The sequence below is a fragment of the Haemaphysalis longicornis genome, unplaced genomic scaffold (assembly GCF_048455015.1).
Source record: "Haemaphysalis longicornis isolate Haplotype H1 unplaced genomic scaffold, Haemaphysalis longicornis Haplotype H1 scaffold_3, whole genome shotgun sequence".
NCBI lineage: Eukaryota > Metazoa > Arthropoda > Arachnida > Ixodida > Ixodidae > Haemaphysalis > Haemaphysalis longicornis.
Window position 1 is genome coordinate 44,191,155 of NW_027526335.1, and position 72,089 is coordinate 44,263,243.

At 49.2% G+C, this 72,089-nt stretch overlaps 1 protein-coding gene across 1 annotated transcript; it reads left to right on the forward strand.

The window, feature by feature from the left end:
- The first annotated feature begins 4,551 nt into the window (after positions 1–4,551).
- On the forward strand, positions 4,552–56,902 carry LOC144174358 (uncharacterized). The gene is made up of 9 exons (XM_077703016.1): positions 4,552–4,784; positions 42,724–43,123; positions 43,653–43,941; positions 45,210–45,595; positions 47,557–47,691; positions 49,057–49,515; positions 51,922–52,254; positions 53,965–54,216; positions 55,966–56,902. Exons 2-9 carry the CDS (start codon positions 42,749–42,751, stop codon positions 56,116–56,118), a joined length of 2,382 nt encoding a protein of 793 aa, XP_077559142.1. The 5' UTR covers positions 4,552–4,784; positions 42,724–42,748; the 3' UTR covers positions 56,119–56,902.
- The last annotated feature ends 15,187 nt before the right edge of the window (positions 56,903–72,089 follow it).

The window sequence follows — 72,089 nt, forward strand, 5'->3', positions numbered from 1 at the left end:
AGTTTGTGCACCACACCATCGGCGACGCGCGCCCTGGAGGACTTCAACGTACTCCCGGGCCTCGAATCACCGTGATCGTCTCGGACGGCCTGGCCTACAACAAAGCCACGCTTCTTAGGTAGCCGAATTGCCTCCGACAGCGGTGCATCGTCCGGCCCAGTCGGTGAATATTGTGGGACTCAGTCTCTCATATGCATCGAGCTGTTTTCTTTTAGTTAAGTTTTCTACATCCTAATATTCATTGTTAGTGTTTAGGATTGTATCATTTTGTCTAATTTTGAACTGTTTCTTGCATTTGTATTCGATCTAAGTTGTCTCTCATTAACGTTACATTACCTCGTGCTTGTGCAGTGTTTTGCCTGTCTAAATAAAGTCTTTGTGCTGTTTTCGTTCAAGGCTTTGACCCATTCTTTCCGCTCTGGTCGGCGAAAGCCGCACATCAGACGGCCACCCCCTTCGTCACCTGTGCCCTGTAGATTCGGTGGGGTTGTTTGCTCGCTTGAGTCGACCCCTCACATCTTCTAACAGCGCACCCAATTAAGGAAACGGTGACACCACCCCTCCAGAGGCGAAGAAAGTCATGTTTTCTATAGCGATACGGCATGTGCCATGAACCTCCCCAACTTCGCCACCGCGTGTGTTAATGCAGACGGCACATCACAAGGACGCAAACTTCACAGCACAAAAGAACTGGGAAACAGCACCAGGGCAGTACTCCATACCGTATTGTATTTAATCAAGCGCCTGACCATCCAGCACCGTTCAGAAGGCCGTAGTATGAAGCACGTCTATCACGCCTTTACGGTCTCGCAGGAAGCGTACAGGGCCTGTGACGACGCTCGGCTTACGTCCACTAGTTAGTCAGCCACCTTTGTCTGTATGTCAACATGTTCCGCACCTTGGGTCACGATATCACAGTTCACTGGGTTCCTGGCCACTCGGGCATACCGGGTAACGAAAACGCAAACTTGCGTGCACTCTACTCCAATCCGCCAATCCGCCCTACTCCAGACAACGACATCGAGCACGAAACCGAGACGTCACCATAAATTTACGGCCAAAGAGAAACCATCTTTCAAGCTAAGAAGTAGCGTCGGTCATACTTAGCGAATGCCTGCAACCCCTTTGGCAGCCCTCTTCTCCCTTTCCATCTGTTCAGTCTTCGGCAGCAAGCCACTACCCGACAAGTCCAGTCTGGATCACTCTTAACCCCCTTCTGCTGCAGCGTTTCCGTAGACCCCAAGACGCAGGTGCATCCCTTCACATGCTTGGGCACGTGTAATATAAGCCTAGTTCGAGCGGACCTGGAGAATCTGCTTTGGCCCTGTCCGCTCTACTAAGAGTGACCCGGGCTCCACCCCTGACCACTCTGCGGTCCAAGGTACGCCCGACCTCCCTGCGAGCTTGGGCCCTGCCCGGACTCATCTATGCCAACACTACACCCAGTGGCGCCAGGCTCCCCGCCCTCGGGCATACCGCCCGAGGGACACACCGGAAGACTTCCATTGTGGACTTTAGCGCTGTGGGCCTTCCTATCCGCTACAGCCTCCACGGGGCAATTTAAGCGAAATAAAGACGTGAAACAACAACATATGGAGTGGGAGATCTGCAAATCTGTATACAATACAGCACACAGAAAACAAGCGCTATTTAAAAACACAGGACGAGGCGTGGACGGGACAAGCGCTAAGCTTTCAACAAAACGTTTATTGCAGAACCAGTGCTTATAAACACGTCTGGCTGGCAGGAAGAGAGGAGGAAGGAAAGGGAAACATCAAAACGATGGGCAAAACAAGAAAAAACAGTGACGTACCGCCCACGACAAGAAATCAATTTCAAGTTTCGATAAGGCTACAGACGGCCTGCTGACGCATTTATCCCCAGACCTTGCTATCTCTGCCGCTTCCACAAATTCTCTTGTCAGGCCCGAGCGGTGAAAATACAAGACGGTTGTTTGGTCGTACAGAGGATGACACGGGTTTCCCGAGACACATTTTTTACAATGGGCAGCCAGCTGGCCGTCGGTGGCAACGCTCCTGACCTTGTTCTTGTGATCTTGTAGGCGAACGTTTAAGCATCTGCCGGTCTGGCCGATATAGTGTCTGCCACACGACGGAGGACTTTTGTAGACAAGCGCTACGTCGGCATTTCACAAAGGCGTCTCTGTGCTTGATAGCGCAGATCGGTTTCCGCGCACGCGTGGGACAACTCAACCTGCACAAAGCCAAAAGCTTGTTAGGCGCCGTGAACACGACCTTGACCCCTGAACGTTGCCCAACTTTCTTGAGGTTATGCGAGATTTTATGTATGTATGGGATAACAGCTCTCTTTTCTTTAGCTCTTCTTTCTTTTTCCTTCCTCGGGTTTTCTGCCTTCTGCTCATCGCTCAAACGAGACTCAATTTTTCTTTTGCGATGCAAGCCTTCCGCGACCGAAACAATAACCTGCCTGGGAAAACCCGCGGCTTCCAAACGTGCCACCTGCATGTCAAGGCTTTCATCCAACACGTGTTGGCATGACATGACTTGCCGAGAGCGCTAGACAAGAAAGACAGCACAATACTCCTCTTAACCAGCTTAGAGTGTGCCGAGCTGTACGGCAGGGGCGGCTTGTTGGCTCTAGGCTCGTACACCCAACATACGTGATCATCTTCAAAACGCAGCCGCAAACCTAAAAACCTGACGCTGTCATGCTCGGGCAATTCAAACGTAAAAGTGAGCGACGTAAAACCGGCATTAAAAGCGGCTGCGTTTTGAAGATGATCACGTGTATTGGGTGTACGAGCCTAGAGCCAACAAGCGCTGGTTCTGCAATAAACGTTTTGTTGAAAGTTTAGCGCTTGTCCCGTCCACGCCTCGTCCTGTGTTTTTAAATAGCGCTTGTTTTCTGTGTGATAATGAACCAACACGCCCAAACCTTTTCCCTTCTGAAGTACAATACAGCATGCCGGTAACTTCGCGCTAGGTGTTCTTGCCTGCCTATCTATTATATCCAGTCAAAAATGCAACAACTCCCGCAGAGAAATTACAGACTCCTTACTTCCTTCCTCCTTTGCTTCCTTCTTACCCTGTTTCCTTCGTTCCTTCCTTCCCTCCGTCCTTCCGTCTTTCTTCCATCCATTTTTTCCTTCCTTTGTTTCTTCCCTTCCTTCCTTCTTTCTTTCTTTCTTTCTTTCGTTCTTTCTTCCTCCCTTCCTTCATTTGTTCTTTCCTCTTTCCCTTCTCTCCCCCTTCCTTCGTTTCCTTTCTTTCCTCCCCTTCCTTCATTTTCATCCCTTTTCTTTATTCCTTCCTGATTTCCTTAATTCACTCCCCCTCTTGTCGTACTTGTTTCCTTCTTCCTTCCTTTTCATCTCTTCTCTTTATTCCTTCCTTCTTTCCTTCCGCTGTCGTCTTTCCCTTCCTTCCTTCTACGGTGATAAGCACCCCTGCAAATACAGTCCTTACTCAAACACATCGCTCAGCGAAAGACCTCGCTCAGGCGCGGTAAAGAAATGTGTGACAGCGCACTCACGCAGCCCAGCTAGACAACAGCAGGAGTCAAAAAAAAAAAGAAAGAAGGAAAAGCCTAAAAGAAAAGTGGCGCCTTCCTCGGCGGCGGCTTGTCTCAGTAACTCAACCGCACCTGCAAGTCCCACCTCTACATCGTTCTTTCGAGGTCCGTAATCCGTCCGGCTCCTGGGGCGGCACATCGTTACTGGTTTCTGGCCAGCTCATCGGAAGCAGTTCCGCGGATAAAAGTACGGCTAAACAGCAGGAAAAAAGATAGGGAGGAAAATCAAACAATGACAAGAGAGAAGGGAGCAGGGGGATTCTGCGGATCCTCAGTCCACGCGGCACGAGCGGTGCTCGAAGGGGAGAGAGGTGTTCTGCGCGCCCCAGCCCGGGATCCACCATCGATCGCAACATGTCGCTTACGGGGAATAGCGGCCGGGGGTCCCAAGAACGATTGCCTCCGCGATCCTTGGAGCGAAAACTTTCTCGCCGCTAGCGCACAAGTACAAGCCAGGCTTCGGTGGCAGTAGCAGCAGCAGCAGCGAGCCAGGCGAAAGGGAAAAAAGTGCGAAGGGACCAAGAAAGTAAAAGCCAGATCGAAAAGAAAGTGAGAGAGAAAGAAAGAGGGGATAAAAAGGACGCGATCGTTGCTAGGGTTCTCGGCTCGCGATGTTCGCTCCTCTCTTTGCTCGGGCTTTCTCCCGGGCTTCCTTTCTCTGTTTGTATCTCCCCAGCTCATTGCCGCTCTTCCTTCACAGTTCGAGCGGCCGCTGAAGTGGAGCGCTATCTATCCAAAGCAGGCTCCAGGCGCGATGTGCACGGCGCATGCCGGAAGACGCCGTAGGGAAAGGAAATAAACTGACGTTTTATTACATAAAAAAGGGCGGTAAAAAGAACTCCGTAGCAAAATAAATACCCTGGTCGGCGGCGTGAAGAAGGAGGAAAAGGAGTCAGCGAGAATAAACGCACGGTGCAAAAAGCGATGTAAGCAAAAGAAGCAGCAGCAGCCATCCGTTTCCCTCGCCGCTCGAAGGCGGGGGGAGAGGCTGCAGCGGCGGCGGCGACGGCGGCGCGTTGGAAGAGCGACGTTCAGCGCTTTCGCCGCAGCGCAGCCGCCCGCGTTCGCTCTCGTTCGCTTCAGCGCTGGCGCTTCTGCGTGCCGTGGACGGAACGCAACGTGCTCTTCATCAAGGGGGCTGCCGCGCGAGCTGAAACGAGCGCAAGCTCGCTTCCAACGCGGCGACAGCGGACGGCGGTGGGGCGTGTGCGGTGGTGGTTCTTGCGACTGAGGTGAGCTGCGTCGGCCTACACGCTACTTGGGCGTCTGAATTCGTTAGCTCGCTTGCAAGCGTGCGCGTGCGTGCGTACGTGCATGGGTCGTCGCTCACGACATCGCGTTCCTGAGTGCGGTGGCGGATGGAGCGGTCTGACACCGTCGGTTTCTTCGGCCACCTTTTAGCGGCGTTTGGATGTTTTGCCAAGTCGCTCGAAACCGGACCTTTTCTCGCTCGTTGCCTGCTCTGGTGCGCGTTTGGCACTTGCGCAATGTTCCCCGTGCGCTTGAGTGTGTATTGGAAAGCTTGTTTGGTTGCCACGGATGCTTGCGGTGCTCGTTCCAAATGTCTCGTTTGTGTATGGTCGCGAACATCCGTGACCTCTCTTTGAAAGATTTCTAGACGCCCATGGCTTCGCAGCTTAATTTCCACAACTCTAAATTTTCTACGTCTCTGAACAGCTGTGCAAAGTTCAAATAAATTCTAAGGCAACGCCCTGCAGGACGTCCTTCAAGTAGAAAGTACGGAGGACGGGCACAAGTTTCAGCTAGGGCTTGTTACTAGCCGAGGGGAAGCCGGGAAGAGGCCTCGTGGCAACATGCCAAGGGCTTGCTCTCCCGCTCAATGTTTGTTTGTCCTTTTCTAGCATTTCATAGCTGCGCTCTCTGATTACGGGCTGAACTTGTCTTGTGGGCGCGTTTTTACGCTCTGGAAAGGGCGCGTAGTAGGCTTTCGTAAGTTGATGCGTGCAAAGAATGGTCACCACCGAATACGCTTGCAGTTAAGTTATGTCTGACACGCATTAAACCTTTCTCTCGGAGCAACGTGTAGTTCTGGCGACCAGGGCCGTGATAAGAACGACCGGGAAGAACTAAAAATGGGGCCGACGTCATCCTACATTTACTTCGAAACCATTTACAGGCTGGGGCTTTAAGTGATTTTGATTTAAAGATGCCTGGTATTTTATATGATGACCGCTTCGTCAAAGAAGATCGAGTCTAGCTTTTTGCTTGTGGTGTCTGCATCCAAATGTGCCATTAGAACGGTTTCAACTGAACAGAACGCTAAAAAACGGCTGCTAATTGCGCAATGTGAATTCTAGCTGAAGTTCAAGCCATTCGGCCACTGTGATTCGCACAGTCTTAGGTCAGTACCTCAGAGTTGGTCTCGATCTTATTATGAAGCTTGCTTCTTGCTGGCATGCAAATTCTTGGTCCATCTTCTGCAACGGTATCAATGCCATTGGAACGTGCGGTTTAAGAACAACGTTAACAAATTTTTGCGTTAAAACGGTGCTACAGGAGTTTATTATGCCATTGATTGATTGATTGATTGATTGATTGATTGATTGATTGATTGATTGATTGATTGATTGATTGATTGATTGATTGATTGATTGATTGATTGATTGATTGATAATAGTATCTCCTTTACATCGGAGATACCGCTTGTCAGAGCGTCATAACTTCAAGTTTCTTTTTATCATGGTGTACAAGCCTGCACTGAGGAACCCTTTGCAGAAAGTTATTGTTTGAACGCTTGTCAGCGTGAGACCGTGGAAGCTGTAAAACGTGACCCTCCCGCGAGTTCTATAGAAACAACCGGCCCGAAGGCGGCGTAACTCATTTGGAACGCTAACGAACCTCACCATATTCCAAGCGCGTATCCAAGGTAGGGAGCAGAGACGCTTAGAAAACTTCAGCCCCCCCCCCCCCCCCCCCCTCCTTTTTAGTGCACAAACACTAAATTTTCAGTAGTCGAGTTTAGCGAAAACCGTAGGTATAGGTATAGGGACATTGTTTTTTATGACTGGTTTCTCCATAATGACAGGTTTCTCCTTGCGTTTCTGCAAGTGGGTTTCTGTTTCCCCACTATGATGACAGGTCTTCGAGCCCTTCTGTGAAATATCGCTGCACGTTTCTGGAAGCATAATGCGGCATTGAGGTAGTCGAGTTTTATGGCGCTATAGAAGGCACCAATGTGTCACCCCTTTCTCGTGTTAGACATAAGGAGGCCGACGACTGGGAATGTCACGCTGCGCCTCATTAGGGACGGGTGCGCGGAGGCCTGTTATCGCATTCACAAATCATCGCCTACACTGACAGCGCACAGATGGTCCAGGAAGCATGTGAGAAAATGTTCGCAAAAAAGTCTGCGGTTTGTGGGGCCACGGAGGTAGAAGCCCCGCGGTGCATGCAATAATGAATCGTGATGCACGCCGACGGATAGACCACGGGCGGTGTACACTTTTTTCGGCGCCTGTTAGTGGCACCTCGGTCGAGATCTTTCGCACAAGCATTCCGTAACAAGAAACATCCTCCTCCTTCAGCAAGGAACGAAAAATAAAAATAAAATGCTCCTCCTAAATCCCCTGACTTCGTTAGAAAGAAGCGGGGGCATTGCCCCTCTCGAGGAGATGAGTTTGGATTTATCTCGTCAACGGGAGAGGTGGTATGACGTTAATCCCCTTATGAATGGCCCGTTGAATTGTCGCAATTCTTGACCCAAGTTGATGGTCAGCTTCGCTGGCTCGCCATCCTTCTTCCGTTACCCCATCATGTGAACGAGCATCGTAAGGGGGTTTAGAAAAGAGGAGGCAGGTTATGTAGGGAAATCTCTCTTTTAATCGAAGCTTTAGTGTCCTCACTGACGCCATTGTACGCCAATACGCCCTGCCGAGAAGCCAACTTTATTTGAAGATGATAGTGAATGATCGTGGGGGACTTGAACGATAAAAAAAGCGCCTCAGTGGCCGGAATCGAACCTGACTCCCTCGCGTTATGAAGCCGGCGTCTATCCAATTGCTTCATTTCGACATGGTCGAAGCGGTTTTGAAAACTCAGACGGCCACCAAAGAATCTGTCACGAGAAGAATGGCGTTGCTCTGCGTGCCGTAAGGCTGTTAGCCACAAGAGGTTAGGCCTAACTTCCCATTTTGAGGTTCAGGACGTTAGGCATAACGTCACATCTTGGGGTTTAACGCCTCAAACCGGCACCCACTCAAAATGTTGCTCACTGAGCGCCAAACAGATGGTAACGATTCGCGCCTTACACCCCAAGCTCGAACGTTAGGTCTACGGAGTGCACACCCGAGAGTTGCTGTGGGCATTCTAGAAAAGTGATACGAGACTTGCTGTTTCCTCAGAGGCCTGGGAAAACAGCACCCAATACCCTGCCACATGTAAATTCTGCCCTAACCCGTGTACCCCCATACACATGATCTTGGGGTGCGTACACAACCCATGGCCCTCCCACCTTTACCCACTTCCCTTCCCCTCCCTGAGCGGTGGGAGAACCTGACGACCAGCGTTGGCTTGGATGCACAGCAACTCCTGGTGTCCAGGGCTGAGACAGCAAGGTCGTCACATGGTCTCCTGGACTGAAGAGCCACTCACACATCACCAGGCTCACAATAAAGGTGCCCCCCCCCCCTCCTCCTCCTCCTCCTTTTCTAGAAAAGTGGTGCGCATTTCCAGAGTACCACATATTCGCAGTGTGGGATTGGCCAACCAAAGAATACACCACGAGAAAGCTTCGCGTTCAGCCGTCGTCATCGTTAGACGGACCGGTGCATTATTTTTCGTCCAACTCTGGGACAATTACGGAACTACTGACAGGATATGTGGAACCTCCGTGGGCGTCATAAGTGTCTCCCAGTCCCCACAGTCTGTCTGTCTGTCTGTCTGTCTGTCTGTCTGTCTGTCTGTCTGTCTGTCTGTCTGTCTGTCTGTCTGTCTGTCTGTCTGTCTGTCTGTCTGTCTGTCTGTCTGTCTGTCTGTCTGTCTGTCTGTCTGTCTGTCTATCTGTTTGTTTGTTTGTTTGTTTGTTTGTTTGTATGTTTGAAACGTTTATTTCTCCTACTTCTTAGCTTATATCGTGTGGAAAAGAAATTTGGGAAAGAGGAGGGTTAGAGGGCAGTTAGGGGATTGGTGTGGTTCAGGTGGTTTTGCTGTACTTTGATTCCAAGCATTGGGCACTCATAAAGCTGAAGCGCCGGGAGTCAATAAAACAAAAATCTGTAACTCGGCGTCTTTTAGAGACTGCTTTTAAATCGTTGCGCCTCGCAAATTTGGTGAGTACGTTGGTCCCTGCATGTTTTGATGATTTGACGCTTCTTGAACAGAGGTTTGCATCCGCATTTTTTTACAGTGAGCTGAAAGATTACTCTTAGGAACGCCTCTTAACGAGTTTGCATGCATGTTCGCGCAGGTGATCATTAATGCATCGCCCTGTTTGTCCTACATAATTTCGTTTGCAGGAATAAGGGATTTCATGACAGCATGCGAAAACCTAGCGCCAAACTTGGTTTTACCGCTTACTTGTCTACTTTGTCTAATTGTCTACTTGTTTAAACCTCTTCTGTTAACTCTTCGTAAACGAACAAGTATGGACGGCTATAGGTAGGCATTCAGTAACTCTCTCCTAGGACGCGAACCGGGGCATAGAAAAGGAAACCCGGTAGTTTGAAGCACATTTGAAAGGGTGCGACAGACCTGGAGCCTGGAGGGAGGCAGATTGCGGAGCGCTCGTGTGTGTCGGGAGTGGGGAGTTGACAACGTGTCGTTTGCGCGGCTTCTCGCCGGCGAAGAGCGACGGAAGCGAGCGCACGGCACATACATTTTCGCATGACCGATCAGCCGTGACAGTACGTGCTCAATGGCGCGTGTAGGCGCGCGCGCGCGCGCATACACGCACACGCAGCGGTGTGTGAACAGTTCCAAGGTCGGCAAGCCGTGTGGGCACGCCCGTCGAGCACGCCTCCATTTGTTAGATTGCGCGCGCTGAAAGACGCAAATCTCGCCTTGCTTACTTTTCTTTATTAGGAGGCACCGTGAATTTACTCGTCAGAATTACGGGGCTCGCATCTCGATCTATAAAGATCGGTGCTGTGCTGTGCCTCCCTGAAAATAAGAGCTCTCTCTCTCTCTCTCTCTCTTCTCTCTCTCTCTCTCTCTCTCTCTCTCTCTCTCTCTCTCTCTCTCTCTCTCTCTCTCTCTCTCTCTCTCTCTCTCTCTCTCTCTCTCTCTCTCTCTCTCTCTCTCTCTCTCCATGTAAGCCTGCAGGTGTTACTTTCGGGATTTCTCTTTATGCCCATGTTGCCTACATTCAGGGCCATGCGGAAACTCGATCCCTGACGTTACACGGAAGCACCTGCTTCTGTGACTTTGTTCTTTAATTTGTTCTTTTATTGATTGATTGTTCTTTAATTAATTGATAATTTAGTGTAAATGTGTTGTGCGTGTGCGCGTGTGCGCGTATACGTGCACCTAGTAACGTTCATGCTATTGGCAGGCAAGCTATCACAAAAGAAATTGCGAGGTTTACAGGGAGTACGCACGAGCGCGGGCGCCGCAATGCATGTCGAAGCAACGCTACCTCATTCTTCAGATCGGACGAAAGGTGCAGTTAATTGGCAGTCACCGAAATTCACGCGCATTGCTCTAACGCGAAAGCACTAAACTACATTTTTTTTAACGGCGAGGCCATATCTGGCTCACTCGATCCTCGGGATATTTTCGTGTGCACGTTCGTAGGCTTAATACGTGTTGCGGCAAAGCCAACTTTCTCGCGAATGCTTTTTTTAGGTACCTATACTTGAAGGTCTCGCGAAGGTTTTTAGGTACCTATACTTGAAAAGCGTGGACACGCAGTGGTTAAGAAAGACTAGAAGGCTAACGATGAAATACGGAAAGAACAGTGGGGAATCCAAAACAGCGAAGGTAACCAAAAAAGAGGCAAGGCAGATTGAAACGAATAAATGGAGGGAAAAAATGGAAGCTAAAACGTCGTTAGAGATGTACAGGGCTGAGAAGATGAACATCAGAAAGGAAAATTTCTACGATAATTCCCAGGGCAGTGCTTTGCTTTTTGAGGCTAGAGCAGGTTGCCTGCGAACTAAGAGTTTTGTAGGGAAGTATTCACAAAATGATGGGGCATGCGTGGTCTGCGGAAAAGAAACAGAAACTATGCGGCACATATTGTTAGAATGTGAGGGTGTCCATCCAAATCTACATGAAGGGAATATTGGGCTTCCAGAGGTCCTAGGATTTAAGGGTATCACAGAGGAAGTTAACTTCAAGGCTGTCGAGCGGACGAAAAGAAGATTAGAATGCTGGTGGACGAAAAGCAGAGAGGGGAATGCGGCCTAAGACAGTTATCACCTGTAACAGAAAAAAAAAGTATTTTGTGCCTAATAAGCTTTTTGTGCCTGCCCTAAGCAGCGCTAGTATTAAACCAACAGTGTAAAACGTAGGTATATTAGTCCTTTTTGGTAAGATGACATGTCATCACCCCGATACAAAGGGGAAACCAATAGAAATCATCATCAATCATCATCTTTATTCAACGTAATGTACATCTTTTTTTTTAATGTTAATAACAATGCGATTGATTGCTAGGACTACCCTATCATTACGCTGACTGATTTAACTGTCCAGAATTCTCGTCTGCTGTCAATGCATGGAATGTCACGGGAATTGTATGGTTTCTTGAAACGGCTGTAAATCGTCTTGTATATATCGGAACAATCCTGAAACAAATTACACGCTGGTGGAATTTTCAAACGACAACACAACCGTGGAAAAAAGACCTTAACCAGGACTGGCAGCGGCTTGTACGAAACCCAGGCTGTGCGCGGTGGTCGGGACCTCATCCCCATGCTTCCTCGCTGAAGCGGGAGCGAAAAGATTGCAAACCAGACGGCAGAGGCTTGGCCTCTAGTTCGCGGCCGTCACTGCGCCTTCTTTTTCTAATTTTTCCAGCTCACTTCACGCCATTCCTTGAAAATCAAGCTTTCGGCTTCTTCGCAAAAGGTTAGAAGAGAGTCGTCGTGCCCGTGCACGCTGAACCAACGGCGGCCGTCGTTGAAGAGCAAACATCGCAACAGCGGGCGAAGTTCGTTCGCCCCTTTCTACTCGGCTGGATATGCTGTGAATAACGAGACGGAGACGAGAAAAAAAAAAACTGCAATAAAAGCGAAAGCAGCCAAGTTGCCATGGCAACTCGTGTTTGACCGCGCAATAAACGACCCCCGTTGCCGCCCCTCGCTTCCGGGGAGAAAAAGAGCTCGTGTGCAACACTGCCTTTCTTCCGCTACCTTTCATTGCTTTCGCTGGACCACGGGGCAAATCAGGCCGGTCGTCCACGTAAAGGTGATTTGTGCGGCGACGTGTGAAGGCACCGCAGATAGCCGGAGAAAAAGGAAGGCCGGATTATATTGACGGGCCCTCTGGCCTCGGTCCCTGAGAGCTTTGGTCAGCGCTTCGCAGCTGGTCCTGTTTTATTCGTTGGTTAGCTTTACCCACCGATGTTCAGGTAGCGTGGAAAAATCTCAGCCGTGCATGACGCTGGTATGGTATGCGGCGGGAAGACGTCCACTGCCGGGACGCGATAGTGGAGGTTGGCGTTCGGGTGGGTGGCGAATAGCGAACGTCGCGGTGCGGGCGGATTGCGGGACTGAACGTGCAAGGAAAAGAATTGAATGTGTTGTGGGGTGCTCTGATCGTACTTCTTTTTTGTAAAGCATCAACTGTTAGTGGGAACGTATGCGTTGGAAATCCTCTCTCTGCTCTGAAATTCAGAAGCTTCTTGAATCAGGAGCCCCGAGTTTCGCAGTTAAAGGCGGGATTTTTCCCGCATACCTTTTATATACAAAAAAAAAAAGAAAATTAGTTTATTCCTTAACTTTTGTTTTGTTTTCACGAAAGTCTTTCTTTGGCTCTTCTCCCCTCTTTCCGGGTGCTCTGTGGCCTTCCTCGTACGGGCTATTGTGTTTCTTACGAGACCACCAGATGCGCTCACCATTATGTTCGCAGGTCTATCATTATCAATCAATCAATCAATCAATCAATCAATCAATCAATCAATCAATCAATCAATCAATCAATCAATCAATCAATCAATCAATCAATCAATCAATCAAGTCCGACCGGCACAACCGCGGCAGAGTTTCAAAGGGAGTGCCACGCATCTCACAGTAGTCCCAGTGAGGTTGTCGCTGCCAGCCAACATCGAGTTCATTCTCGCTGACGGACGGTGGACAACGCGTGCGTTGCGCGAGCCAAGTGTGGGGACGAGCTCGTAGCTTTGTCCACCCTTTACATCGTTCCGGCGGCCACGCAAACGCAAATTAAAGGCTTCCTCGGCCTGCGCTTCGCTCGGTAAGCACCAGGGCTGTGATTGCTGGTTACGACAACCACGACAAGACGACTCCGTTGGTTTTCACCGGAGACTTGACGTCGACCTTCGAAAACCCGCAAAAAGGTGGTTACCGGCCTTCATGAAAGATGTCTACGGCATGCGTCTTCTTGCCTTTCACCCTTCCTACTCATCACTGCCCACGTCAAGAACTATAGTGGTGCGATCGACCACGTGTTCGCCAGTGTGATTGAGACGTTGGACGCCTCGCATAATGCCACGCATTTCTTGACGCAATCGCCACTGCTCGCCGCTCTGAAAGATCAACAACTGCGCCAAGCACAGTTACACCATGCCACGATGAAAGCTTCGCTTTGCGTCGATTCCCACCTCTGCATGAGACCAGCCATTTTTTTTTTACCATGGTGTAACATTCGGGAAAGTGCTGGCTGTGTCCATGTTAGGTCAAACACGGAATATTGCTCGTATTGGCGCTCTTCTTTTCAGTTACAACGCTGAAAAAATACGACGCTTGAAATAAAACCGCAACGCAATCACAGCAGAAACTAAAGAGTTGTAGAGGACCCCTAAGGATATTCTCATGTGCTGAGAAAGCGAAAGCATATGAGCAGTTAAACTTCGTAAGATTACTGCGTGGGTCGAATCTGTTTGCGGCAGGTGCTGGCGCCGGCGTCGCTTATGGTGGGATATAGGTCACGTGCTTTGTAGACAAGGCTTTGTGGACGTCTTTTGCAAATTCCAGTGAGATGCGTGCTTTTGACAACGCAAGTAACACTTCCGCGTTTAGGAAGGTTCCTAGTTATGAAAAGTCACAAGAGTTTTTTTTTAGTGATGGAGATTGTGGACTTTTATCTGTGCATTCAGGCTCAACGTAAAGGGAAACGCTTTATAGGCTCTGCTGCAGCGCTCTATAAAGACGACAGTCCTTCTTGGGCTACGCAAACACTAAAACTTTAGAAGAATCGACAGGTGGGCTAGTTGGCAGTGGTTCTTGAGCATATTGAAGTAGCGCAAACTCGACAAGCGCACAAGAAGAAGGAAGAAGACAAACCACAGCGCTGTGGTCTATGTACTCCCTTCTTGTGTCCATCAAGATGTTCTCGTCAAAATTATGGCCTCCATCTGCGTAGAATTATTTTTCTTCATCATCAATTTGTAAAAAGAAAAGAAATTTAAGAGCCAGGAATGAAATATGAAACATTCGCGTCCTTTGCGTAGAAAACAGCAGTACTGGCGATTGTGCGATGCATGGTGGGTGCCGCTTTGAATAGGTGGTGTTGTGTTTGTGTTCAACTTCGTCGCGCCTGTAGACGCTGGCGTCAGCTGAGACGGTGATGGATGCAGTTCCTTGTACAGCTAAACGCGTGCAGGAAGTCTATTTTTCGAAAACATCGTGGTACAGGAAGTGGTGACCCATGGCAATAAAAATGGGCAAATATCACATTTTGTTTTTTTTTTTTCAATTTCGTATTGGTACTCTTGTACTGCACAGCGATGCGAGCTGCGGGTGTTACAATGCTTTTGTACTAAAGTCCTCTGGGCCGACAAGTTTAAACGTAATCTCTATTTTTGGATTTTCTGTGGAGCGTAACAAGTCAAAGACCCTTTCTTAATTAAGCGAAAGATGGCTAAAACGCGAAGCTTTCTCCAATGCAGCCTGAGTCAAAGCCAAAGTCCAAAATGCACTAAATCAAAGTCAAAAATGCAGTATTTCAAAGTCCAAAATCCAAACTGCCAAAGTTCAAAGCCAAAGTCCACTTCTACTAAGCCGAAATCCAGAGGCAGCGTCTAACCCCACACCACCGAAGTACGGAGCCAAAGTCCGTGTGTACTGCCAAACTATATCTTGCGTATTACGAGAGGTCCGTTAGCCTGCGAAGACATCCCATTTTTACGTTATGTGGAGTGTGATGGATGTACCCTTTGTGAAACCCATTGCGTGTTGTTGGCCTTACTGCAGTGTGTTTAATCTTAGCTTTGTTGCAGTGTGTTTTACTTAGACGTCAGCTCCACCAGTGAAACATAGGAAGCTTGGCTTTAAAAACCGATTAATGGATCAATATATGAGAGTGCATTCGGCAGGCATTCTCAGATAGTGAATGGCAGCCTACCATTGTCCCTGAAGAAGAAAGTGTTTGACAGCTGCATCTTACCGGTACTCACCTACGGGGCAGAAACTTGGAGGCTCATTAAGAGGGTTCAACTGAGGACGACGCAGCGAGCAATGGAACGGAAGGTAATAAGTGTAACATTAAGGGACAAGAAGAGAGCGGAGTGGGTCAGTGAACAAACGCGGGTTCAGGACATATTAGTAGAAATTAAGAAGGCAAGACAACCGTTGGTCATTAAGAGTAACAGAGTGGATCCTTAGAGAAGGCAAGCGTGGCAGGGGGCGGCAGCCTGAAAGTTAGATGGGCAGATGAGATCAAGAAGTTTGCGGGAATAAATCGGTCGCAGTTAGCACAGGACCGGGATAATTGGAGATTAATGGAATAGGTCTTTGCCCTGCAGTGGGCGTCGATAGGCTGGTGGTGGTGGTTGTGGTGATTATCATGATGATGATATGAGAGTGTTATGCGGCAGCGGCAGATCGTCTTCCCACGTCATTTGCACTGAAACAAAGTGATGCGCTGCCAACTTTAATGCTCGGCATCATCCACGTGCTGCTTGGCTCAGTTCAGGGAAAAGTGCGAAATCAAACAGCCCGGCAAGCGAAATAAATCATCAGCCATTCCACGCTGTGAAGGTGGTTGAGCAGCGGAGCTGCTATGGTGGTTGCTAGATTTCTAACTTATTTCTAACAGTTGCTAGATTTCTAACTTATTTATTACAGTTAAACCTGCATGTAAAGAACCTGCATATAACGAATTCCTGGATTTAACGAAGTTTTTCAATTCCCCATTTCCACCATCATTGAAGCCCGTGCGTTTGCGACCTCAATGTGACGAAAAAGTTGCGATGGTTAACTTTGATGTAACGAATTCGCTACGCTGACCAGTCGATGTTTTTTACCCTTTTCCTGAAAAGTAGGGCTGGCGAAATGCACTAATTTAGCGTATCTCGCCCGCACCCCAGTCTCCCGTGTGTTTGCACGTGCGAGTGCGGTGTCGGTTAGGTGCTTGACCTGTCTGCCGGCGTGTAGTCGCGCGTATCCACTGATATCTTTGGTATGGGTTCGCGGCTGATGAGTTCTGCTGCCTGAAAACGACAAGCTCGCAATTTTAAATGGCGTCTCCGCGGCGCGAAAGAACAATGTCACCGCCTGCTACAATGTCCCAGCTAGCATCCCTTCAACAATTTTGAGTGCGGAAAAGATGATCAAGTTCACGAAAAGAGCCCTTTCAGCATAAGTTTGGTTCTTGAAACGCGTTAAGGCACCGAAAGGTATCAAAAAGCAAAAGTGATACTTAGTTACGTTTGTGAATTCGGGGGCCGTGTAGTAGCAGCAGGCGCGAATCACGCAGTTTTTCAGTGTGAAATATATCCTTGAACAAGGGTGAGTTCAGCATCACTGATGTCTAACATATTCGTTTCGTTTCTGCTTCATTCACGGTACTTTAACTCGAAACCTGCATGTAACGAAAACCTGGATGTAACGAAACAATGAAAATTTTTGTCAGCTTCGTTATTTCTAGGTTTAACTGTAATTACACAATATTTAATTAGACTCTTTTCATGTAACTATGTGATTACAATGTATATCGTTTGCGCAAATACCGAGATAAAAGATTTTCTCTATGTTTGTAATTTTCTTTTTACGTCCCTCTTATTGTGTCACGCAAGTGATGATGGCCTTGTGGTCGCTGTGATATGCTGCTAGTGGCGCCGGGACGACGCTAGAGCAAAATGGCACCAAAATGTTCCCTCGGTCGACTTACCAGGAGCGCACCATGTCACGCACAACGCCGTACATTCTCAGGTACATGTAGCTTTGACGCGAGCGGCGCTATACGTTTGCTTTTGTTGTTGGCTCTTTCGCTCTTACTAGGCTCCGATCTCACTGATTAGGAGAGAATGTTTCCTTGTGGACGTTATAAAATCACAGATCCCTGTCATGGACAGGTTCGCTGTAAAACGTGCGCAAAACAGGTCGGCGGACCTCGGCCGACCTTTATATTTCGACACGAATGCTCATCTGCTCCTGGAACAATGTCTTCGAAGCAGTGCGCTTCTGTAAAACGGTGAAGCCGACTTTAAAACGCTCGGCGTAAAGCTTGGTATTTGTAAAGCTGGCTATCCCTCATGGTTTATTGGTGTGAAGTTTACTCATAAAGAAAAAATTGGTACTTGCCTGTTTCACTGCACCATGCCCTTTGTGGAAAGGGTAGTAACGGAAACCCGCACCCACCGGCGCGGGGCACGGAGGGGCGATCGCTCCTCGCCCGGAGGCAACGTCGACTCGTCACCTCCACGTCACGCCCCCCGTTGGGCGCCAAAATGTTGCGTGGGTGTGACTCGGACGGTCCTAACCCCGCCATTGCTTGTGTTGGACGGTTGCCTTTGTGTTGCCTGCCTCTCACGCCAGCCCGTACACACGGCAGCCGCGTGCGGAGGACCGTCCGAGTCACACCCACGCAACACCTTAATAACACCAAAATCACACACATAACTCGGTGACGTAATTCAGCGAAAAGTGATGCTCACACAATCTGACGCCATTGGAGAAATATTCGGTTGCCCTGCAGTTCTTCTATTAATCGCAAAAGTAATTTCGCTTTCGGACATCCTCCGTAATTCATACAGTATTTACAGCTAGAATATTAATTAAACATTGTGATGGGTTTCGCTACGCTTTTCAACGGACCTAGAAATACCAATCTACTTTAATTTACAAAAAAATGCGTATAACTGATCCAAAAGAGCACTTTTACAGTAATAAGATAACAGGATTTGGCAAAATCCTAGCATTCCTGACTCTCGTACCCAGTCCTTTAGCGCCAGAAGCAGCGACTCCATCTCTAAGGCACACAGGCCTCTTTTAAAGGCAAGCCGCAAGCTTCCTTGGGCAGTTCATCACAAATTCATCACGACTATTTAAATAACCCCACATAGGCTAAAGAAAATTCAGAGCAGACAGATACTTTCAGCAATTGCGAGTAGCATTGTAACAAATCGATTATTAATTTGAAAGAAGACCTTGGCAAAAATTATTTTAACAGGAAAATGCTTTATTCCGGGATACACAGATATTTGCGTGACGTCATATCCGTCACGGAAGGGACGCGAGTACAACGAAGCAAGCGGCCTGTAAAGGATGCACCCCTGCACACAGGGTTTTCTTGCGGGGAAGCAACCTTTAGAATAAAAGTGCACGTTACACTTAGGTTCGTTCGTTTTCGGGTTGTATATTTTAACACGAAAGTGTTTTATGCCGGGATACACCAAGATTTCACTGACGTCATATCCGTCGCGGACATGACGCCAGTACACCTTTGCCGAAGCGACCCGGCAGCAAGACGTCGCTTGCCAAGCACACCCACAAGACAGCCGCCGACTCGCAAATCATGCTCAGCTGCAGATTTCTCTGTACATTTCACTTTCATGTTTTACCGATTCCTATGACAGAGGAATCAACCACAATTTTTTGTGCCCTTCCACCTCGTCACATTAACCCCGCAAGAGACAGGGTTACGCGCGATATGACGGTTCGCATCTAGGCAACCTCTTCGCGCTCAATGACTTGCAAGATGTAATAACATTCTTGGCACTTTGCATGGTATCGAGAAAGGAAAAAAAAAGAAAAATACAGAGAAAAAAAAAACCGGGCCATTTCCACTAACGTGAAACCTGGGGAGGGGCGAAGCATGAAGTGTATAAGTGTATTCAAATATTGCAAGTCCCACTTTTGTCACACAGCGCGCGCTGATATACGCGACATCCCAATTACGAAGGCGGAGAAGAAATGAAATTCAAAACGGAGAACGGCAAATTTTAAAGTTAAAGCGAGTACGGAGAGAAAATTGAAGCAAGCAAGCAAGCGCGAATGAAAAACGGGTGTCCCGGTGTGTTCTTTTAGTACGAGTTATGTTCTAGCGCGAGGCGATGGAAAACGAGTGTCCCGGTGTTTTAGTACCGCGACTACATGAGAATACGACGACGAACGATGACAACGACATGAGACGCCAGCAGCCCGAGCACCTGAGGTGTTTCTCCCTAAAAGGGAATGATTACGATACTGCTACATCGCATTCTTACTTGTCAACTATCAGCCGACCGATTAGCTTTGCGGTGTCATTCATGAAGCCAAACAAAACAGTGCACGTACCCGCCGCGGTGGCTCAGTGGCTAAGGCGTTGCGCTGCTGAGCACGAGGTCGCGGGTTCGATTCCCGGCCGCGGCGGCCGCTTTTCTGATGGAGGCGAAAAGCAAAAACGCCCGTGTGTACGAGATTTCGGCGCACGATAAAGATCCCCAGGTGGTCAAAATTAATCCGGAGCCCTCCACTACGGCGCGCCTCATCGCCTGCGTTGCGTCGGCGCGTTAAACCCCACAATCAATCAATCATATCAAAACAGTGCACGTAAATGAGTGGGCGAAAGTATTTATTGATACTTCCTTGGCAACGTGCGAACGACAAGGTTCAACAATGAGGAAAAATCTAGTATGAGCAGCGAGCTATTACATCAATAGGGCAACGGTCGTGAAATTTTCTTATCTTAGCCTGACGGATATAGAAAGAGTCACTTTTGGTAGAAATACCCCTGGGGAACCGGCAGTCAGCGTCAGGTTGATTTCACAAAGATTTCAGGGATTTTATTGAAGACATAACAAATGCAGGTTTACGTGACTTTTCGAGTACCGAGCCTCAACTGGTCTATTGCTTGAACATAAAAATCACGTGACGCAACCATGAATACATAAGCACACAGACAGAGAAAGGTCATGACAAGTTCCCGCAATGCAAGGGGCGAGTGAGCGAGACAGGGGAAAAATTGTGAGCACCGTAAAACACGCAAACGCATGCTCTTGCAAAGGAGTGTCCGTTCATGTTATACCAGAAGGAAAGGCAAACTTGAATGCAAAGGTTTAACACACAATGCGAGCTGCCGTCCTGCCAGCTTGACCCACTCTAGCCCTCCTACCCTTACCTGTCTGTGCGTGTTATGGTCGCCTTCTACGCACAGCACGTGGTCTGTTTGCAAGGAACCGTGAGCCGTGTTAGATTGTTCAGATGCGAGGCTCCACGACCGATTGCTATAGAACGCGCCTGCTGCAATCTCTCGCCAGATGAAGATGTTGCGGCGAGCGCGTAGGAAGGGATACAGGCAGAAGAGGTAGAGCAGCGGAGGACGCTGTGTTGGTTAAGGAGGCTCACCATTGTAGATAAAAGCGCTCTCTCTCTCTGCATGTGTGTGTGCATGTGCGCGTGCGCACGCGTGCGTGAGTTTTGTGCGTGTGCGTGTGGGTGCGGGTGTGCGTTCTGTGTGTGTTGCTCGCCACAATTTTCATTACCATCTGGAGTAGAAGGCTAGACCGTCAGCTAGGATTTCTCCTTCGGCAAACTGCAGCATATCTTTTTCTTATCCTTCTCCGCGTGCTCTAAATATCCCAAGGCAAGTTATGTAGGGAGAATGCCCTTCGGCGTCTGAAACAACTCACACGCGTGATACGTTGCAAAAAATACTTTTTTTTTTGTGAATCCCAGAAACACCCCTTCAAGGAACGTAACTATATCGGATCAGGGACGCAATCAAGATTTCGGCAACCAGCGTTGCTATCGCAACCACCATTGATGCACCAAAAAACTTGAAGAAACCGGCCAGCCCCTGAAAACGGTCGTTTATAACCGTCGCAGCGTTCATCCACATGATGTTCACAACACCTCGCGCGGGTTTGAGAAGGTCTAGTAGGCCCGCCTCGTGCAGTCTGAGCAGAAAGCGACTGTACGCCGGCTTCAACGGGAAAGTCTTGCGGACGATGGTTGTGACCAACATGAGATTGAGCGCCTCTCTGGACGGGACTATTCTGTGGCTGACGTTTTTGACGTAGAGCAGTGACTGCGTTTGGGTCAGACACACATGGTTCGGCTTGAGCGCGCACCTCAGGCAGTCGTCTAACGTAGCTTTCTCCAGCTGTTTGGTGGCGCTGTTCGCGTTGAAAGCCAGGCTCAGTTTTTGGGCCAGCGAATTTCTGCTCACGTTAGATATCAGCGTGTAGTGATATGCAGAAGTCGCGACTACGCACGGGTAAGCATTACCGGTATCCAAGGCTTGTTCGAGCTCTATCAGAGTGTCTACGGGGTTTGGAGTCTTCCGAACGCTCAGCGTAGACACAAAATGGCTTCCCATGTACGATGACAGTGGGAAGATACCCAAGATCCAAAAACATACTGCTGTACTTCGGCTCCACCTCCAGAGCCTTCGGACAAGCACTGGAGTAGACCTGGCATAAATGGCAGCCGCGACAAAAGCCACTGAGTCACAGGCATGATCAAAAAAGTGTGATCGGAACTCCAGAATGTCCATAAACGTCATCATGAATGCATTTGACAAGAAGGCCACTACAAGAGCCGTAAAAACGAGCCTAGAGTTACCCAAGATGCTGTAGAAGGACATTGTCTCAGTGTAAGGCTCTTCTGCGTAGAAGGTGTCGTGAAGATAGCGTACAACGCCGTGAATATCGAACCAGATGGTCAAGAAGTCAGAGGCCTGTACGGAAATCATCGCGATGTCGACGAGACCGAATACCATTTCATAGCCGTAAGAGTTCGCGTCTGAATACATTTTCTCGTTGACGGTGATGTTTTGAAGCCGCATAAAGGAGATAATGTCAATAAAAGGAAACGCCTGGCAGCTGGTCATGTCTGGCGTAAAATGACCGCAGGCAACATTTACAACTGCTCCGTTCGGGAACACGTCAGTTGTCAGGGAATGGCCATCGTGCCGGCGGTGGCAGTTCTTTGCCAGGATTCTAAAGCGTTCCACGCGACCGGTGCACCCGGCCGACTCGTCTGTTGTGCAAACGAAGCCAGTCTCACACATGCGACTTTCATGATAGTTAAGATAGTGATTCGACAAATTCTCTAAGCCTTGACCGTAGCCCAAGAGAACCCACACTGTTTGGTACGTTGAAGCGGCTTGAGCATTAATGAACTGGATGCACCCCAAGTGACCTTTCGCTCCCAGTGAGGGCACTAAAAGAATCGTTTCTCTGCCGTAAGCCTGGTTAGCCTCGAGCATTGCGATGAGTCCCGGCTGCCAGGCGAGCCAGTGGCTGGCAGCCTGAGGGAGCCGACGAATCCACGAGGCGTCGATGTTGTCCCAGTGCCACTTGCAAGAGATGACGGCGGTGTGCACTCTTGGGCTGGCTAGGGATTGAAGAAAATCCCGGCGCTTTACGACTCTAATGCTTCCATAGCATATTTCCGTCGCCAGTAACAGCAAAAACAATGACATTGTCGGGCAACGGGAAAGTTGCAGCCACGATTCCGGATGCATCATGGCGCAACGAGTCTTCCGAGTGGAATCCTTGACGTACTTGGTTTGAAACACGAAACGTTGCAGCATCAAAAAGCTGGAAAAATTATGGTTGAGCGTCTGTCGTGATTCCGGCGCATGTCATGCTTGGCCAACTATGCTGAAAGAAAGGCCTGTGCAAGGACATCGCCGAAGTACCAATGTCACTCAGTGCCAATTAGTCGTGATGATACTGGCACGTGGCTTGCCCCACAGTCGTACCGGAAGGAGACCTGCAAAGGAATCTTGCCGTGATACCAGTAACAATGTGAGGGCCAGGGTGCCAATTAAAGGTTACGCTTCGCGTCTTAATTGAAGCCTTTCTTCGCAGCTCGTGTAATCGCAATATGTCGTGCCCCAGTCTCTGCAAAAACAAGTTCCTAAGCTTCCCGACTTCTCGTAATTTGTCCAGAGTTTTCTTCGCTGCACGAGGCGTAATAAAGTCTGCCTTCGCTTCCCAACATTCCCCCTGTAGAAACAATGAAAAACACTGCCTGTATGTGAAACCACAAGCGCCCGCTGCATAAATTTTTCCCGCGAGCATGAGCGTTGAAACAAGCTTCGATTGAGGTTCCGTAGGTAATTACCGCACACACAGCCTTAACTTACTCAACTTGTCACGTAACTATCTTTAAATGCGGACGCTGAGAAGTCCTTTTTAGCACCCATAGTTGCAAACAATCTTAAAATAGTACACATAAGTCAGTTACAACTTACAAGGAAATAAACTACTGACGCTCTTATTCATGATTACAGTATAAATTATGAGCTTCTTGTTTCATCAGCCGTGACATAAAAATGTTGACATAGCTTTTTTTTATACCTTTCGCGTACTTGCTACTAGGATTTTATTGAATTGGAAAATACTTTATTGACAACGATCCTGCAGTAGGTGGGAGCCTATTTACGGCTCCGCCTCAACGCGGCCTAACGTCGCACCAAATTTGGCGCCAATTTAGCGCCAAATTCAATTGGGACGCACGTGCAAGGAAAATTGAGCGAGTAGAAGATATTCAGATGGCCAGCGCGCGATCTTGTTCCTGTTGCGCAACCCGCCACATAATCGAAAGGGCAGGCCGCGGAGGCCGCTTTTCTGATGGAGGCGAAAAGCAAAAACGCCCGTGTGTACGAGATTTCGGCACACGATAAAGATCCCCAGGTGGTCAAAATTAATCCGGAGCCCTCCACTACGGCGCGCCTCATCGCCTGCGTTGCGTCGGCGCGTTAAACCCTACAATCAATCAATCGAAAGGGCAATTGTTTCGTTCTGATTGCATGAAGTTTTGCGCGTCCACTTCTTTTCGCGCCACTTATTCTAAGTACGACGTCGTTTTGGTTTACTAGTACACACAAACTAGACATGAATAAATAGCACAGTTTTTTTGTCATTTTTATTGCCTAATTAGATTCATACAGTAAAAGAACAACTTGGATATTTTACGCTTTTAGTCGCATACAAAAGTGTATGGCACATGGCCGCATGCTAATAACTAGGTATCCAGCCAGTGCGTATCTGTCCAGTGTTTTGTCTGTCCAAGGTCCGCGTAGTCTCTGCTGGTGAAATGGGCAGGACACAGCCGGTAGCTGCTGTAGATCTGACGAGGTGGTAAATGAGCCTGGCCCTGCTTTCTCGCACATGGAGCCAAACGCGAGATCTGGAACATCAAGATGCACGCGTGTATATTTGGGTTAGAATGAATACTAGCTTTATTGCTACTTTCAGGCGCTCATACGATAGTTTTGAGTGAAAACTGGAATTTGTATTCGACATGAACCTTATCTACCTGATATATTAGGAATCTCTTTCTTAATTTGATTTTGGCTACAAAGACAACACCAATCGTGAAGGCAAATTATAAATCAAAATCAGCTTTTATTATTAAGAGACGCGGACAGATGTTTCTTTTTGTGCGATCATAATGTTCGGTGGAAGGACCCACCTTTCCCCTAATCCAAAATACATTTCTGCAGACAAAAGCACCGATCCCGCACCAGGATCTCTAAACAATTATTCATGCATATATATTTCTGCACACTATGCATTCTTCTGGTATTTGTCGGGCCCTGCAGTAAACCGGTAATAAAAGCCTTATTTAAAAACCTCTAATAAATTACTAGCACATGTTAAGCCTGCATTGTCTAATTATTTATCGGCTTATAGCTGTAACTGCGTTCTTGTGAATATGTCGTACTTGTACTTAAAGCTGAAACTCGTAGCATGGAAATGAAGCGTAAATTATAAATCATTAGTGTCGTAATTATTATAGTTATGATTGTAATATAAACATATACCGTAATTGCTTAGTTTGTATATTTAGTGCAACAAATTCATTCTGCTATATGCTGCGGATTCACGTGAAGACAAAATGCAGAACACACAATTGAAACACAGTAAATTAATAGCGCCCGTGTAAACTCACATGTGTAAACAATTTATATTGAATTTATAAAAATATACTTGTTTTCCTTGAAGACAACTACGTCATCTTTGGCTTCGTGACAATATAATCACTACTTAATTAACATAGTGCTAACAACACTTGCTATGAACTTATGGAACCGCCCTTTGAGTCTTTGGGAGATGCCTTCCTCCAGCTGTGGACATAAATATATTGATAATAATAACGTTAATAATGATACTGATAACAATATTAATCATAATTATATTAATAATAACAACAGCGCATGCTACGAAAACAAACTAAACGCAGGCAATCAAAAGATAATAAAAAGAGTACAGAGTACTGTTCCCTTAGTTGTTGTATATGTTGCCACAAATACTTTTTGCTGCATACCGTGCATTCACTGGAGCTAAAATGCAAAACACACGATCGAAACGCAATAAATGAAGAAAGCACGTATAAACAAACGTGTGTAGCTAATGTAGTCATTGGATTAATTGCCAGGTGCTCTGCCGTGCATTTCATGCATAACTCAAGAGGCAAAGAACGCAATCAAAATGTAATAAATGAATAGTGCACGTGTATGCTCAATTAGGTTGTAAAGCTACTGCTGCAACCGCAACCTGCTATGTCGTGCAAGCGTAGAAAAACAAAACGAGCAACATGCAGACCGTACCTTTCGTCCGCCGGGATCCGGAAGAATTTTATGCCGGCGTGGCGTCAAGATTTTGTACCACTCAGTACAGCACGATATGAGATGACGGCGCGAATCCATTCATGCGTCTGTTTCGATGAAACAATCTTTACTGTGGTAAAAACGGCCTCCGGAACACCGTGGACCGTAGCATACCTGTGGGCGCGACAAGAAACGCCCCTTTTCAGCGGTGCGAAGTAGGAAGGCGCAATTCCCCTTTTCCACTCCGGGTGGCGCTCGTATTTTCGCAATCTCGAACTGCAACTTTTAAGTTCACTTTCATATAAAAAAAATCCGTAATTAATAAGTGACCTGGTAATAAATATAAAATGCAACAACAACGTTCATTTATGCTCGAATGTAGTACAGCCCCCAAACGTTCAGATCGCTGCGGTCACGGGACAGAAAAACAGCGAAGTTTCATCCCCCTGACGTTGCTCGCTGCCCGACGTCTCTATTAAGTAAGTAAGTATTGTTGAATAAGGCGGACTTAGCCTTGCATAGCTGCCGGCAATTGCTCCGCCTAACTAATCGTCCCCAATACCATATCAGAGACTCTCAAAGTCATCACACCTCACTTAGTCCAGTATACACTGCAAGAATCCAAGTAGGAGATGAGACACCTCTCTTCGCACAACACACCCCACGCGCCCAGCGTCTTCGCTGATCTCCGTTCCGCACGTGGCGGCCTGGTCCACTTGATGATCATGCGAGGGGTGGCCGGGTGTGCAACCGACGGCTCGTGCGTCGCAGCAACACCGGCCTGCGCCTGTGGAACCAGCTTAGCTCTGGGACAATTGGTGACGCTGCGCCGGAGCTGCTTGATAAATATACATGTGTAGTAGTAAGTAAGTAAGTATTGTTGAATAAGGTGGACTTAGCCTTGCATAGCTGCCGGCAATTGCTCCGCCTAATCGTCCCCAATGTATGCCATGTCAAAACTCTCAAAGTCATCACACCTCACTTAGTCCTAAAATAACAGACACACAATGTCACCACACCTCACTTAGTATACTGTGGACTGCAAGAATCCGAGTAGGAGATGAGACACCTCTCTTCGCACAATCCAGTGGTCCTAATAATGTCCTCCGATGTAGCATGGGGCACTCCTAACTTCTGGAGTTCACGAAAAAAGTTCGTCCGCTCAGGGTTGGTTTTGGAGCAGTTCATGATGAAGTGATCAATGTCCCCAGTCACACTGCATGAGGGGCACAAAGGGGATAAAACAATGTTGATTTTATGTAGCCAAGCTGGTGTACGGGCTGAGTCTGTTCTTACTCGGTGGAGCAGACAGGCTTCGGCTTTTTTTCAGGCCTTTCGTCACGACTGGTTGATGTACTGGTCGCCACAGCTGCCTAAAGTGCTCGCAAACGGTCTGTTTGTGTATGCGTTGGAAATCACACCGCGTTTGCACCGTCCTTGTAGAAGATAAGGCGTCCTTGGCTAAGCTGTCAGCATGTTCGTTTCCCGCTACACCGACATGCGACGGGATCCACTGGAATTGCACGGTGAAGCCTTCATGCTTAAGCCGCTTTAGTAGAACTAGAGATCGCTGACAGGTCTTTTAAACAGGTATACCCCGCTGCAACAGGTGAAGGGCTGACTTTGAATCGCTGAATATTGTGACTTTTTGCCTTTCAAACGATGACAGTTGGCGCAACGCAGCTTCTATGGCAGCACACTCACTCGCTGTAGATGAAACCAAAGGCGTCACCCTGGCAGCTCACGAAATATTCAAACTGGGTATGAAAAAAGCCGCCGCGCACACACCACGTTTTGCGTCAACTGATCCATCAGTGTATATGTGCAGAGAGTCCCCGTATTCCCGTTCCAAATGCTCCAGCACCAGCGATCGTGCTACAGCAATAGGTGTACAACGCTTCGAGCGCATATGAGGGATGGTCAATGTCACATAATGCGTATACCGTGTGTGTGTCATTCAAGCAGAAGTAAGCATGATAATCAAACTAATCCTAGACAACCAGGTAAGCTAAGAATACCCAGCTGAACCTTAGCTCACGCTACGTATATCCTGGCATAGCCGAGCTAAGCCACGGCTAATTTTTTGTAAGGCCTTAGGTTTTTGAGAATGAATAACATTTTCATTATTTCTTTGAGCACTGTGCCTAAATAAATGTCATTCGGAAATAATTATCGCTCGTAAAATACAAATATTGTTTTATTGTTGAATTAAACTTGGTTTTTCGTTATTAGTGTTTGTTCCCCCCACACCCAGTCGCGTTTCAACCGCCCCTCCCATAACCCCAGTGTTGGTGTCGCTGGCAATAAGTTCTGAACCGCTTTTAGCCCGAAGCTTCGCTACCTTGGTTCTACCACGTCATTCTTCGAAGTGCCGGGCACCGGGTATAAGCAGCTGCTCTCTCCCACCATCCTTGGGCTTGGCACTGCTACGAAGATGGGGCACTTACGTCTGCTGTACCTTCAGGTTAGTTACCGCAACCCTGCTGAATGTATTAGGGGCAACGATTATTGTCTAATAGCGGTGTCCGCTGGCTCCAGGGCACGATGAACCGCAGCGATGGCTCAGAGGTATGTACGGCACTCGCCTCGTATGCGGGAGGTACCGGGTTCGAATCATGGTACCGCCGGGCACCCACCAGTTTTTTTAATGGTACAGGCGTCCCTGGTCGAGTGCGGACCCTTGAAAAGGGAATTCACGTCTGGAAAGCTGCTTTTACCCTTGCGAGGGGCCCCTGACCCTTGTCCATCTGGCGGGGCCCCCGGCCATCATGCCGTGTTGCGCCATTGCCGGGGGTGAAAGAGTCTGGCGGCACGTCCTGCCACAGGCGGTGGTGAGTTGAGACTCCACCGTGGCTGTGGAAGGCAGCATGTGCATTCGTGTGCCTTGGTGGCTCCGGACACCTACCGGTAAAATAGGTACAAGCGACTCCCCGACCTGGCGCTCGACCCTTTTGTGGGTCCACAACGCTTGGGAAGTTCACCCGGCTTGCACGGGAAATCGCCCCTATGGAGGGGCGGCTGCAAAAACGCGGGAACTTTTTTTTTTTATGAATAAAACAAGTGTTGTGCCTGCTATCGCGGTTTGGTGCCGGTATGTCACAATTTCTACTTTTGCTCTCTGGTGACGTGGAATTAAACCCCGGTCCCGGTGATGAAACTAAGATAGCTGAAGCACGTGCTTCTCTCCTTGAAAGTATGGCCATGCTTGAAGGAGGGCAGGGTGCTGTTTTAACTGAACTAAAAGGTCTGAAGGAGAGGCAAGATGCAACTGATAGCGAGCTCAAGCGCCTAGCCGAACGGCTAGGAACACTGGAAACTAAAGTTGCGTCGCACAGCACCACGAACTGTTCTACATCCAGCGACACTTTAAGCCGCTTAAACGAGAGATTACTGTCACAGCAAGGTGTGATGATGCGGAGAACAGGGCTCGGTGCTGTAACTTGTTTTATAGTATTGAGGATGACCCCAAGGAAGACTGGCCTGCCTCTGAGCAGAAAATAGTCAATTTCTGCTCAGATAAGCTTGACGGTACCGCCGACAACCTTCAGTTCGATCGCTTGCATAAGTTGGGAAGGTTTACTCCCGATAAATGCTGACCCACAATTGCGAAACTCTGCTTCTTCAAGGACAAACAAACCATTCTAGGTTCGGCGCACAGGCTTAAGGGGTCGACTTTCTCGATCGGTGAAGATTTCGCCTTTTCAACCCGGCTAGCCAGAAAAAAACTAATAGCCTTCGCCAGAAAAGAAAATAAGACATTTAAGCTATCGGGGGATATAATGCGCGTGGACAACAAAAACTACATATACGACCCCGCAACTGATACTGTTATCGCTTCGAACACATAGCTAAGAACAGCCGTCCACCATTTGCGACCTAAGAACCACTCAACTAAAGAATTGCCGTCGTTATTGGTTACGTACACCAACATTCGAAGCTTACTTCCTAAACGCGAACAGTTGTGTTCTTACTTGGACGACAGTACTACACTCTAAGCTGGGTAACCCTTAATTGAGGTATACATTTTCGAATTTTTGTAACCTATAGTTTATAAGGTACAAATGTAACCTATATCTTCGTAACCTTTATATACGTATACACGTAAGGGTTACGCAGTTATGGGTTACTTTGCAGCTTTCAGCATGTATACCTTTATATAAGTTACATCTACCGCCGTCCAAGGTCACACAAATTGGAAGGTGTGATGTTGCGCGCCAGGCGCGCTTTTGCCGGCGCCGCTGTGGCGACACCCCGAAGGCGCCTTTCCCGCGTGGTAAACAGACATCGCGTTAGTGGAAGATATGTGCGACCATGCTGTCCATTGCGTCGTCTAAACTTTTGCGTCGGGTGTCTTTTCTTCGTTCCTTGAATAAACTGCCGGCCACACGGCTGGGGCTAAAAGAGAAGTTACTTTTATAACTCCTAAAACAGCAGTGCCAAAAAGCTTGAAAATGTTCTCTTAATATATATGCATTGCATTACCTGTTCGATAATCGTTACCCAGGTTGGCACCCAAAAATCTTCGTGAGTATTGGCAACGCTTAGGTCTTATAAACAGGCATAACTAAATTTGATGTTTGCATCAGCTTTGTGCCGTTTAAGAAACCAGTATCAATATCAAACATGCATGATAGGTCTTTTGGTAAATTGAGCTTTAGCTAAACAACATTAGGCTTTAGTGAAACCAAGCTTGAGTGGAAACATGCACTTGATAGCATACTTCAAAAGGACGCCAAAGTTATGATAACATAGCCTTAAGCCAAGAATTCTTGTCTGACAACCTAGGCCATGATTATCAAAAGAGAATGGCAGTACATGCACACATATTTGCGCATTTAACAGGAGCACATTTCCAGAAGCTTGGCATCAGTAGTTTTGAACATGGTCATTTATTATTATGAAACACCTGTGGGCTATTTATTAAAAAGCAAAGCTGCGAACCACCCCAATGTTATTATCGTTCCTTAATGAGTATTAGACGAGTGCGGATTCCTGGGCGAATTGGTGTTTCCTATGTTGCTTTAGACTTCCAGGTAAAATTCGGTTTATTCATATATCCTTATTAAACCTATTTATTAAATTTTGAGTGAACAGCTTCCCAAACATGGCCAAATATACAAATTCTTTACCTCAATATTTGCGCGGATGTATGCAAAGCATTTCAAATTGTTTGGATACTGCCATTGAACAATTTCAGACGAATTCGAGCTTGAGCTACATTTATAAGATGGTTCTCAGGGGTGCACTTTCCCAGTACAGCGTTCTTGTCATGGTTCCCCACAGAAAAAACACAGAATGTGGGAAAGTAGAAAGAACATTTATTACAAATTCACTTTTTCATACAAAGCAGTGTTTATGGCTATTTACTCTATATTCTCCGTTTCACTCAGTCTAATTTTACACTTGGAGTTCACTCGTCTTTACGAATCCATCTTTACACTTCCCTCTTAGGTTCCTCAGTTTCACCTGAGTTGTGATTCCCACGTCAAGTTATCGTCTTTTATGCAGCACTAACAAGTTTCTAGGCCGATTGCAATCAGTCTTTTGGACAAACTTTAAATGGTATCTATAATTTCCTGCATGAAAAAAGGCGCTTGGAAAAATTCAGAGATAAGTTTCGCAATTTACATAGTACACAAGCAGGCACAAAATCAGGGCACGCTGAAGATTTCCCGTGGTCATCTTGTTCCCTGCTGCCGCAGATGGAGGTATATATGTGAGGGGCCGTCACTTGGATTTACCCACCTTGAAGAGCCATCTACAGAAAATTTCAGAAAAAGAAAAAATCCAGTGCAACCATAAGCCCCTCACACCAAACCACAGGCATTTGAAGTACGAAAAATATATTGCACGGAAATGAAGACGGACACCAGAGAATGAAATGAAAGGCCACACCAGAGGAGTGATTTACGGCCTTTCCTAATAATTTCACATCATTTCAGTAATCGCTACACAGAGTAATTTGGCCGCATTGTTCAGAACAACGCGAAGCCACTGTAGTCATACCGGCCAACCTTCCCGAATTTTAATCGTGCCGTGTTCCAGTTTATCTCGCCAAATGTTTCTGCATGCTCACCCAGAACAGGCAGAAACTTTGGGCTACGAGATAAACTGACATACATTTGCAAAAGAGAAAACAAAAACGGTTCCGCGCCTTCATGTGGAATCACTAGTACACGCAACAGGGCGAACGTCACACTAAACCCAGGAAACGTGCTTTCACGATGCTCACGCCACCTGCGTCACATTTTTGGCTGTACTTAAACATCCTCCTCCCCCCCCCCCCTTGTACGGGCAGTTTCATTTTGAACAAGGATCCCACGTGGAAGCCGAAACGTTGTTCATTTAAGTAAAGTGTTCTTATCGGTGGTTTCTTCCTCGGCTATCAGTAAAAAGGAATCGCCAACTTACATTTTTTCTTCGTCCAGATGTGTTGTGGGAGAGGATACGTATAGAACTTGCACCGATCTTCAAGTGGCATTCCCAGGAGGTCTGTACCTGTAATGACTCGAAGGGTTATTTGGGTTAAAATGTAATAGGCTTTAGAGCTGGGCAGTTGGTATACATTCATAATGAAAGAACACCTCAAACTTGACAAGACGAAGAAAAGAACACAGCACAAGCACTCACTGACAACTGGAGATTTCTTACAGAGCTATTTTAGAAAAAGGGTTCTTGTTGGCTCTGCAAAACCACGCATCTTACAGAATAGCTAGAGTTGCTAAAACACTACAAAGCTCCATGCTGAGGAAATCGCTATGTGAATTCATAACGTTCATGTAGTGACGAACTGATAGAAAGAGTCACTAAACGTAAGGCAAAATAAGATACGAAGTATAACATCATAACACTTGAAGAAAGGCCTCGCATTTTTACAAGTGAATCATTCTTTTGTCTGTGCAGGCCTGGGTGCCATCTTTACAAAGAATATTTGAATGAATGTGTTTAGTTATTGCATTTTCATGCCGTGGTTTCCGCTGAAATCAGACTTCATTTCAACTTGTGTCATACACAGGGGAGTCCTGGCTGTCAGCTGAAGGAACACTGCCTGCAAGAAAAAACAGTAGTGCTGATAAGTCATAGCATAGGTAGCCAGATGCAACCACACTTTTCAAACAGCCAGGAACCGATGAGGGTGCAGAACCCATTTTTACACCTGCACTTGTCTCTGTGTAATTCGTCACAATTTCTGTATCATCAAAAAACAACAATCAAGCAGCGTGCATGCTGGCTCATACATACCACCATTCTGTAAAGTCGCTTTAGTGCACTACACTATGATCACGCGAGACAATCATTTGCCCTGCAATACCACGCGAAAAAATAAACGACTGATTTGTGCGAATGAGAATAATAAACCACTGAACATGGTGGAAATGGCCCGCTGTCTCGAAATGACTACACCAAATTTACCCACTCAAGGAAAAGAATGAAAAAAATGAAGAGTGTTGTGCATACGAAAACTTTTTATTGTGCCGTAAGGCAAACTTTCACCAAAAAGAGGCTTGTGCTGGACAAAAGTGAGTTTAAAAATTTCGGGCAGCATTTAGTGGACTACTTTTCTGCAGCACACACCTTGTGTTTATCCGGATATATTACTACAAGACCAATAAAATGGACACCATTCCGAATATATGCAGCGAGAGAAATGAACATTTCCCGACCACTGAAACAAAATGATAATACCCAGAGAATAGCGCGATAATATAAGACTTTAATGGGAAAAAATTCAATTATTCACCCAGAGAATAGCGCGATAATATAAGACTTTAATGGGAAAAAATTCAATTATTCAAACCGAGCTACCTGATAATTACATGGGCCAATAACTCGTCAAGTGCGCCCGATGCAGTGAACAGCGTAAACAAAACGCCCAACACATGACGAAGCCCGCAAACAGAGCGGAAAGCAGGTCACGGGCGCCGTTATCTGTGCTTTCCCGATCGTCCGCTCTAGTCTGACGCAACGAACGCAAGCCCGTGATTTCATTCAATTGCCGTCGCGGACAACCGAAAACGTCCAGCAAAGCAACCAGTCAGGTAACGAAAATCCCTCTCGAATGCTGCAATTTCAAATTCAAAAGCCCCCACCGAAAAGATATATCCAATGAAAACACGGAAACCGTTACGGGAATATACTCACCGAGTTCGCTTTCACTGGCGCCGGGGCATCGGTCCCACATGCGAACTTGATGCTGGTTGTAGAACAACGGCCCGTGTAGCGCTGCCAGTCACAAATTGGCTCGCCGCAGCCTCCGCGACTCACGCCGACAAATAAGTCTTGTAACAGCAATCCTCGCTTCACCGTAGGGGTATCACAGCGGTTAAAAGGCTCGAGTGGCGCGAAAACGCGGCCACCGGGCCTGCCGGCGCCGCCATTTCTCTATATCCCGTCATGCAACGGAGAAATCAACGGCCGCCGGGAGAGAAGGCACGACGAGCATCTCTTAGAGGTTACAGGGCGTTTTATAGGTTACAACGTAGAGGTTACATGTCAGATTTTGTTGATGTAACCTATAAATCGTTATTGTAACCTATAAATCGCTTTTAACCTCACGCTTGTAACCCTTAGAACGGACTGGGATAAAGAAAACATCAAAATGAATCCATTGTAACCTTTATTTTATAGGTTACTTCCGTTTAGAAGTTACATTATGGGTTACCAGGATTAGAGTGTAGCGACAACTGGGTGCTAACTGAGACTTGGCTACATTCTGACATCAGTCATAGCGAACGTTTTAACAAAAAAAAGGAACTACAGCGTTTATAGATGCGATATAACATACAGGAGGGGTGGTGGTGGTGTTCTGATCGCAGTTAGAAACGAGATATCGTCGTTTTCGGTTGAAACGAACGCTTCTGTTCAAATAACTTGGGCTGCATGCGTGACGACATCCATCAAGGTCTTAAAAGGCGCCTACTATACCACCCGCCCGACTCCAATCCATCTTTTCGTGGAGGGACTGCGTGAAGGTATATCTTGTGCCTTGAAACAATGCCCTGCTGATATAGTCTACCTTTTTGGGGACTTTAATTTCCCTCTCATTGATTGGTCGCTCCTGTCAGCCCCTTGAAGCACTTCAACTGAATTCATTAATTAAACCTTAGACTCCAATATCGTGCAAGTTATAAACGAACACACTCGAGGGTCTAACATGTTATATCTTGCATTAACCACTGCACCTGAAAGCGTAGGATCTATCATACATCGATGGTTTCAGCGATCATAAACTTCAGTTCACATTTCACGTTCGTTTGAAATTTTCCGGTGCCATCATTTAAAAAATACGCGATTACAGTAAAGGTAATTACAGGGAAATGAACGTCGAATTGGAGTAATTCTTCAATGAATCCTTCTTACCCTCGTTCAATTCCCGGTCTGCAAATGACAGCTGGGTGCTCTTCAAGAACAAGATAGCCGAACTGGTCAACAAACACGTGCCCTTAATCACTACTAAAAATCTAATCCGTGGTTCAACAGACAGTTCAGAAATATGCGACACAAAAAGAAACGATCCTATAAGAGTTCTAAAGCTAATTCCAGTGCGTCTTCATGGGCCATATATAAAAAATGTCTGAGAACTTTTAACTTTGCAGTACACAGGGCCAAACAAAAATACTTTTCCGAGGGTTTACCTTCACTGTTAAAAAGCAACATCAGAAAGTTTTGGAAGACACAACATAGCATTACATTGCGACAACGGTATTCCCCTTGAAGACCATGCGTGTACGCATGCATTCAATCTTTTTTTCTCGTCGGTATTCACTCGGGAAGATCATTCCACCATACCCATTGTGCCCGAATACGATTACAGATATACGTAACCAATTAATATTACTCCTGAAGGCATCGCTTCACTTATTGGCAGTCTTAAAGTCTCCACTTAATTTGGTCTCCATAACATGAACTCGAAAATATTATAGAACACCATTGTGGTGTTGCGGCGCGGTGGGCAGCTATCTCGGAAGGAACAAACTGGCACACACGAACGCCGCCGTGGGCTACCGCCGACTGCCGTATGTTTATGGACAGTGCACTTATATACACGACATGACAACAGACCACAGCGCCATCTCCGATGGTGTCACGGAACCAATACGAATATACAACAATCATGCTCACCTTTAGTCAAATTTTGTTCCACATTTTCAGCAAGCCATTGCCATCAGGTCAGTTACCTGCCGACTGGAAAATCGGCAAGGTCGTTCTCATTTTCAAAGCCAATAACAAACACACACCCGAAAATTATCGGCCGATTTCTTTGACGTGCATCTGCTGTAAATTACTGGAGCACATAATTGCATCAAACGTGTATAATCACCTCGAATCCAACACCTATTTTTTCGTCCATCAGCACGGTTTCAGAAAAGGCCTGTTATGTGATAAACAACTGCTGGAATTTTCAACTGACCTACACTCTCTACATGAATGCAAACCAACAAACAGACTGAATTTTTCTTGATTTTTCATAAGCGTTCGACCATGTTGCTCATTCCTGCCTCATTTGAAACTTATCAGCCCTTTGCCTGGGTTCTTTAACTTTATCATGAATTCGGAACTTTGTCTATGCGCCAACAATTTACCGTGGTCAATAGCTTTTCCTCACACCTCGTTGATGTTACTTCCGGAGTACAGCAGGGCAGCGTCCTGGGCCCGTTACTGTTCCTGATTTACACAAATTACCTGCCCCTCAACATCTCATCACGGATACGACTCTTTGCTAACTATTACATTATATATCGTACGATTAATTGCCTTAACGACCACCTTTCTACAAAATGGCTAAAACATAATCTACGATTTGTGTAACACATGACAAATGTCACTTAATTTCAGTAAGTGCAAAGTAATCTCTTTCAGTCGAAGACGCGATAATTCAGAATTTTATTCCAACAACAGTGCAGTTTCGCAAGCCGCTTCTTATAAATACCTGGGTGTTCATCTAACACCTAATCTCTCGTGGAGTACCCACATTTCCGCTATCTGCGCAAAGGCTTCTAAATCATTTTGTTATCTGCGACGAAATTTACGATGCGCACTACCTCTTGCCGCAAACATGCGTATCTAACCTTTTTTCGTCCACAGCTAGAATTCGCGCCAGCAATCTGGTCCCCTCACCAAAACTACCTAATCGTCCTGCTGGTATCTATTCAAAAGAGAGCTGCATAATTTATTACACGCAAGTATGACCGTCATCTTAGCGTTACCCAAATCAAATAATAGTTATCACTTGAGCCGCTAGATACACGCCGCACTATCGTGCTATTTGCCATTTCCATGAGTACATAGTTAGCATCAGACCTAACTCGCTGCCTCTTAGCGCTCCAGCACGTACGCACGTCACGACGCCTTCATAATAGTGTGGGATATATGAGGGGTTCCTCGGGGACCTCAGCCAGTCCTGGCGTAAGGTCACCACGCTAGCTCCCGGCGTGTCAACCACGCGGGCTCCCATGCCTACGGCAGCCCAGCGAGGTTCGCCGATACGAGAACACAGTAGACAGTAGTGCCGAAGCACAGCCGTTTATTTGGGGACTCCCAAAGCATGCGAGCACAAGGCTCGACGGCGTTCACGAATCACGCCGTCCGGGTCGTGACCGCGAACGGGTACGCAGGCACTCACGGCGCGCGACAAACAAAGCTCCCACCTGAGATGCATGTATCCATCACAGCCGCGTTCCGCCGATTTCGCCCCAACCGGGTCTCCGACAGGACTCTCCCGACTCCCGTGCGCGCACGCTCGCGCCGCCCGCGCGCCTATCCCCGCACACATCGGTGGCGCCATCTCTCGGGGGACGCTGACGAACCAGCGGAGCGCCGGACCGGTTTCAGCGCACAAGCGTCTCTCCCGAAGCGCGCGCTGGCTCGGGATCACAGCTCGCGGTTCTCCACGATTCCCACACTCCTCCCCCCTAAAACTGGACGCCACTTGAGGGCGAGTGACGCCACGCTACACCACACTCGTCACGACGCCTCAAGTCAGCAAAGCAGCCACCAAACGCCACTCCCATGCCAGTCCACACCAAGGTTCGCCACACGATGCCGTCGTCGCGATGCTCGCTTCACAAACCCGCAAACACATTGCAATGGTTCCGAGTCTCTCGCGGTTGGGCAGCACAGCAGGTTGGCAGGCCCGGGGGTAGCCTGCAGCCGCAGCCGACGAACGCCGGGGTCGCGCCATGATGCGACCCCCACTCCCAGCTCGAGGCGGCAACAGGAACGGCCGCGCCCACTGCGGCTGCCCGAAGGCTCGCGCCGCTCGCGTAGGCGCCAGATACCGCCGCCTCCTGGGTTCCGTGGCCGCTTCGGCCGCAGGTCCTCCCGAACGGTTGGCTGCCGCCCGGCAGGCCGGAGCAGCAACTGGAGGTAGCTCCACGAACCGCGCTCGGCCCCGCCGGTGGTTCAGCAGGCCATCCTCGCTGTCCGTGGCAGTGGTGACTGGCGTGGCTCCCGGTGGTATCCGTATGCTGCAGGTCTCGCTCTCACCGACTGGTGCAAACGATTCCCAAACTTGAAGTGGGGAGCAGCGGGACTCCGCAATCTCCTGTGACTGGCCGGAAACCTTATCGACGATCTCGCCAAATAGGGTAATACCCCTGTCACACGGCAAATCTAATGTCATTCAAAGTGAATGACATTAGCTGTTAATGACATTCGGCTCGGCCGTGCGGGTCTACACGGCGAAACAAATGTCATTTGATTGCGATAGCGGTGACGATTAGCGAGCTCGCAAAACCGCAAAAATTACATTTCAAGCGCATCTAGAATGTTTTTACACGTAATATTAAAAAAAAACGTAACAAAGGATAATTTTTTAAGTAAAAAAACAAGAAAACCATCGATTTAAGTGGCATTAGTAGACATCACAAGCCGAGACAAGTCTGCAAAAAATCCGGATTCGGCTAGCGCGCGCACTGGGGACGAGATTTTCTTTTTTGTTAGTACTTATTTATCTTTTTTTTATTTGAAAAACAACACAAAGAAGCAAATATAAGTTTACCGACAGTTTTTAGAAATAATATTCTCAGGTTTATTACTGAATTTTTCTGTCTAGGGACGCGCTACTGCTGTCGAGGCTACTCATTCGGCCGCCAACTGAGGTGTAACTGAGGTCCGAGACCTCAGTTAGCCGGTAAATGTCATTCGCCTTGAATGTCATTCGGTATTCTCGTGTAGCGCCGAATTAATGACATTTAGAGCGAATGACATTTGCTGTAAATGTCATTAGATCTGCCGTGTGACAGGGGTATAACAAAGATGCCCGAGGGGACTCCCCCTTGCACGTTCGCTTGCTCGCGGAATCACGAGTCCGGCAACTGTGCTCCAGCAGCCACCCCCGCCAGGAGGCAGCTCGCCTGACTATTACGGGTTGTCGGCATCGAAACGCCCGTCCGAGCTATTTCGGCCTGGTGCGTTGGTCGGCAAAGCAGCGTCAGCATCAAGCAGGCGGGCTCCTGCAACTCACTCGCAGCAATACAAGCTGCCGTAGAGCCAGCGCCAACCGCAATACCAGCGGCTTACGGGCGCACATCACCGGTATAGGTCGCCTGAGAGTCCGTCTCTTACTAAGACTGGCGATCTCTCGCGACCACTACACCGTGCTCGCGACCAACGAGCCCGCTGCCGAGCCGCGCGAAGCTCTTACTGCCTAAACGCAATCTCGAGCGGAGACTTCACGGCATCGAGACGCACGCACTCCGGAAGCGCGGAGACAACGGTCCCATTGCTCCCGCTTCCCCCCGCAGCGAGAGGAGACTGATTCTTCAGCGATCCCCCTCGCTCTTTGTCAGGCGTCAAATCAGCAAACACTCCGCCTCGGACTCGAAGCGCAGTAGCGGCGGGCTCATCGTGCGGCTTGCGAGCTCCCAAACACCGCACCCTCGCTCGGTAGTGTCCGCCGCGCCTGCGGGAAACTTCAACCGGCGCCGCCGGCGCGACTGCACGGGGACGGCGCTACGAGGAAGGCGACCCGCCGCCATGTTGGAACAAGGCCTACGCACCTCCCGTCTCGCAAGCGGGCCGCGACTGCGGTGCTCGGAGGTATCCTACTGACTCACCGACTGGTGCGTGTAGGAAGGTTTACACATTTGCCGTCACGGCTGTATCGGGCATCATAACTGTCTGCCTGCAACTGACTGGCGCGAGACGTTTCGTCCGAAGTCTTCCGGACAAAGGGTAGCGGGCTACGACTGCAGCAACGCATTTCTCGGGGAGCTAGCAACCTCGAATTCGTCTGAAGACGAGACCCACGTTCAGGCGCCATGTGGGGATATGTGAGGGGGTTCCTCGGAGGCCCAGCCAGCTCTCTGGGGTAGGCCCCCACGCTAGCTCCCGGCGTGTCAACCACGCGGGCTCCCATGCCTACGGCAGCCCAGCGAGGTTCGCCGATACGAGAACACAGTAGACAGTAGTGCCGTAGTGCCGAAGCACAGCCTTTTATTTGGGGAATCCCAAAGCATGCGAGCACAAGGCTCGACGGCGTTCACGCATCACGCCGTCCAGGTCGTGACCGCGAACGGGAGGCAGGCACTCACGGCGCGCGACAAACAAAGCTCCCACCTGAGATGCACGTATCCATCACCGTTCCGCCGATCTCGTCCCGACCGGGTCTCCGACGAGACTCCCGACTCCCCTGCGCGCACGCTCGCGCCCGCGCGCCTATCCCCGCACACATCGGTGGCGCCATCTCTCGGGGGACGCCGACGAACCAGCGGAGCGCCAGACCGGTTGCAGCGCACAAGCGTCTCTCCCGAAGCGCGCGCTGGCTCGGGATCACAGGTCGCGGTTCTCCACGATTCCCACAATAGTCATAGTTTCATGCGCATTTCTGGCAAGACGCTTGCTTTCAATTCATTGGCATTGCCTCGAGCAAGCATGCACTGGAATGATCTTCCTGACCGAATTGCATCCATGCTTAGCCATGATGGCTTTACCGAAATTCTTCACCGGCATTTTGCTTAGTAATTGTGTAATGATGAATTGCCAGAATATTATTGTTACTGTATATGGAAGTTTTCCCCTTGTATTTGAGTGTTTTCTGTTGCTTTAGACTCCGGGAAGACCCTGCGCGTTTGCAATTCTTTATTAGAAACGTGTATGACGTGTTTTATTGGCTTGTAAGATGATTACCCAAACTTTACATTGTGTACTTGTTTTTGTCTTCTTTTTCCCAATATTTTTAATGCTCTCTCTCAGTGCTTCTCAATGGGCCTGTAAGGAATAAATAAATAAATAAATAAATAAATAAATAAATAAATAAATAAATAAATAAATATGGTTGGATCAAGGGGGGTTCAACGCCGGCCCTTTTGGGACAAAATGATAACATTCGGGGATGCCAGCTGAACGCCTATAGGCAAACTCATCAGGAGCGATATATAAAAAATGAAAGCAAAGATGTAATCGTTACTGGAAACGTTGCATATCGGTTTCGTAAGAACAATAAAACAAATCGGTAAAGCCGCATTAGAATTGGTTGCTCTGCTTCTGCGGTTCCAATAAGGATAATGCACTGACGCCTGCGTGTCAGGGCAAAAAGCACGTTAACTTTCCTACACTTTCATTGATACCGCGTTTAACTGTGTTGAATTTATGAATCAAAAAAGACTCACGGACTTCCTTTTCGTGATGCGAACGGAAACCTGATTCCAGTATAGTAGCCCTTATTTTTTCGAAAGATTCGAGATCGGTTAAGGTAAACTAAGGTGAGATTTAGTGGACTTCGGTTGGATAAGGTGGATTAGGAAGGGTTAGGGTGAAAGAATAAATTAAAATGAATTAAAGTCAGTTCAAGATAATTCAGGACGGTAAAATAGCGTGGATGCTGTGTTGACGTGTGGACGTGTATAAAAGGTACAGGTTGCAATGGTACGCCAGTCGTTCCCCTTCAAAGCACGTGAGAAGACTTGAGTGTGCCAATAATATTTTTAACAGCGAAGCTGTTGAGCAAATCGGTTGTGTTTGTGTCCACAGTTAAAAATACCAAGAAAGGGCCGAGCCCTCGTGCACGTGTGCCTCGAGCACACGTTCGTCAAGCTAAGCCTACCCACTTAGGGAGATTGGCCGATATTTGCCAAAAAATGGCTGCGGCTTGATTATGCAAAGCAAAAGCTTAGTTTAGTCCGGTTGAGTCAGGGTTTCGCTTGGTTAACCTTTGATATAGCTGTGTTGCCGACCACGGCTCAAAGCCGTTCGGTCCCGTGCAACGCTCACAGGAGGAGGCCCGGCCTAGCTTTCATACACGGCGAACGCGGCGTTCCTCTTCGCCGCGCGCAAGACGAGTCACGTAGACCGAGGCGACCCAGCGGCTCATGTGCGGGAGGCGGCAAGGTTGGTCGGCTGCCGATCAGCTGAGCGCTCGCAACTGCGCCCGCCGCCGCTAGTTGAGCAGAACGACTGAAAACGGGGCCTTCTGCGCAGCGACGAAAGCCGCGGCCCGGCGAATCACGCGACGCGCTTCGAGGGGTGTGTCACAGGGGGTGTGTCTGCGGTCAAAAGGTGAACTTGCGCATCCGTTGCCCGGAACGAGAAAGACACGTCATCGCGTACGCCGCTCTTTCGTTCGTCCTCGTGTAGTTGTGCGCATGCGCCCTGGACCGTACAAAAGAAGTGACTTGAGTGTCGAAGCTGGGGCGGTATTCTCGTAACTGTCCTTTTTGAAAACGTCCCTTTTGAGTCCCTTTTATCGTGACGTACTTCCGGTTAAGCAATGGGCGTTGACAGTAGGTTTGTTGCGCTTGCGTCACGTCACTTCCGGTAGTTTGCTTTTAGCCAATCAGGGCTCGCCCAAAGGGACACTTTTGAAAGGGACGCAAAAGGGACAACACTCGAGAATACCGCCCCTGCTGCAGGTGATCATTGACTCCATCCACATGGCCGGGCCGTGGGTAGTTCGCACGGCCGAAAAAGAGGCCGCCCTTCGAGAGGCTCGGCGTGCAAAGCATCCGCTAGAGACGATAAGTGGGCTTGCAGAGTGGCGTGCGAAAGCGTCGACCGAAACGACGAGCTCACTTGGAGCTTGTTCAACATAAGGTCATTGAAATGCCGTGCCGCCGACGCCAATTACGACACCACAACGATACTGAAGCTCAACTTTGTCCATCAATGATCACATATACAGCGGCTTCGCCATTCAAATGTCGCGTGTGAGTACAAGCTTCCCTGAATTTTTTTCAGAACAGTACAACGGGTGTACCGCTGCGCTAGGTAGCCGCAACCATATGGCTGCATTCTCTCATTCACCCGTGTAAATTTTGCTCTTCGCAGACATCGCACCTTTTCCAGGACCCTTATGCTGGAGGCATTCGAGGAGCAGTTCCTGAGGCGCGAGAACAATGAGGCCACCGTGTACAAGGGCCGGCGGCGCACCTTCCGCGACCTGGACCTGTACTCTTGCCGGCTTGCCGAGGCGTTACGTGTCCCGCCGGACACAGCGGCGCCGCCGAAAGTTGCAGCCTGCATCGCCGATGCGGACGACACGGTGCTGGGCTTCTTGGCATCGCTGCGCCTATCCACCTGCTACGCTCCTATCTGCGCTTCCTCGCCGCACGCTGTGCTGGCGTCCGTCGTGGAGGAGTTGCGGCCCTGGTGCGTCCTGGTGGACAGCGGCACGGCCAGCCGCCTTTCTCAAAACCAGAGGACGCTCAACATCGACGAATATCTGCGGGTATACACCCGCGGCGCCTGACGCATTTTGGCACATGGGGCGTTTCCAAACGATGTGCATGGGCAGGATGGGTAAACAGTTTAGAGGCCGGGTGCAACGAACGTAAGCTAATCGAGTCCATTGCTTGCATTGAGGCTTGGGTGCTCGTTAAGGATCGTCAAGGACAAGAAGTGACCGGTAAGATTTTGGTACGACTTTACTGAGTGCTGCGCAAGTGATCGTACATGTCAGCAAAAATTCGAAATTCACTTTTATACGCACTGGGGCGTCAGCAAATACCTCCGACTGTCGTATATTTACAGTTAAATGATCCGTGACCTATGACCTCAAGGATCGATAAAGTGAGCTGCTAAGGCCTATTTTCATTTTCTTAATTAAAAAGACCAATTTATTGCGAAACGTGGCGTACGAGCGTTTAGTATTTTTCTTAGCATTAAGGATGTTTTACTTGTCCGACAACAACTGTAGAATAAATCTGTACATGGTACCGCAAATACGTACCACGCGGACAACCTTCTTTCTGGCCCAGGAGCAGAGCCCTAGCACTCCGAAGTCGCCCCTGAAGCAGAACGGTTCGCCCGGCTGCTTGATGACGAAGCAGGCTCCCATGCGGCCCCTGCAAATCCTGGACGACGAAGCGAGCGAGCGCTGCTCGCTGCGCACGGAGCGCTGCCTGAGCAGGCAGTGGGAGTGGAAGGAGTGGCCGGCCACCCACCTGGAAACCGTGGCCGTGCTCGACGACGTGGACAGTGCGCGCTTCTGGGAGGACGTGCTCAGCACACTCTGCTCGGGATCCACCGTGGCGCTGGCGGCCGAAGGCGAGTGGAGATGGAAGGTTAAGGGCGCGAACTGGTGCCGGACTGTTTGATGTCCTGAATTCCCAAGTGTCCTGTAAAAGAAGGACTTGTTTTTATGCAGTCAACAGAGCCTTTATTTTGTTACTCTACACAGGTAGTTAAGAATGCATCGATCTGATTATTACAGTAGAACCCCGATGTTACGTTCCTCACTGTTGCGTTTTCCTGGCTGTTACGTCGTTTGTCATCGGTCCCGGCATAGCTCTCATAGGATATAATGTATTGCGAACCCCGCTGTAACGTCGCAGCTGTGGGCCCGTTCCCGTATGATACGTCAGAACCTGACACTCCGAAGCCGCTTAGGCACCGCCATTTTGGCTTTTGATGAGTCTTGTCCAGGCTTTGTAACTGAACTGGCTACAAGAAGCCACAGGCGAGTTGGAGAGGCCGTCACTAAATGGCCATCCGTCGAAAGTGCTATCACTATAATCATTGTGTTTAAAACAGAAGTTTCGCACCAGAAAGTGGCGCTGAAAGCAATGCGGCCTTTCAGGTTACTGATAAGCGAGTGGTGCTTACGAGGGAGCGAAAGAAACGGCAAACTTCTATTCCGATTATATTAAGCGTTAAGCCCACATTGCAGAAATAAATCGTTTTCGTCAAAGGGGCACTGCTTTTGTTCATTTTGCGTATCACGACGCCCGTGATCGTGCCACGAGACGGTCGGAACGGCGAGCGAGTGCTACGGTGATTTCACGATGCCCGATTTTGTTGTCGGCCTTCACGGGTTGGGTGACGGCGAGCGAGTAGTACAGTGATTTTACGACGACTTACATGAATTTACGCCAGTATTAATTGCGGTTGGCAACACTAAATTTGCACATAAAAATGCAAAAAAGACCACTACATTTGGCGGAACGGGCAGAAACCAAGTTGGCAACAATGAAGCTCTAGTCAGGGGTGATTTAAGGCCATTTTGTGGCTTTCCTCATTCTTATGTTTTCACGGCTGTTACGTCGTTTTTTTTTTTTCGCGGTCCGGTGAAAAACGTATTAACGGGGTTCCACTTTCTCTACACTTGGACAAAACCATTCTGGTTATACTTGTCTAGTTGTAGTTTTGGCGAGATCGACGGGGTACACATACCTGGTTCTTACGGGGTTGACAAACTCGTGTCGCAAACACAAAAAAGGGCCGATTCTAGGTTTTAAGTCGCCGCTAATGGAATAATTATTCGAAAGAAACAGAATGCGTCTTCAAGGTGCTACAACGCATGCGCGCGTTCGCAGAGGAGAGACGGTCCGCGAGTGCGCTGCTGAAGTTCCTGGTGGACACGTCGGCCACGCGCGTCGAAATGACCCCGGACAGGCTGTGGGCGCTGCTGAAGCGCGCCTCGCTGGAGCAGGAGACCCCGCTGCCGCGTCTCCGCCTCGTCAAGTGTTCCCGGGGCCTGGTGACCACGCAGCTGGTGCGCCTGTTTTACCGCGTGCTGCCTCACTGCCGGCTCGTGTACGTGTACGAGCACGCGGGCCACTGCTGCCTCTACAAGTGTCCCGCCGAGATCGGAGAACTGCAGCACCACAGCATCGCCAATGGAGACTTCGTGGTGCTCGGAAAGCCCGTCGGAGACTGCCGGACGGTCGTCCAGGATGCCGGCCTCTCCGACTGTCCGCAGGTGAAGAAACCAATGAATGAATGAATGAATGAATGAATGAATGAATGAATGAAGTAACGATCTACGTCCCCCTCTCTTTTAGGGGCGAAGAACCTTATGGCCGAGGCTTGTCCGGCGTCCGTGCTCACGGCACAGCACCGTGTAAATCGAAACATCTGTGAACAATTTGTTCACAAAAGGTTAACAAGAACACAATAAAAGTTCACGAAAGAGAGAGAGAGAGAGAGAGAGAGAGAGAGAGAGAGAGAGAGAGAGAGAGAGAGAGAGAGAAAGAGAGAGAAAGAGAGAGAGAGAGAGAGAGAGAGCTGTGCTGCACATGCGCGAGGAGGTTGGATTGGATTGGATTTGGATTGGATTGAATTAAATTGAATTGCATTGGATTGATTGTAAATCGTTTTAGCAGCAGTAACACTCTCACGGGTGATTTACGGTAAGAACGATCCCCAGTGCTTTGCCCACTCGTCATGATTCACTTCGTGGAGATGCGTGAATTTTTACCCTACGGTGCTGCGAGCAGTTGATCATGTTTTACTCGAAGCCGCCGTAAGAATATGATGACCATCCCCAATTTGCAGCAAAGCATTTGGTGAAGGCCACTGTAACCGCTGGCTGCCTACGTTGTAGTGCGGGTTCGATTCACGGTCGCAGCCTCCCCAAATTTGCGACGGATTGGTGGTGGCACGTAAGAACGATCATTGACACCATATTAATTGCGTGCTATAAATCACAGTCTGTTACGAACGGTTCTGGAGCCCTTAACAAAAATGAGCCCCGTAAAATAAAAATAAAACGTAACAAGTAAAGGATAAATGAGGCGAAACGTAATTAGGGGGCCCAATGTGAGGTTTGCGGAGATTTTTTTTGCTTCACGGTGTGGGAACTGACAATGCACGTTATGCGTTTCTCGTCCGGGGTGACAGTATCTACCCACCGCATTCACGCGGCGTCACGCCCCCAAACAGAGGCTTTGAGAAGATCACCCGCTCTCCCTGATCGGAATGGAACCTGGGTTCCTCGTGTTAAGAAGCCGATGCCAATTCCATTGTGTCACAGAGGCCCACATTGCTTATATGCGAAGTGTTGGGGGTGATATTTGAGCTCGTTCATAGGCCGAAAATAAGTACACAATAGTACAAAATCAGGAAAAATCATGAATTAACGCATTGGTTGCCCCATATTAATGAAAACTCGATCCAGTGTCTGAGGCCCTTTTAGTGACTGCGGCGCCATCTCTTGACTACTTTCGGCATCAACGCCTGGCCGATATTGAAACTAGTCAAGAGAGGGCGAAGAGATGGCGCCACAGCACCATTGGCGAATCATTGTTCCGCACGTGACAGCTTTCGCGTTGAGAGGAACTGCTTTAGTTTTTTTTTTTGTATGTCATATTATTAACATATAACTTGCGTGTGCTTTAAGCTCATATTCACACTGCGCGTCGAATTTCTGGTAGTTGCTTTACAGTCCCTGATTCCGCAAATATTGCAGATTAAAGTGCCTTGACTGCGCGAACACCAAAACTATGCTTTCATAACTGCACGCGCATCGCAAGTTTCGCATCCTATAATGTTTGTCGCCGTCAGTTTGGAGAGTTTACCTCTTATGCGAACCAACCATGCGCCGGCACGTAACAATGCAATACGTCGAATTTATTGCCACTATGCGACCTAAGCACTCTCGCGCGAGTAAAACAAATGGTAACCACTGCAAGCATGACTTGTGCCTTGTTGCGTGAATAACCTCAATAATGGGTGAAAAAGCGCGTTATAAACAGCCACTTGAAATCACGTGATCAGAGATTGCACTATCCCATGACACTAATAGCGTAAACAAAATTGAATATAACATTATCCCTGTCGTTCCCGCACGTCTCTTTATACCTCAGCCTTCACGAGTTCTGCACCTCATCAGCTCGCGCAAAGCCTGGGCGCTAACCCAGGCCTGTCAAACTGCTCCCGCAGGGTGTTACCGGCGCCATATGCCTGGGCAGTATCAAAGGAGGCGATGCAGTCGTGACCGGGGACTCTGGCTTTGTGGACACCGACGGCTACATCGTTCTGACTTCTCTATCGACGCCGATGATGGACGGTCGAAAGGTATGCTAGCCTGCGTTCGATAAGGCCCGGCCAGAAGGAGCGAATGTGAAACATTATTCCGTGCAGTCAAGCCAAGCGGCACTAACAGTGAAGCAGATCAGGGCCTGAATTTTGAAATGAGTTCGTCTCGAAAATGTCCATTTCGCGCCCATTTCAGTCGTGGCGTAGTTGCACTTGCAAGACCTCTGACCAATGATATGCACAGTGACCGATGCCTGATATTGCTTAATACTGCGTCACATCCGGGTTGTCTGCTTTCAGCCAATCAGGTCCCGCTCGAAACGGTCACTTTGAAATATACATTAAATGGCGATTAACTGAGAACACGGGCAATAACGAGGTAACTCTCAATTTTAGAACGGCGCATGCCTGCGCTCTTCTTCTCAGAAATGTGCATTCCCTCGTCCTCTTTTGCATGAAGATTGTCTCGGGTAAACATTGGGGTTAGCAACCTAGAAATACTGGCGAAGTTGTTATGCATACTATTTTACCTCTAAAAGAGATCGCGATGTCAGCGAAAAAAAAAAATTGCTTTGCTTAAACGCGGTTAAACCAAGTTTGTCGAGCGATAGATCGGTTTTCGGGCCGAGAGCGCGCGGCGACCACGCGCACAATTCCAATCGCAAGAGAAAACACACTCTGCTCGGCGCGGGTGGTGCTGTGGGCGTGAACATTCAGAGAACTTGGATGCAGTCAGCAGGGGCGTAGCGAGGGGGGGAGGGGGTTTCGCTGTCATAACCCCAAAATTTAAGCATGCCGAAAAATGCATATTGTTCGGGTATCCACGCAGTCTCTCGTTCTTTTTATTTTTTTTTTAATTTTCCCTAGGCGTGTAAAACCCCCGAAATATATTTTTGGCTACGACAATGGCATCCAGTGCCTCCTGATATCGTTTCTTTTTTAAGGCACACGCCTTTACTCTTTATCCCCAACCCCTCTCTCCGCAGCCCTCCCATTAGAACGAACAGGCGATTAGACGCTTTTTACTGCGTAAGCGCACGAGGCGCTGGCTTGACCTTGGCTGAGCTTCTCCCATTAGAACGAACAGGCGATTAGACGCTTTTTACTGCGTAAGCGCACGAGGCGCTGGCTTGACCTTGGCTGAGCTTGAAGGTCAGATCGACGCTGCGAGGAACGAGTCGTTTTCTGTGTTTGTACCTGGAGTAGTACAGCTTTCGCTCCAAAACGTTACATACAAACGACTCGTGGCGTCCTGATAACATCTGCTTACCTTGAAAAATGCCATAGATGTAAGGCTCTTATGTTTTTAAGGCCATTATCTTCGCCCGCGCTGTTAGCAGTTCGGCTATCGAATTGCCGCTTCCTCCAGGCAAACGCTAATTGAACTGACACCGCGAAACGCAGGTGGACGTGGATGCGGTCAGCCAGTGCCTTAAGGGCATTCCCGCGGTGAGCGACTCTGAGCTGTGCTGGGAGTACATCACCCACGGCCATGCCGCCCTGGTGGCCTTCTACTGGAGCGAAGTCGCGGGTGACAGGTCCGGCGAGCTGCTCCACCATCTCTCTTCCAAGAAGCTTCGCGCCGGCTGGCTGCCGCAGCTCTTCCCTCTGGGGCCGCCAGCGGAACAGCGGCCGGACGCGGACACGCTGCTCAAGGAATACTCGGCGGCCGTCGACAAGCTGCTGTCCTGCGGGGAGGCCAACGTCCTTCGAGGCGCCCCTGTGCTCGTGGCCATGGCGCGCTCGCTCAGAGTTCCCGTTGCCCACATAGACGTCAACGCGAGCTACTCGTGCCAAGTGTCGGGCGCTGGTGCAGCATCCGCAGCTGAGGCCTCTGCACTCCTCGAACACATCGGATACGAGGTGATTGAGCACGGCGCAATCCGCGAGATGTGTCGTGACCACACTGTGTGGACGACTGTGACCGTGTAGACGCACAAAGGTGCATCTGCTCTCCTGCGAGTCTTCGCAAAGCGCATCCGATGATTTATCGCCATGTGGGCTGCTCGCGAAGTTTTCTGATGGGAGTTCTTCGTGGCCGTTGCTAGTAATATATGACTGAGGGCTATGGGCGTCGGCAGGAATTTGTCATGGGAGGGGCAAACCCATTGTTTTGGGGGGAAAGAGGGAGAGGGCGAGTGGGCGGGACAATTTTTCTGGGGTGTCTTATGGGGGGGGGGGGGGGGGTGCACCTTTTGAAACCTTCTGCCGGCGCCCATGCTTAGTGCAGAGTGGAGGTGAGAACTGAACGGATTGCATCGTGCGGCGCCATTACGTTGAGATATTGTAAAACGCAACGGTAACCTGCGAGCTTTGCTGGAGCGTAGCTTCTCGTAACCAGCGCCCATCGTGGACCCTAAATTGATGTTTGCTCACCTCGAAACCGTAGCGCCTAGAAGGAAATCAGAACCGTAACTAGACTTTTTTCCGGGAGGGTAGAGGGCGAGGTTGGGCGGTTGGCTGGACCTCTCCAACCCAACATTTTGAAAAAACTGGTTGATTCCTCTGTCACAAGAATCGGTAAAACACGAAAGTGAAACGTGCAGCGAAATCTGCAGCTGTGCATGATCTGCGGTTCGGCGGCTGTTTTGTGGGTGTGCTTGGCGGGCGACGCCCTGCTGGCGGGTCGCTTCGACAAAGGTATACTGGCGTCGTTTTCATGACCGACATGATGTCAGTGAAATCTTGGTATATCCCGGCAGAAAAAATTTTCGTGTTAAAATATAAAACCCGAAAACGAACAAATCTAAGTATAACGTGCTATTTAGTACTAAAGGTTGCTTCCCCGCGAGAAGACACTGTGTGCAGGGGTGCACCCTTTACAGGCAACTTGCTTCGTTGTACTGGCGTCACTTCCGTGACGGATATGCCGTAAGTTAAATCTTTGTGAATCCCGGAATAAAACACGTTCGTGTTAAAAAGTTGCCATCCTTTCCAAAAGAAATTTGAGAGAAGCGCGAGAGCTAAAAGTGCGCCCAAGCTTCGCTGGAAGTGCCGTCCATTCGATTGATAAACCTTCCAACTGCAAACGAAATGCGAACCCACGCGACGATTTTTCGCGCACTAAGTAAACGCATCTACGAACGATCTAAATTTATACCGATAGGCGATTTATGATGCAAAGGTATACTCCTTCGTGATCAATGCGTGCATTGTCTCATGTAGAACCGCTACTTTTTCGCGATTCTCAAGTGACCGTTTTGACGCAATGGAAGCCCGGTTTTTAGGCACGCGCCGTGTGTCCAGAAATCTTATGAGAGCTTTTCTGTCGGTCAACCTGTATTTCTGGAGGGAGAGAAATAAATATTTGTTTCACGGGTGCCGGGAAATGCATTAGTTTTTGAACAGGATGACATCGGTTCCACTAAGACAGTTTTCGCTTTAAAAATAAGCAGCAAATTTGCCATCGTATTCTCCTCTTTTTTTCTGGAACTCGAACACGGCTGGGTAGTGAGGAATCAGGACGTCCCCGGACGGCATTGGAGCACCAAGATGACCAACCTCGGCGGAGATAGAGAGGGGAAAACGTTTTAATGAGCCCAAAACCCAAAAGTGAGTGTCTAACCCTAGTCCGGGAATCCATGCATTGCCCTAGCCGTCTTGGCCCGTCTCACCAGGAGAGTCTGGTCCTCCGGTTTACTGCTGGTCAACTCCTACACCTATAAGGTCGGAGATGTGTTCCGCGAAACCAGTGTGAATACGCCTTTATTCACGCGTATCGGCGCAGGCGTATTGGCCTCCCTAAACAATTTGAAAGCAAAGTAAAGTCGGTTCAACGGGCCATAGAAATAATCATAAGAGTAACGTTAGGAAGTTAAAACGAGCTTCCTGGATTAGAGAACAAACCCGAGTAGAGGATATCATACTAAATTAACGAAGAAGAAATGGACTTGGCCTGACGTCGTGGTTACGCGAAGTGAGAGCCGATGGACAACCAGGGTAACAGAGTGAACCCCGAGAGACGGGTTTAGGAGAAGGGGAAGGCCAATACACCGATGGAGAGATGAAATAAGTAAATTCGGATCCGAAGAATGGACTCGAGCAGCACACGACGGGAACGGCTACAGGTCGATGGGGGAGGCCTTCGTCCTGCAGCGAACATAATAGGGTGTTGCTGATGACGATATGCTAACATATATGAGTAATTGGCGATGTTAACATTTTTTTTCCGTTTTAGTACATGTAAATGTTGTTACATTGTTCAAGAGAAAATTGTAACTGTCTCCCTCGTACCTCATCCGCTTGTCTTCGTCCACGACGACGCCTCAGGTGAGCGTGGGCGCTCTGGAGGGGCCCTCGCCCGTATCGAAGCTCGTCGAGAGCGCCGCCTGCTCCCTGGTGCTGCCGGGCCCTCGCCGGATGAGGGTCTCACTTCTGGACGCGGACACACCGTTCGACGAGGTTGCCGACATGCTGGCTAGCTCCTTCACGTCCAAAAACCGGCTCGACACGACCGTGGGCAACACGGAGGACCAGCACCTGGGCAACCTGCGACACCTGTGGCCCAAGATCGTGGCCGACGCCGCCTCCCGACTCGTGCACGACGAGTCGGGGCGACTGGCCGCAGTGGCCATCTGCTGCGACTTCGGCTCCGAGTTCACGGTCAGAACCCACGTGGCAATCCTTGTCGGCCGTAGCTGCCCCAAACAGTATCCTTAAGACAACTGTAATGCAATTCAAGTTATGGGGGTGTAACGCGCCGAAACTACGCCTGGGCTATGGTCGGATTGACTTTGACAACCTTGGGAACTTTAAAGGGACCCTGCAACACTTACCGTCTACTATTAGGAATGCATTTCGGGGTAAAGTCTACTGTCCCAGCAATCTCCTCCCGCAGGAATTATGAAAATCCGTTCACTATCAGCGAAACTACGCGCGATGACAAATCGCGCATAATTGTTCCCTCTCAACTCGACCGCGGACAACGCGACGATAGCTGCGCGCTCTCTCTCTCTCTCGGAGGGGGGGGGGGGGGGGGGGGGGGGGCTTTGCAGCGTTCTCCTCGCGGCCTTGGATGCATCACATGCCGGGGGGTTTCCTCCTTTTCTTTGCAACGTGGAGGGGTCTATTTCCGGTCTGGTGCACAAAAAAAAAAGCAGGCATGGTGGCTGCCTGCTCGCACGCGCGCGCTCAGGCTGATAGGGCGTTTTTGAAGCAATAAAGGTTTGTTGCCGAGTGGTCTCATTGAAAGGGGAGTATGCAGTTCGTCGCTCAAACTCCGCGCGCCCTCAAAACACAAAAGAAACGCCAAAACTGTTCGTACAGGTTCAGGCGAGGTTGGGACAAGCGCCGACGACGGCGGATCGCCACAGGAAATGCGAGAAATAAGCCGCGAAGTTGACCAGCGACAACCAATAGGACAGCCATGGCCGAAATGACGTCGTTTAGGCCATGCCAGGGAGGCATAATGAGGAGAACTTAAGAGAGCGCGGTTGGTTTTTCCGCGTCTTTCACAGCGATTTGCGCGCTAACCGCTTCACGTGCACGTGTAATATTTGGCTCAGGTATTCCTGGCAGTGTAAGCTAAACGTCGCGCAGGTTTACTTGCACTGCACAAAGAGTGTTGCAGGGTCCGTTTAATGTAATATGATTGTAATCTACAGAATTTGAATATATCGCGCGTCGCATGTATGATGTACACTAATGGCCACAGCACCCATGCGTTATGGTTTACACTTCGTTAAAAACGGGTGACATGTCGGCAATGTGGACAGAAAACCCTCAGAGGCCTTATATAGTTGATGTTCATTAACCAGTGTTGTCTTGACATTGAAGACAGGTTACGTGCAAGCAGATTAAGTATCCCCCTTAAGTCATCCGTTAGTACTGGCTTAGGTTTGTATTCTAACAAAGCGCAAAACATGAAACCCCCTCCTTTCTTGACCCAACGTATGAAAACAAGAAAACCATTAAAGACGAATAAATGAAAACGGTCTTCTTCTGTCGTGTGTCTTGTTTCTTGAAGCGCTAACCTCCATTGTGACGACAATGAACCAACTATAGCCCAGCAGCAAGTTTTATTAAAGGAAACGGTGTTGCGTTCAACTTCACAGAAGTATTCTGCGGTCGTTTGGAAGAGTTAAGGAAGTAAAATATTTGTTTATGTTGCCAGCAATCGTCTCAGTAACGCTTAAACGCCATGTATTTTCCGGTGGGTATATTTCAGGCGATGATGGTTCGAATAGACTCGGCAAGCTAACGCATGTGCGCGAGCCACTCAGCTTTAGCAGGGTCAACTTGATTTGCTCTTCTGATGCCCTGTAGACATTTCCAGCGTCTCCAAGAACCCGACAGTTCCGTGCTCCCGTGCAGCTGCCCGAGAACATTTCGGAGCCGTTCCTGGACATTCTCGAGGTCAACGAGTGGATGGAGCGGCCCCTACGCGCCGCCACCAGCGGCCGGGGACGCCGCATGCTGCTCTGGTTCATGGTGGGCAGCTCGCCGGAGAACAAGCGCGACGACAACATCCCACTCGTCCAGCTGTTGCTGGCCCACGCGCTGCACGACGCCAAGAGGCTGGGGTACGCCGGCGTGTGCAGCATCAACTCCCACGTGGTGACAAACGTGAGTGCACCTTACGTGGCGTTCAGAGTAGAGTGTACCGCAATCGTGTAAGGTGTGTTTCCTTTGGGAACCTTTATTCCGAGGAGGACGAGAGTTCGAGACACCTCTTCTGCCATCAGTGCATACCCATCGTCCCACTCCCCTGATCTCTCCTTATCATCCCATCCTCTAGTTCATCCACATTCCGTCATGTTTAACCTGCTATTCCCTTTTCCCTCTTCTTCGCTTCTGCAGCTTTATTCCCATTCCCCGTTCTTTTCCTGCCTGCCCTTTCGCCTCTCTCCTTCGTTATCTCATCCCAGCGCCCTCTTCTCTTTATATTCTCTTCCTTCTCCATTCCCACTTCACCTTCTACTTGCCCACCCCCTCTCGTCCACCTTCCCCTCTCCGAATCCCCCTTCCGCTACACCTTTCACCCTCTTCTCTCTTCCCTTTTCTCTTTCTATCCCACTCCTCCTTCCCCTCCACCCATCTTCTCTCTCCCAATCTCCATCCTGAAAACCCGTCACCATCACTAATTCTCCTCTTTCCCCTCTCGTCACCTTTATATTCTCCCACAGTAATCGCACGCGTCCGTCCCTCCCAGTCCTCTTCCCGCTCTTTTCTTCTTCCCATTCTGGTCTCCTCCTCTGACCCCACTTCCGCTACACTATTTTAGCTCGCCTCTCCCTCCTATCTTCTCTCTTCTGTATGCATCCGATTCTCTTTCCTTCCTTTCCTCCTTCCGCTACACTCCTCTTCGTCTCTTCTTTTCCGTCCTCTAATCCCATCACCACCACCTGTTCTCCTTCCTACGCCTCTCATCTTCCGTGCTCTAGTCGCACTACCTTCACTTCACAATTGCTTTTCTGATTTCCTCTCTGTCAGTCCAGATTTCCGCTACAATCGTTTCCGCACCTTACAGAGGCTGCGAAATCTGTTTGAAACCAGTTGTAGCAACGAAGCAGCCCCGATGTTCCATAGCCCTCCATTGGGGTGCCGCACGGCTAACAATGACGCAACTTCCGCCGCATATTTTATTTAAGTGCACGGAGGTTACAAGGGCCTCCCTCCCCTGGTTATTGTTCTTCCATTGGTGGCAACTTAATAGAATGCTTTGTTGGGCGAGTTGGTTCATGCTTTCAAAAAAATTAAAAAGAGCGCAATGGGCGAGGACAGAGAAACACAGTAGACTGGACGAGCGCTCGTCCAGGCTACTGTGTTTCTCTGTCCTCGTCCATTGAGCTCTTTTGGCGGCAACCTTGTGCGTACCGGAAGAATCACAGTTTTTGAAATCCTCATCTTTATGACTGGAGCTGTAGCCGTCGCGACTTCGCAGCTGCAAACAAACGAAATATTGGTACATATATAATCGTAAATACAGCTCTGCAAATTTAGTTCCAGTGCAGCTATTTACACAGTTTAAGCACTTTCACGGCGGGTGCTACTATGCATGATTTATCCAGAATGAAAACGGACTAGGGAATCGCAAGACAAGGCTGGTTGGGGGACGCATGGGAGAGGCTTTCGCCCTACAGTGGACACAAACGAGATGATGATGATAATGATCACTTGAGCCACCCTCGAAGATATATCTGATTTTGCTTACTTCATAATGTCATCCTCCAATGTTTTAAGCTAGTGCGCCTAACGTCTAAGGGCATGTATCAAACTGCCTGAACATATCTTCTACGAACAAAATAAACGTTGCCAGTTTTAGTGCAAATGTCAGTTCCTTGAAAGTAATTCTCTTTGGTGTTCTCACTGCAGATGGTAACGCAGCAGTGGTTCGCCTTCGACATCTTTGACGAGGCACATGTCGCAGACTTCGAGCACCGGGGCCGTCATCCGTTTGCCAGCATACGACAGGGCACACTGATCACATCTGTGTACAAATTCCTGGACCGACCACCTTCCAGCTAACCTGAGCCTCAAACTCCACCCGGGCTTACGTCACGACACCCGATGGCACGATTAAGGGAGTAATTGACATCCCCCCATATGACTCGGCGGAGGACGTCGTCAAGAGCGTTGTCTACTCGAAAAACTCTACCGCACTGCATGCTTGGCGTATGGCTGCCATTATTGCATTTCCCGGGGGCAGAGTTCCCGATTTTGTGTACTACCGGAGAGCAAAATATCGGCGCTATATTCACAAAAAAAAAAGCACGAAGTCTGCTGGTTCTGTGAAAGGCTTGGGAATCGAATGGACTTCTGTCCTTGGCCCTATCGAGCCTACTGCAGTTCCTGCGGACTTGCGAATCTCATGGACGAGCATAAGTGCGCATTCAAGTGCGCCCTATGTGGCAAGACTACCTCACTGGAAACAAACAGTGCAAGAAACGTCACCGTACTGCGTTCAATCTAAAACAACACCAGTGAGCGAAAAGAACGCAAGCGCAGTGGCGACGACGCGGGGGACACCAGCCTGCAACGAAATCGCTCTGCCTCCTCCCCGGACTGCCCCTCCCGAGACACCTTCAAACACAGTAACAAGACGGGGTAACAACCGTTCTCAATCCCAACGACAGTCTCGCTCCCACTCGAACAATCGAGGCACTGACAAGGGCCAGGTGACCCAACAAAGAGACCAAAGCAGTACCAGGGCGGCAGCGGGTGCCTTGCATGCAGGTGGGCTGGGCAGCTATAGGGCCTGTTAAGTTCGGGATCCTCATTTAATTAATAAAAGCCGCCGGTGGCTCATTTATTGGCGTTGCCTCCGCTTGGAGCTGTCATGCTGCGTTCCTTTCATGCAACCACAGGGACGCGAAGTTCGTCTTCGTCATTCAGCAAGATAGAGAGGCGAAATCTAACTGGGCCTCCCACAAAAGCGGCTCAGGGGCACATACATTCGCACTCCCTTCACAAACACCCCCGACAACACCTCTGCTGAACTAGCAACATTAGAGCAGTTTATAGCGAAGAACAGACAGCTTTGAGCATGATTCGCGCAACCTAGAAGCAGCGGCACCCCCAGAAACAACCACGGTTATGTCCCCCACAACACGGCATTCGCAATCCTCAGAGTCCAACCCTTCCCCCAATAAAAGACGTTCTCAGGAAACAGTTGACCACCAGCCGACGGAGCAACAGGCCATATTTGCTCTTGAAGCTAAATTACAAGAGGAACTGGACCAGCGCTTCAATATCTAGGCACTATTGTTTCTACAAGCTAACTCCCATGGTTACCTCGCTAACTTCAGATAAATGATCAGCGAGCAGGTAGGTGCCCTGGTATATCGCTTGGCGAAAGCACTGAAAAACCCAACTGGCCTCGTACATCCGCCCATCTTCACTAGCACCCTAGAGGCACAAAATAGTGCGACCATTTAAGAAGTTGCTTCATATCTACACCTGGGGCAGTATATATTCACCCGAACAGAGATAAGCATCGATACTACACATGGCAATGCAACTATCGGGGGTACACATCCAAGCGGGGAGCATCGCAGCAATACATTAACTACTTGGTTCAAAATACCCAATCGGCAGCCGATGTCATAGTGTTACAAGAGGCAGCAGTGCCGGCCAAGTTATCGGGATACAAAGCATGTCACTCGGCCGCACCCAGCATGGATGCTCCACAAACAAGACGGACAACAACCTTGCGGCACAGGAACATACCGTCTAACCAACTGTATGTTATCAGCACAGGGCCAAAATACGCTGCCCTGGTAATCATTACCACATCAGCAAAGCGAAGCAAGAACTAAACACACTGAATGTATACAATGCGCCTTGACGATCCCGTGACCTTACGAAGCTACTCCGAAAAGACCTCCACACATTCCATGGGCACCCATTAGCCATCGTGAGGGATACCAATGCACGACACACAAATAAGGGCGCGACTTTGTGGAACACGTACCATACAAGAACTCATCCTAACCATACTGACGGACCCTGCCCATCACACTCGACGAGCTGAGTGTCCAAGGCGACACCACTTCTGACCTTACCATCGTGAAAAATGTCTCCGGTGCGCAGTGGCCAAAAAAAAATCTACCATCCCGGGCTTCCTAAGAAATGTGAGGCAAGCGCCAAAGCGGCAATTTTTTGCGCACTTAGTAAACGCATCTACGAACGGTCTAAATACGTCATTTTTAAGATAAAGGAATACTATTGTACACCTTCTTCATGATCGATGTCTTATGCAGAACCGCTCCTCTTTCGCAATTTTCAACTGACCGTTTTGAGAAAACACAAGCCCGGTTTCGCGCACGTAGAGCCGTAGTAAAGTTTTCCTTCGCAGTCCTCCCCCAAAGGTAGATCCGCTGGCACCGCCGTCAGCCGATGAGGACCAGACGAGATGTTCGCCGGTGCGGCCGTGGATCTGTTAAGCCGCCGGAGGCGGCCGTCGAGGAGTCTATGGGTTCGGTGGTTGCTGGTCTCTGGTAGCCATGAGACGAAGGCTTGGGTACGGTTTAACTTGGAGTTCATAGGCAGTACTACCGTATAAACCGGAATATAGGTCGAGTTTTTTTCCAAAAAAATCCGCACAAAAGTCACCCCTCGTCTTATATAGCGGTCATTGGCAGAATGTAAATTGTTGTCTGGCAACAATGTGCAAGCGCAGTCCGTCGCCATTGCCATTCGTGTCGGACTGCTCTCTCGCACTATCAGGCTTTTATTTGATTTCGCTTTTCTCTAGTTTTTCGTATTTTACTCGTTTATTGTGCGTGCATGCATACATTTCTGTACGTCTCTGTTCCGAGATGAGTGGCGGCAGTTGACGCCAGTTCACCGCGGCGTTTAAGCTGACGGCGATTGAGTCACCGAGCAGAATGGGAATATGGCGGCTCAACGCCAGTTAGGCGTTTCGGAGAAAAGTGTGCGGTACTGGCGGAGCCAAAAGGCCAGGCTGTGCGCGTGCAACCCCCGAAACTGATCGTTCCGTGGACGTCAAGCGGTCCACCCCGAGTTGGAGAACAAAGTGGCGGACTTCGTCCGGGAACTTCGCTCACGATTGCTCCCTCCGGAGGCCATGCGCGGACCGGCTCCGCGAACTGTACAATGAGTGGATAGCCGGTGACAACAAAAAGACCTATACGGGCCGGTTGCGACCGTGTCAAGCTGGGTGTCCTCCTCTTGGCAGTCGCTACCCGACGACATGGTTACACGAGCGTTCAGGAAGTGCTTCATCAGCAACGCGCCTGATGGCATGGAAGATGACTGCGAAGCAGTCATCCTTGGACGACTCTGAGAGCTCGGACGAGTGACTTCGGCAGGCATAGTGAGTGGCAGTGACAGACGGGCGTCGAAAATAAATATAGACATTGTGAGTGCGCTTCTGTGCCGAATTATTTTTTTTGTCAACTTTTCCCACCTCAGGGTAGGGGGTCGACCTATATTCCCACTCGACCTATAATCCGGTTTATACGGTATTTACAAGAGCAATTTACAATATATACATAAAATGGGTTACTCGTTACAACTCTCGGCATAGCCGAAGGTACAGGGTACCTACAAACGAGGATGGACCCATGATTGATTGTAGGTTTTAACGCGCCGACGCAACACAGGCGATGAGGCGCGCCGTAGTGGAGGGCTCCGGATTAATTTTGACCACCTGGGGATCTTTAACGTGCGCCGAAATCTCGTACACACGGGCGTTTTTGCTTTTCGCCTCCATCAGAAAAGCGGCCGCCGCGGCCGGGAATCGAACCCGCGACCTCGTGCTCAGCAGCGCAACGCCTTAGCCACTGAGCCACCGCGGCGGGTGAGGATGGACCCAAGTGGTGGATCTTAGAAGGGCACTCGGCATAGCCGATAGCGCGAAGCGCCTGCAAGACGTAAAATACGACCCCCGGTAATGGGGTTCCTAGCATTTATAGGATTTGGGTGGTGCCCCCACTGGTGCGAGAGTTCACATGATGTCAGACGGATATCCGGGCTGACATCAGGGTGACATCAGCTCTCAAAGCCCCGATTGGTTCACTCCAAATAAATAAAACACCCGCAAAAAAAAAAGAACCAGCCAATCATAAACATGCTGCCCCCTGCGGTCACATGACCCGATACTCTCTTTCTCACGCAACTTGCAGTACGCTTCCCGCGTACGTTATTGCCACCGCCAAGCGGAGGCAAGTCTTTGGCTACCCAAAGTCGCATACCGCGAGAAGTAGTCACGCCATTACGTCGAGCAAGCGGCATCTACTCAAAAGCCAAACCCGAACGGCTTAAAGCGGTCTTGGCTAGCATCTAAAGGCCCAACCACATGCAGCGTATTTTCGGCGTCGCGCGAGCGTCAGTGTCGTTCGGCGTCAACGCGCGGGCCCGCAGGAGAGGGCGAGTCACCGCATGGGACCGGCGAAATCACGCGCCGGCGTGCGCGCTCGACGCTTCATTTGGCGTCCAGCACGAGATTGAACAGTCGCCGGTATTTGTCGCGCAGGGACTTCCATTTTTTCTGCCCGGTTTCTGCAGCACAAACACACGAAAACAATGACGACTTGTTACAATAACTATGCGCACAGGCTGCAGCGCAGGTGACAAGTGCCCTACCTCCGTCCGCAACACCAGGCGCCACGGCTGCTGCCACTTCATCCCACAACGTCTGTTTGCGGGGTTTGTTCCTGTTATCTTTGTGTTTAGCCTGCCATAGAGCTGGGCGGGCTGCGACTGCAGTTATTAATGCCCCAGCATCGATGTTCGGCATGCCGGCCACCATTAAAACAGCGAGTCGGACAGGCACAACCGGAAACTGGCACCAGCGTCGTTTCCGCCGCTCGCGCCGATATCTGGCGAGCGTAGTTATCGGCGTCGCCATGCATTTTGGCGCGCGCGCTCTGACGCTCGTCGACGCCGAACGACGCTGACGCTGGCGCGACGCCGAAAATACGCTGCATGTGGTTGGGCCTTTAGGGTGTCTGCGCCCTGCCGCCATGCCTTTGGCCGCGCGCGCTCGCCGACACAATGAGGGAGTCGAGGCTAATCCCCTCCCCAGTTCAAGGGTCGTCCGCCGCCTGACCCGCGAGAAGAGCTGCTCTAAGCGCAGGCGACCATTTTCGAGGCTAATGACCATAAACGGACCGCACGGCTTCGCCAGTCCTCCAAGCCTACGCCGCGCGCCTTTTTGACAGCAAGAGACGGCATACCTTCGCTTACCGTCAGCTCGTCAGCCCTGACGAATACCGAGCCGCTCCCCAATGTCCGCAAGCCATAATAGCGGCGTGCGCACTGTCCGAACTAACGTTACTAGAATAAACTCAGTTTCGGAGCTCCGCATCTCCGCCAGCGGAGGAGGGTGGGCCAAACGGCGGTCGCGAGAACTAGCGGCGCTGCAGTCAAGTCTTGCGCTACTCTCGGGGCGTCGTCTGCTACTGCGGCGGCGGCGGCGTGCCGCGGTGGGCCGCCGCGGAGTTGCTCGCGGCGGCTTTCTAGTAGTGCTATGGCCAAACTTAAACATTTATCATCCTTGCAGTCGACAAACTTCAAAATTTAGTCATCCTTCCAGTTGACACCCCGCATCACATTTGCGCATTGTTTACGTAGATATGCATACGGTCGTCTGTATGCATTGACTTGCGTGCGTTGCTCATTGGTTGGCTGGTTCGACGGTGGGCATATATTTGAGCTGTGTAGATTGCGTGTAACTTACATATACGGGAGTTTCTTAGCGATTGAGCATTTTCAGCGTAGTTCCGATAACTACTGAGCTGTCTTATCTCGACCAAAAATGACCCAACACGTTTGTAAGATAGTGACTATATTTTCTTTATTTATTTGGAACCCTCAAGGCCCGGGTAGGGCGTTACAGAGGGGCGTGGGTATAATAGGTAGATTTATAATGAGCAGACAAGAAAAACAAGCGTACAATGCAAAATAATGAAGTAACAACAGAACAATGTACTGAAGACAAGAGGCACAAACAGGATATGTGGAAAAAAAGTGGACTTACACAATATACAAGAACATTGTAGAAAAAAAATATTCATGTTTCCTGCTATTTACAAAAAAGGCGTTATATAAAAACAGTAACCATGCTTTACATGATTTTAGAATATTTTACAATGCTTTACAAGTTTTCGCGACGGCTATCCTTAGAGCAGAGTGCAAAATTTTACAGCAACTTCCCCTTTTTTCTGGCATTTTTACTTTTTCAGACAGCTGTAGTTCCTGATTGCTTTTCTTGCAAAAAAAAGAACATTCTCATCACAACGTAAAACTTAACTACTCTAGCCATCATATCTTGATCATGAGCAGTGCAGCCCAAAGAAGGCAGTGGAAACCACTCCAACTTTTCAAGGAACAAACGCGGAATGGCACCGGGCGCGAGCTCCCACTTTCCGCGTGCTATCAAAATTTCTTGTCCGGCAACAACATGACGGTAGTGCTTTACAATGTCGTCATCTTCAAAATGAATGTCACAGACTTTGCATTTTGCAGTTAGCTTTTTATCTTTGCGATGTAAAGCTTGCTCCCACCTTTTGAATTCCGTAGGGTCCTTTGGTGGCCCGAAAAAGTGGCGTGAAGTGGAGCAGCCGTTGCGGTAGCCACTCTTGCAACCCGGCGCAAAGCAAGTCGGCATGCCGAACCGTGGATAACTCGATATCTCTTGCTCCTCCTACGCTTTGTACATGACGTACGTGTCTTCGTGCAAGCTCCTTCGCATGGCCGAAAACAGTTCCAAAAATGACCGACGAGCAAAGCGTACACACTCGCTGCCAACGTTACTAGTAATGTTGGTCGCTGCAAAGCACGCGCACTTGCACCGACGAGCTTAATGAAAACCTGGAGTGAAGGAGGCGCCCGCTATTGACGCCGACGCTCGCCAGGCAAAACAACACGGCAAAACAACACGTGTTTTGACTGGCTTCAGGCAAAACACGTGAGGGTGGTCGTTCCGGCCCGCATGGCAGTACGACAGTTTTTGTGAACCTCATCAGTGGAGGGTCCCGTTAACCAGCTTCCGGTGTAGAGTTCCTGTGCTGAATTTTTATGTGCGCCGGGCTGGGCTGACCTTCTACGGCCTTTCGAATTAATTCCAGGTGAATAAAAATCATATACCCCTTTGTTGCTTCCACCGAGTACCTGACTTTTGGAATGTTTCAAGCGAATACGCATTACGCCCGCGAACGGCTGAATGCGTATTCGATCATATTTAATCGCGTACGGCTAATATGGAATTGCTTAAACAACTGCCTTATGCAGCTCCTTTGGAAGGTAGTAGGGTTGTTGTTTTTTGACACCCCTTTTCTTTTACGCAACCAAAAAATGCTTTCAGGTGGTTTTGAGACATCTTGTGAGTGAGCAAATTCTGCAGCTTCCCTGTTTCCACAAGCCTGTCAAACGTTCCCATGACACTCTTCATACGTATGGGGAGTCCTAAAAATACGGTTTTCTTGAGGTTCCAATTTCTGATTTTCCTTGTACATCCTGGAGTCCTGTTATGTACAATTCAGCCTTTAAAAGTCCTCATTGAATCCTCATTCGCCTTTCGCAGAGGTGCCTTGCACGATCAGGTGGAGGGATTTCTCGAGTTCAAAACATCAAAAAGGCGGTCAAAGATCCTTATGAACTTAGGCGTAGAATCCGCACCTTTAAATTGTGGATTAAACCTTTAACGAGATTTCGAAAAAGTCGAGTGCATCTGCGAGAGATGAACTGAGCGTCAGAACTGTAGGCAAACTTTTATCTTCGGCATGATCTTCGGTGATCTAATGTATCGTATGCACCACAAACAGCACTGAGGCCGGAGGAGGTAAAGACGAGCCCGGCGAATATAAAAGTGGAGAATAGGAACTCTACATCGTAAGCTGGTTAACGGAGCCTCGCACTGACGAGATTCACAAAAACTGTCGTGTTGCTGCACAGGCATAAAGGCACGGCTTTTACAAACGTGTTGGGTCATTTTTCGTCGAGATAAGACAGCTCAGTACTTATCGAAACTCCCCTGAAAATGCTCACTCTCTAAGAAACTCCCGTATATGGAAGTTAAACGCAATCTATACAGATCAAATATAGGCCCACCGTCGATTCTTAGCCAGCCAATGAGCAACGCATGCAAGTCAATGCGCATACAGACGATCGTATGCATATCTACTCAAACAGTGCACAAATGGGATGCGGTAACGTCGACTGGAAGGATGAAAATGTTTAAGCTTGTCGACCGGGAAGATGATATATGTTTAAGTTTAGCAATAGCAGTACTAGAAAGCCGTCGCGGTACGTCGGGGCGGCGGCCCGCCGCGGACGGCTGCTGCGGCGGCCCGCCGCAGTAGCAGACGACGTGCCGAGAGTAGCGCAAGACTCGACTACAGCGCCACTAGTTCTCGCGCCCGCCACGCGGCCCGCCTCTCCGGCGGAGCTTTCAAACTGAGTTTATTCTAGTAACGTTGGTCCGAACGAACCCCGCGCCGACCCTACGCTGACCGCATACCAGCGCGACAAAGCTACTCGGGCTAAGCTCCCCCGTCTCCTGCCGCACAAAAGGAAGGAACGCAAAGCATGCCCTCGGCGGCCCCCGACGTCGTGTCCCGCCCGTAAACGAAACGAGAATTCCGCAGCGGGCTTACAGCCGTCGACGCGCATATATGTCCTGTAATTGGTTTCAGGATACTTTTGATAACACAAAAGTTAGAGCCGTTTTCTGTAATCATACTGCCTCCGTAGATGGCCATGCTTCACTGCAGAACAGGCAATGTTGAAAAGCCAGCTTACAAAAACCAAGCTGGCACCGATCCCCCAAAGTTCGGCTTCACCTCTAAAAATATCGCATTGCTGGGAAGACAACTTTTCAGGGGCAATATAAGCGGTCTTGCATAAAAATTTGAAAGCCTTAGGATGTTTCTTGACATTTTTTAGAGCTTTTCGGACGGCCAACCAGCCTGTAGGGAAATGCATTAGTTTTTTTGACAGGATGCAATCGGTCCACTAAGAAAGCTTTCGTCTTCATAGTGGGACCGACACCCTTGCGGGCTTAAGCAGTGGCCACTAAACATTGTAGTGGAAACAGCGCCCATTGCAGGGCCGCGAAAATAGAGCGCCGGGAGCAGAATTATCGACTGGAACATTTTCCGTAACAGTAAGCGGCGGACACAAAAAGTCTGAAACTCCGACATTGAAGATCTAGACGAATGGGTCCAATGCTTACAGGAACACACCACGATGGAACCATCCCAGAGAAAGCCAACCTCGACAAGGTCGACTCTCGCCTCCTTCACACGTGGGAAGCGAAGAGCAGTCTTCAGAAACGATTGCACAGGCAGCGGTACAGCCGGTCCTTACATACGCCGACGGCTAGACAGCCTAAACAAGGAGATCGGGAAGCACGCGGCACGTCTTACTAACCAACCCTGGTACGCACTGTGCAAAATAATGGATGTATGACGGGTAACCAAGCGCAACAACCTGCTGACCATCCTGCGCGCACGTCAAGGGGAGTGGTTCACTTCAGTGTGTCCCCTCTCCCCAGAAACATGCACCCGGAGTACCATCAAGACCATCCACTAGCCCGTGCTAAGGCGTTCCGGAAGCAGTACCGCTCAAACCCAGCGGGTATGCTACGTCGACTCGACACTGCGGTCTACCCTAGCCGACGCGTACTGTAGTGGCGGGGGCGGTAGATCAACAGGGAAATGCAACCTTATCATGCTCGATCCCTACGTTCAACCCAGAAACGGAAGATGTGGCCTAGCTTCTGAAATTACAGGCACGCAGCCTACTATCATCATCATGGACTCCAAGGCCGCCCTGCGCAACTATGCGCGCGGTAGAATCTTCATCACAGCGGCCAAAATGCTCACGAACAGCGCGACCCCAGTTTCGAGGCGCCTCCGCCTAGTATGGATTCTAGCTCACTCGTCTCTCCCGGCGAAAGAGATGGCCCACGAAGCAGCCCGAGGATACACCAACCAGGCTCACCTCGAGTCATGGGCGTCGGCAGGATATTGTCTTGATGGAGGCGAACCCGTTACGTTGCGGAGGAAGGGGCCGACGTCCACGGCTATACCTACCCTTCGATCTCTAACGAGACGGTCAAAAGCCTAGCGGTTTGAATGCCATAAAACTAGGTGCAGACAGAATCCGCCTTAACGCGCGTGGAATTGTTCCCTCAAGCAATAAGTGTGTCAGATAGTCGCTTGTCTTTTGCAGCCAAGAGCAGACCAGTCGACGAACAAAACGGGTGCCTGCACTTACCTGCGGCAGCAGGCTTACAAGCCTTAATGCGCATAGGTCGCCATCTTCGTCCGTGGGAAAAATTTGCAGCATTCTCCACAAGATATAATGTTTGGCATACACTAAATACGGAAACGGACACCTTGGTCAGTACGTATTTATTCACTTACCACTAAACAGAAGCAATTCACATAATAATAGTGCCAGCTACAACACACACACAGTAGAACTTGCATTGGTTAGAGAATCCAGTTATTCATAGGAACTTAACACAACCACATGAAATCGAACAACATGGTTCTGCATCATTAATTCTCACCAAGCACAACTCTACCACGTGCCACCAGTACAGGAAGAAAAGTAATTCTCACCAAGCACAACTCTACCACGTGCCACCAGTACAGGAAGAAAAGGCACCTTTAAACAAGCCCTCGTTTCCAGTAAAAAGTGCAAATACCTCTATCACTCCGATTAAACTTTGCTTAATCACCGCTCTAATATGCGCAACGAAGTCATTAGACAACACATTTCATTCCAGCTAGGGCACACTTCTTGAATTTAATTTAAAAAATCGAAGCCACTTTCTAAAGAGAAAGGTGGCTAAAACGCGAAGCTTTCTCGAATGCAGCCTGAGTGAAAGTCAAAGTCCAAAATCCAAACTGTTTCGACCATACCGAAATGAAGCAATCCGATAGCCGTCAGCTTCACAACGCGAGGGACCCAGATTCGATTCCGACCACGGGAAGGTTTTTTTCTTGAGGCGCTTCATGTGTCTTTGGGTCATGTGTCATGTGTCATGTGTCTTCATGTGCCACTGCGTAAGTTCGAATTCCTGCAGCGCGTTTTGGGCGCAGCAATTTGGATTTTGGACTTTCTGGACGGCGAAGACATTGGCTTTCGACCAGAGAGAGAGAGAGAAAACTTTATTATGAACAGATGGGTTAAGGAGACGGGGTGGCCACCAGGCTGGTGGCGACTAAAGCAGCTCGTTCAACCAAGAGCTCTTGGTTGGCCAGGTCGGACCAGCGCCTCCTCCCACTGCTCGCTGCTGGTGATTGGGGGGAAAGGGTCTTGAGGGAATTCCCACATGCAATTAGTGAGTGATGCATACGCACCACAAAGGGGACATTCGGGAGAGGTGAATTCTGACGGGTGAATGTGATGGAGAAGGGATCTCGTTAGGAAGGCTCCCGTTTAAAGGAGTCTCTATGTTCGTACTTTATGTTGTGGAAAAGATGCATGGGCTGGTGGGTAGAGACGACGGGAGAGACGGTAGTGCTCTGTGGTATCATTAAGTTATCAGCCGAGAAAACTTAGCGTTTCAAACACCTTTCACTTCACCCACGACAGTTGGCTTTCCTGCTGGGCGTTTGGGAGCAACGTCGCCATTTGTGGCGCAATGAAGCTTCGCTTTAATTAGGGCACAATATTTCAGAATGAGCATTTCCCGGCCCTCATGTAGAGCACTCTGTTTCCTAAAGCGTAATCACTTCTTTGCACACACCTAGAGAGAGAGAATAACTTAAACGGAAAACGGCGATGTTAGCCGAGCCGTCGCACTGGCTTTCTACGCCGGCACAAACCGAAACCGATTCAAGACCACCTGTTAAAGAGCTCGGCAAGTGTAACCAACCATTGCACAGTTGAGGACCACATACCTAATGTACATTAGATCATTTACTGCGACATTTGTTTCCTTAGGCAATTACACAGTAATCACAGGAGTAATAAGAAAATAATAGATGTTTGACACCAACATTAAAATTAAAGAATACTGTAATATCCATTTCCTGCAGTTTGTAATCAACCTTTAGTGAACATTCGCACCATTTCGCGAATTTTCAAAAAAGCCTAGAGTGTGCATAAAATGATGAAAAGGCATCGGGGCAAACAGCAATGAAAAAAAAATCGCTCCCATCCACGCTGTGAAGGTGGTTGGAAAGCAAAGCTTTAAACGACACCCATAACAACTGCCCATGCCACGTCACTTGAAATCAGACACGTGGTTCTACAAAGAGTGAAACCAGTGATTCTGCTAGCAGTTAGTTGGAATTCGCGGGGGCGGCGTCCCGAACGCAGCAGCGTCGGCCACGGCCGGGTTCGAGCGGCGGACGCCGCCGCAGTAGCCCTGCCGTGTGTCAGCAGAAAGAAAACGGAGAGGGTCGTCTTTCAAAGGGTGAGACAGCGGAACCTAGCCGTCCTGATGTGCTAGCTCGGGGCTACGCCACCGCGCGACACAAGCGCGGACACCGAAACAATTCGTCATGTGAGCTTAGTGATTCCCATTTAAAATAGTTAGTTTAGTATGTTTTTGAATGGCGAGAAAGCTGAGGGAACTTTTATAAACGCTATTTAGCAGAACCAAATGCTCCTCTCGCCCTTTGTAATACCACTTAAAAAAAACGAATCGGTATTCACCAATATAGAAAACGGAGTCCCATTCGTGGCAAGCAGTGCGCAAAAGGTAGCGTTTCTCTATAGCGGCCAGATGTCTGTATGTTGTCTCTACATTTTGTTTTCCCGTCCTGCAAACCATTCCTTAACGCATCCTTGGCGTACGACCTCTTGATTCCGTCGGGTCCGGGTTATCCAGGCGGTGCTGTCGAACAAGTTAATAAAGCCATGCAAAGGAAGCGGGCAATGGACGCGAAGTTGCGCCAAAACAGGCCCCAAACAACTGTCGCTAAATCAGACAACAAAGCCATCCCGCCGACGCGCCAGCCGGTCTGAGCAGCGAGCGGGGAACGCTGGGTACGTTGGACGCCATCTACACTCTGCTCCGTGAGTGAAAACCGCCCTCCCCCTCCCTAGCCGCGTTGGGAGTTTCTTGTTCCGCACGCCACGAAGGAACCGTTGGCTGGCAGAGGTAGAAAGCTTTGCTTTAAAATGAAGGCCCCACACAGCTTCCTATCCTGATTACATATTGTCACGAAGTCAAAGACGACGCAGTTGTCTTCAAAGAAAACGAGTTTATTGGAGCGAACTTGTGCTCCCCTAACACATAAAAGAATACAGGCGGCGAAGCACCATTCAACAAAGTGACGTGTGAAAGCGAGCGCGACGATTCGAAAGCCGCGGCATCTGCTCTGCGGGAATTTATCACTCGGCGCGAGGGTTTCTCGAATAGTCGAAGTGTATCCAGAACACTGTAGATCATCGAAGATTATTCTAGGCTGTTCACGTTAGTTCGGAACGTTCTGCCTATCAGAAGAGATAACGTGCATGCGGCACAGAAAGAAAGAACGGAACACGCGCCTCCTTTGGCCCACAGACAACACCGATAACACAGACCGGCGCAGCCGGGCGGCAAAAGCAAACCACAAATAAACAAACCCAATGCATGGTTCGCGGCAATATTATGGAAGCAACGAATGAGTGCTCGTGCATAAGCAGAGAAAGTTAATATTTTTCATAAGTGCCTGCTATCACAGTTCAACAGTCCGAACTCTTCGCATGAACTGTAGTGGATTGCATGGTTTTCGAAATGATATCTTTCGGGGTTACAGAACAGCCTTAAACACCTCAATGATTCCCCTCGCTCCCCGCCATTTGAAGGCAAGGTGGAGCTGATTGGCCGTCCGAGGGCTTGACTATCCCTGCCCAAATTTGAGGGAAAGATCTCGAAGAGAAATTACTCCTGCAATAAGGAGGATACATGTCTTTTCGTAAAGTCCTGTATTCCAGCAACACCTAGAATAAATTGGGGTTTTTATTAACGTACACCGAAGTTCTCAAAACAAAGCTCAGTTGTAGAGAGCAACCCACAGCAGCACTGTACTTCCCTCGGCTGAGTACCCAAGTGCCATCGCTCCGTATTCTTGGTGTGACGTTCCACGCAGATTGCTCGAGGGGGGGGGGATTCTCCCACAGCCGCATGTCACAGTCGCGCAGCTCACGCATCTCGTCAGAAAAATCTGCACATAGCTCCATGGTCTAAAAGAACCAGACACCTGCCGTCTTATCAAAGCCCTGCTGCTCAGCCGCATCACATGCGGCACTCCGTGTGTCGACCTCAAGTCAAAGGAACATGCCAAATTTGACGCCCTTATCAGGAAATCCTACAAAATCGCCCTCGCCCTCCCCGCATTCACGCCTACTGCCCGCCTTCTGCAATTAGGCATTCACAATGCCCTTTCTGAGCTCCTTGAAGCACAGCGGGCCCAGCAACTCACTCGCCTTGCCCTCGATCCCTACGGGCCGCACGGTACTGCACCAACTGGGCTACCCCGCTCCTGCGCATTTGGACGGCCTTCAGCGTATTCCTGTCTCACTCCGAGCTCATATATTCGTGCCTCCCATCTCCAACCACATACACCCTTCAAGGCAGAAGACAAGCCCGCGTCAGCCGGCTCAGAGTCGAACACCACAACAAACGGGACACCCGATATACAGACGTTACTCCGTCCACATGCCGTACCGCTCACGCACTGGTTGTCGTGGACTCCGAATCGGCTACCATTACCACCCTCACCCTTCTTCACGCACGCACCACGACGGCTGAAGAGACAGCCATCGCTCTGGCAGCAACCACGGCTTCCTCCAACTACGCGGCAATCCTCACAGACTCGCAACAGGCTTGCCGCAACTTCTGTATCGGCCACATCTCGCCTTCAGCGATCAAGATTCTATCCTCAATCAAGGATTCCCACCACATCCAGATTGTGTGGACCCCAGGCCATTCTTCCATCCAGGGAAGAAAGGCGACACACGCCGCTGCCCGCGCACTAACTCTCCGGACGTTTACATCAGCGGAAGAGGACCTCTCCGCACCCTCCATGTTTCCCCCAATCCCTTCTCGGACAGGGACTCGGATGGGGGCAGCCAGGCTGCACATGCTGCAGCAGGGGAGTGTCTCGCTAGTACCCGTACTCTGGACGACGAGTCACAGCGCCCCTCGCCTTCAGCTTGACCACGCACTCCATGCTCGGAAGCTACGCCTTGCGTCCGTTACTCCCGCTGGCTACTTCAGTCTGGCTCCTCCGATGCTTCGCTCTGCGGAAATCTTCTTAAATAAAACTATTACCAACGCAACCCTCACACCCAACATCATGAGAAAATGAATTCACCCGGCAAGATCTCTACCTCCTTACTGCCCCTGTTGTGAAACGTATGTGTTCGCCACCCTCAACCACTTAATGTGGCACTGCGCCGCATTTTCTTTGTACCGCCCTATACTGATCAACATAACGCCATGTGATGCCTCTGAAGACGACCCCCCCTCCCGTCCCCTCTTCGAAAACCCTAATTTTCCCACAGCCCTCGCGGTGTTCGGCCTAGAGAGTGGTCTTTCAGGATTAGTGTAAACCGGGGTCCACCCCGGTCGTAATGGTTGACTTGACTTGACTCATGTGAGAGAGAGAGAGAGAGAGAGAGAGAGAGAGAGAGAGAGAGAGAGAGAGAGAGAGAGAGAGAGAGACTAAACATATTTATTGTTTCCTAGTAAAGAGTGATCCCAACCCTGGCCTGGCTCTGCTGTAGGTAGTTATCTCTTTGGCGTTCTGGGACCCACTATTCGCGCTACTCGGCTACTCCTCCTTGCCTCTTACCCCTCTTCCCGTATTTTGGTCGCATAGCCTTGTGGCCTTGCCTTTGAATAAGAGATTACAGTAACAAATCCTTCCCTCTCTCTCTCTCTCTCTCTCTCTCTCTCTCTCTCTCTCTCTCTCTCTCTCTCTCTCTCTCTCTCCCTAATATGTCCACGTGGTCATTCCCCGATAGGTCAATGGAGGAGGTGTCGCGTTCATTCTTTTGTTGGCCTGTTTTCATTTTTTGCT

Bases quoted from the DNA above. Each gene is read 5' to 3' on its own strand.
- LOC144174358 (XM_077703016.1), top strand. From the start codon at position 42,749: ATGCTGGAGGCATTCGAGGAGCAGTTCCTGAGGCGCGAGAACAATGAG. The intron at 49,516-51,921 runs GTGATTGAGCAC...ACGACGCCTCAG, and splicing joins TCGAACACATCGGATACGAG to GTGAGCGTGGGCGCTCTGGA. The intron at 52,255-53,964 runs GTCAGAACCCAC...GCTCCCGTGCAG, and splicing joins ACTTCGGCTCCGAGTTCACG to CTGCCCGAGAACATTTCGGA.